General features: G+C 45.5%; 1 protein-coding gene and 1 long non-coding RNA gene across 2 annotated transcripts; one reads left to right on the top strand and one right to left on the bottom strand.

The window, feature by feature from the left end:
* Positions 1–19,387: 19,387 nt before the first annotated feature.
* On the top strand, positions 19,388–25,763 carry LOC133243365 (uncharacterized). The gene is made up of 2 exons (XM_061410170.1): positions 19,388–20,382; positions 21,523–25,763. Exons 1-2 carry the CDS (start codon positions 20,131–20,133, stop codon positions 21,919–21,921), a joined length of 651 nt encoding a protein of 216 aa, XP_061266154.1. The 5' UTR covers positions 19,388–20,130; the 3' UTR covers positions 21,922–25,763.
* Positions 25,764–25,944: 181 nt separating this feature from the next.
* Positions 25,945–43,693, bottom strand: LOC133243366 (uncharacterized). Its single transcript, XR_009735058.1, has 2 exons — positions 29,850–43,693; positions 25,945–27,420 (listed from the first exon to the last, which is right to left on the bottom strand). It is a non-coding gene; the product is annotated as an uncharacterized LOC133243366 (long non-coding RNA).
* Between the last annotated feature and the right edge of the window lie 28,396 nt (positions 43,694–72,089).

The raw sequence follows: 72,089 nt of genomic DNA, 5'->3' as shown, positions 1-72,089 counted from the left end.
CGCGTGCGCCTGCGTTGCCGTGCGCGGCTTTTGAGAGCATACAATTTTTCTCTGAGTTTTATTGCTTTTCCCGAAGGGGTCGAATAGCTGCCCTGGTTAGTGGCGGGGTTTGGCGCTGTCGCTAGAGGAGCATGCTGACGGCGTTTCAGTCTTGTTTAGCTCTCGTTCAGTCTGTATCGTGTGGACACGCACGGCCATTTGCTCAAATGAATGCAATTCTTGTCCAGGGAGAGGTCTCTGAGTTTGGTGTCTCTCCCTGGAGAGTAAACTGTATCTGGCAGCTTGGGATTGTGTATTGCTACGTGTGACAACACAGGTGCTGTTTGGGTACATTTGATCTCCTTGACCCTTTGGGCGGAATTGTGAGTGATGGAATATTTGATCTGAGTGGATTTTGTGGGCCATAGTACAAAGCCTCTAGGATGTGTGTGCCTGTATTCCGGGGTGTGCATTTTTGGAGCTTTCTGGCATTTCAGTCCCTGGGTGTGAAATCTCTGTGTAGGCGTGTGCACCCCAGATTGTGAGATCTCTGAGTTTTTGATTCAGGGTCCCAAGTTGTGATGTCTCTGAGCTGCTTTAAGGATGGGTTTGTCTAAAGGTGTAAACTATGAGCTGCTTGGGGATCTGGGCACAGGGTGCAGGTTCTCCATCTGGGGACTTTATCTAAAGGTTATATGATGTTCTTGAGATATTAAAAGTTCTGTCTTTCTGTTTAGGGTTTTTGTATTAGATTGCTAAGTGTCGAGTGGTTTGGGAGTCAGTCTCCATGATGTGAGGTATCTGTGCAGTTTTCATTTGTTTCCATCTTGAAGACTTTGGTCTGTTTGGAGGGTCTTTGTCACAGTGTGTATGGTTATGGTCTCAGTTGTGTTTGAAGGTCTGAGACGAGTTATGTGCTCTCTGTGCAGAGATTCAGTGAGCTCTTTTTGGTGTCTCTGGGTATCTATCTGAGCTGCTTGGAGTCTTTGTGTCAGAAATAAAACCTCTTATGTTCTTGGCTGTGAGGTCTCTATCCAGGAACTGAGGGTTTGGAAGCTGGTAGACAAGATTCCGAGGCCTTGAACCTCACATGCTGACTGTGTGTTGTTGAGCGTATCATTTGTCTCCTGGAATCTCAGTATGTATCACTAATACAGTGCGGCCAGTGCACGTCTTGCAGGGTACCTGTGCATGTTCGCAGTGTGTGTTGCCTGGCTCCAGACTGTCCTTCCGCAAATGTTTCTGAGCACCTGCCATATACCTGAGCACTATTGGAGGAGTTTGTGACAGGACAGAACTGACCAAGTCTCTCCTTTCATAGACTTGGTGGTCAGTAAATAAATCAAGGGTCCAGGCGCTATGAAGAAAGATAATGCTAGATCAGGGGAAAGGGTATATGTAGGTATGATGTTGTTATTTTATTCAAGGTAATGAGGGAAAGTCTCCCAGAAAGATGGCAAGTAAGCAGAGATCTGGAGAAGTGAGCGAGCAGGCTGTGGGGTTATCTAAGGGAAGAGCATTCCAGGCAGAAGGGACAACAAATGCAACTGTCCTGGCATGGAAATCTACTTGGCGTGCTCCTGAATATCAAGGAGTCCTGTGATGCACGGGGTTTGGCATGTAGCACTCATTGAAAGGGGTCTGGTTGCTGCTGTCTCTGTTTCGCCCACAATTTGTGATCATCCGCATTTCACAGATGAAGGACTGAAGGCTCCAACATGTGGCCTGCACCGTCTCTCCTACCTATCCCTGAAATTATGAGTGAAGCCTTCTGGTCCATCATGAGAGAGAGAGAGTTTGAGTGTCTCAGCTGCAGGGATGTCACGCTGAATGTCAGCCAAGCAGCAGAGATCAGTTATAATGTGGGAATCATGCCTTGTAACATTGGTACTCTTGATGGGGGGCAGGACTTAAGAAGAAAAAGGAACTGGGGCAAAGGACAGAGGCAGGAAGGGAAGATGGAAGACAATGAGGGGAAAAAAAAAAAAAAAACATGGCTGCCTTCATCACATTGCTTGGGTTTGGCCCAGTTCACGTTGATTGGCTGACTGTACTAGGACATATTCACCTTTTCCTGTCCCTACCCTTTCTTTCCCTTCCCTTTTTTGTGCCTGAGCAAGTCAGTCCTAAAGCCATTAGGTGTTGCCAGGCAAGGCATGTGTGTGTGTAAAGGGGCATCCCTGCCTGGAGAGTCAGAGCCCAAGGTGGAAAGAAGGATATCCCTGGGGGTTGGGTGGGAAGGAGGCTAACTGCTTCATGGATTCAAGCTTGAGTGAGGTGTGGAAGTCAAGGGCCAGGGATGGTTCTGCATAGATTGTGAGGAGGACCTTTTTGTGGAGGAAGGATCACTTACATGCACTGGCATTCATCAACTTGGCAAATACATAAGAATGCTGAGAGCCACGTCTGTCAATTTTGGAAAAGGGAATTTCCAATATGGAAAGGAAGTAAACTAGAACAAATTGTGAGGAATTCTACTGGAATTAAAGGTCTCCGTGCAAACTTCTTGTATTTGATAGGTGTGCATATGTGGCTAGACTGATCTATAACTATAGATGTGTGTCTACGTGTTTGTGTGTGTGATTGTGTACACACATGTATTGCCAAGTTACTGGAAACAGCAACATTCCAATGGCACTAATTACACCAGTCCCCAGATCCTAGCTTCTGAACACCTTTCTCCACTAAATGATGGGTTCCCAGGCTGACGAAGGAAAGGATAAATGAGCCTGGTTCACCTTGTCATGTCAGTAATAAGGGAAAGTTCAAGAATGATGGGGAGATGTCAGAGGGACACAGAATATACCTTGAGGGCTCTCCCACCAGAAACACTCAGGACTCTTATTTTTTCCACCTTTTTTGAGATATTATTGACATATAACCTGTAAGTTTAAGATGCCAGTGTGATGATTTGAAACACACATATTTGGCAAAACGATTACCATGGCAGGGTTGGCACTCTATCGCCTCACATAATCCTTTTTAAAAATTGTTGAGGAAATAACATCTCAGATCTACCCTCTTAGCTTTCACTGTATTACACAGTTTTGTTAATTATACTCACCATGCTATACATTGGATCCGCGAAACTTATTCATCTCATACCTGTAAGTTTGTACCCTGTATTCAACATTTTCTCCAGGCCCTTGAAACCTTAGAAATTTCTGTAAGTTTGACTTTTTTAGATTCTGCACATAAATGACAACATACAATATATGTCTTTCTCTCTTTCACCTTTTTGACTTAGCATAAAGCCTTTGAAGTCCATTCATGTTGTTGCAAAAGGCAGAATTTTCTTCTTTGTGACTGAATAATAAATATTCCATTGTATATTTCGCCACATTTCCTCCTTTAAAATTAATTTATTTTAATTGGAGGGTAATTACTTTACAATATTGTGATGTTTTTGTCATACATCAACATGAATCGGCCATAGGGATTCACGTGTCCCCCCATCCTGAACCCCCTCCCATCTTCCTCCCTACCTTATCCCTCAGGGTTGTCCCAGAATACCGGCTTTGGGTGCCCTGTGTCATGCATGGAATTTAACACCAGTCATCTATTTTACATATGGTACTGTACATGTTTCAATGCTATTCTCTCAAATCATCCCACCCACTCCTCCCACTGAGTCCCAGAGTCTGTTCTTTACATCTGTGTATCCTTTGCTGCCCTGCACGTAGGGTCATTGGTACCGTCTTTCTAAATTCCATATATATGCGTTAATATACAGTATTTCTCTTTTTCTGACTTACTTCACTCTGTATAACAGGCTCCAGGTTCATCCACCTCATTAGAACTGACTGAAGGGCGTTCCTTTTTATACTTGAGTAATATTCCATTGTATATGTACCACAACTTCCTTATCCGTTCGTCTGCCAATGGACATCCAGCTTGCTTCCATGTCCTAGCTATTGTAAACAGTGCTGCAGTGAACGTTGGGGTACATGTGTCTGTTTCACTTCTGGTTTCCTCGGGGTGTCTGCCCAGCAGTGGGATTGCTGGGTCACATGGCAGTTCTAGTCCCAGATTTTAAAGGAATCCCACACTGTTCTCCGCAGTGGCTATAGCGGTTTGCGTTCCCATCAACTGAGTGAGAGCGTTCCCCTTCCTCCACACCCTATCCAGCATTTGTTGTTTGTAGACTTTTTGATGGTGGCCGTTCTGACCGGTGTCACCACGTTTTCTATATCCATTCATCCCTTCATAGACACCTAGTTGCTTACAACTTTTGGTTGAAGGTGCAAAGTAAATTTCAGGTTAGTGTTAATCCTCCAACATTGTTTTTCAGAATCATTTGGCTATTTTGTTCATTTGCCTTAGCACAGAAATTTTATCATCAGTTAGTCTATATGTACAAAAAAGTCCTGCTGGAATTTCTGACTGGAATTGTATGAAATTGATGGATCTGTATGCGGACTACTGACATCCTAATTATATTGAATTTCTCATCCCGTGAACACACCATGTGCCCCATTTTGTTAGGTCTTATTTAAGGAACCACGTTGCATTGCCTTTTCTGCCATTGTTTTATCAAGTCTAATTCTCATATATCAAATGCTGAAAATCTGACTCTGATGAAGATATGAAAATATTAGGAGTCAGACTTTCATCAGTAATGCCTTATTTCTTGTGTAGTTTTAGCATTGCCTGTTTATTATGTTTCTTATCTTTTCTGCTAATATTCATGATTGTTTAATCCAAGGGTGATGGTATGGGTATTTTCTGGGGTAAATCGTGAGGAGATGTTCAGCTGTGTTTTGGGAGGGAGAGTCTGAGGACAGGGGCACAGGGGAGAGAGAGCAGAGTCGGGGTGGGGGAGGTGAAAGCGTGGGGGCAGGGACAGGGGGCTACTAGTACAAGCGGAAACAGAAGTGAAGAGACACAAGAAGAGCTCCCCTCTGGACCGTGCTTAGCTCTCTGTACATATACGCGTAATGAAGACTTTGAGTACTCATAGCAACACTGTGAGGTAAACATTTTTAATGCTATCCTCCCTTTTGGCAGCTGAGGAGCAGAGACACAGAGACGTTAATGGGTGAATGAATCTGCACAAAGTCACCTAGCTGGTGACTAGATTGTGAGTCAGATTGGTGCCCAGGCCAGAGAGAAACAGCCAGGTGTGGTATCTGACCCCCAATCTGGAATACAGTGCAGTGTCTGGTGTACTCTGGATCAAAAGGCAGATCAACATGTTCATCCGCATGAAACATTACTATGGATCTGTGTATGGATTGAACACAGTGTCTCCTAGGTGCGTGAAAGGCCATGGGGTGTCATGTCAACATGCACACATCACAGAGAACAGTTCCTGGTCCATACCGAGGTCTAAACAGTGTTTCCTCTGACCGACACTAGTGGAGCACTCTCATCATTATGGAAAGTAGCATAACTATAGTGATAAACAGATAGAACCACAGATACAATATGATGAAGACATTACCTCCCCCATCTCGTAATTTTCTTAAATGCAGAGAACAAAACCTGGAAGGCAATAGACCACATACTAACTTTTTTTCTCTTAAGGGTGACATTCTAGATAATTTCCAAGTAACATTTTATTAGTATTTTAATGTGTTGTATCTTCATTGTTACATAGGCAGTTTTTCTATTATAATTGAAAAATGGACTTTCTGAAGACTCGTTCTCCTCAGGTATCTTGAGGTTTCAGCATAAAAAAGTTGTGTTGGTATCCCTGCCAGGTGAAAACCCAATCGGCACACTGAAGTCAGAAGTAATATCTTTGGTACAGTAGGTGGGGGGGCTGTGGGGAGTAGAGAGTTCCTGATGGAAGGCTGGCTAAGCCTGCAAGCATTGTGAAAAAGTCACTGACGCTATAGGCCCAAACCAAACAACAGCTCACAGGTCCCAGGGAAGACACTGGTGTTCTATGCACGGAAATGTCTGTGTTAGGACTTTCAGACCTTTGCTCTTTTGGCTCCCATGATGCAGTGGGGCAGCTTGTGGTGCTTATAATACAGTCCTGCTTTGACCCAGGCTGTGGATGAGAGTCACGGCCTCCCCTGCAGCACTGCCCCCTTTGTGGGCGATCTGGAGCCTTTTTTATGATGTCTGGGAATCGACAGATTCCGAAGAGAAAGGAGAAAGAAGATACATAGCGCAGGGGGTATATGCACCCACCCTGTGCATGTGGTGCTAGAGATGGGCTAGAGATGCAGGTGCAGCTTGTTACAGGAACCCGTTGGGGATGAGTGGAGCTGGATTCGGTGACTCAAGGAAGAAATGTGGAAGTGAATATAAAGGGAGAAAACACATTGAGGAGGGTAAACAGCTCCAACTCCCAATTCTGTACCAGGGAAGGGTGCTCCATTACTGTTGTGAGAAGGCTCCCTGGTCTGAACTCTGGTAGGGAGTGATGAGCGTTCTAAGGACCCGCCATCAACCCTAAGTAGAGGCGCTGAGAGTGTGAAGACATTGAGTCTCAGCCTTTACCACTGACAGACACAGAAAGCTTCTTAGTCCTGCTGAGAGTGGGGCTGTGGCACCTTAGGGAAGCTCAAAGGTAGGGTGGTGGTGGTGGTGGTTCAGTCACTCAGTCGTGTCCGACTATTAACGAGCCCATGGACTGCAGCATACCAGGCTCCTCTGTCCTACACTATCTCCCTGAGTTTGATCAAATTAATGTCCATTGTGTTGGTGATGCTATCTAACCATCTCACCCTCTGTCGCCCCCTTCTCCTCCTGCCTTCAATCTTTTCCAGCATTAGGGTGTTTTCCAATGAGTCAGCTATTTGCATCAGGTGGCCAAAGTATTGCAGCTTCAGCATCAGTCCTTCCAGTCAGTATTCAGAGTATTCAGTATTCATTTCCTTTAGGATTGGCCGGGTTGTTCTCCTTAGTGTCCAAGGGATTCTAAAGGGTCATCTCTCTAGCACCACAATTCGAAAGCATCAGTCAACCTTCTTAATGATCCAACTCACACATCTGTACATGACTACTGGAAAAACCATAGTTTTGACTCTGCAGACCTTTGTCAGCAAAGTGATGTCTCTGCTTTTTAATATGCTGTCTAGGTTCATCATGGGTTTCCTGGGGGCTCAGCGGTAGATAATCTGTCTGCAGTTCAGGGGAATTAGGACACCTGGGTCCAATCCCTGGGTCGGGAAGGTTCCCTGGAGGAGGGCATGGCAGCCCACTCCAGTGTTCTCGCCTGGAGAATCCCCTGGACAGAGGAGCTTTGGTCCATGGGGTCGTAAAGAGTACACTGAGAGATGTCACCTCCCAAATAGAATCTCTGGCCAATGTGCTGTCCCTCTAGCTTTACTCATCTCAAGTAAAATCTGTTCCCTGGCCGCAGAAGCCATGTGAGATAACGAAGGAAAATTGAGGCGGTGGTGCTTTAAGCACTGATTTGGTGTGAGATCGTTATTTGTTTGGGCCAAGTGACTGCAGGGAATGAAATGGGGTAGGGTGATGAAGGAAATGAGATGATGAATTTATTGCCCCGGCCACCTCCCTGCCCTCAGGTAGCCGACTTCAGTAGGGCTGGCTGGTGTCAATGCCTTGTGTGTAGGCTCACTTGTAACAACATCCTGTGTGTGGTATGAGCAACTTGGTGGGCAAATCAGACAGCATGGCCAAATATTCCTTTCTCAGAGTGGATGGAGGGAGAAGAGAGAAAAGAGTGATGAACCATGGGCTAGTTGGGAGTCACTTTCTAAAATCTCAGTATTTCTTCACAAGGTGTGTGTGTGAATTCTTTTGTTTATCTGAGAATTGGCTTTCGAGTTGAGGAAATATCATCGTGAGAGACTCCTTGTGACATGTGAAAAGAGGTTGGGAGTGAATTGGATTAAGGTCATTTTCCAAGTGTTTCACACCAAGTGTTTGTTTAAGGGGACAGCAGTGGCCTAAAGGAACTGAACTGAGTGGCTGAAATACAGGTTTCAGTTACTGAAATGTGAAGAGACTCTTTCTGGGATGTGTGTTCATCCTAGCCTGTGGTCACAGGCAACTCATAAACTCATAGGATTTGAACCGTGTCTTCCTAATGTCTTTTGCTTTCTGTCCTGGAATGTGGTGGAGGCCTCAGTTCCGGTGACTAAAGTTCCTAGGTAACAGTTCTCTGAGAAAAGTAGCTCTCTAGAAAAGAGCAGTGTCTGGGAAGCTGATCTAAAATTCTAATAAAGGCTGTGATGTAATTTTTGTTAGCTTCAGCCAAGATATGATCATTCAAAGGATATAGAGAGATGCACCTACTTCGGTATCTACCATTGGATTTTTCAAAGAAACATACAGTAAGCTTGGCCCGGTTTTCTTTCTTCTTATTTATTTATTCATTGTTGGCTGCACTGCGTCTTTGTTGCTGCACGAGGGCTTTCTCTAGTTGTGGAGAAGGAGCACTACTCTCTAGTAGCGGTGCATGCGCTTCTCATCTCAGAGACTTCTCTTGTTGCGGAGCATGGCCTCTAGGCTCAGGGGCTTCCGTAGTCGGAGCAGGTGGGTTCAGTGGTTGTGACACACAGTCTTAGTTGCCCTGCGGCACGTGGAGTCTTCCTGGACTAGGGACCGAACGCCTGCCCCGTTGCATTGGCAGGGGGCTTCTGTTTTACTTTTTTAATCATCAATTCATTTCAACTGGAGAATAATTACTATATGGTATTGTGATGGGTTTTGCCATATATCAACACGAATCGGCCACAGGTATACGTGTGTACTCCCCTCTTGAACGCCCATGCCACCTCCCTCCCCACCCTATCCCTCTGGGTTATCCCGGAGCACCGGCTTTGGGTGCCCTGCTTCATTCATTGAACTTGCACTGGTCATCTATTTTATATATGGTAATGTATGTGTTTCACTGCTATTCTCTCAAATCATCCCACCCTGGCCTTCTTTTGCCGAGTTGAAAAGTGTGTTCTGTACGTCTCTGTCTCCTTTGCATCATTGCATGTAGAATTGTTGCTACCATCTTTCTAAATTCCATATTAAGGCATTAATATAAGTATTTGTCTTTCTCTTTCTGACTTCTGTCTGTATAACAGGCTCCAGCTTCATCCACCTCATTAGCACTGATTCAAATGCATTCCTTTTTATAGCTGAGTAATGTCCCATTGTGTATATGTACCACAACTTCCTTATCCATTCATCTGCTGATAGACATCTAGGTTCCTTCCCTGTCCTAGCTATTGTAAATAGTGCTGCTGTGAACATTGGGGGGTACATGTGTCTGTTTCGCTTCTGGTTTCCTTGAGGTGTATGCCCAGCAGTGGGATTGCTGGGTCGTGTGGCAGTTCTAGTCCCAGTTTTTTAAGGAATCTCCACTCTCTTCTCCATAGTGGCTGTACCAGTTTGCATTCCCACCAACGGTGGAAGAAGGTTCCCTTTTCTCCACACCATCTCCAGCATTTATTGTTTGTAGACTTTTTGATGATGGCCATTCTAATATGTGTGAGATGATACCTCATTGTGGTTTTGATTTGCAGTTTTCTAATAATGAGAGATGTTGAGCATCTCTTCATGTGTTTGGTAGCCATCTGTATGTCTTTGGAGAAATGTCTGTTCAGGTCTCTTGTCCACTTTTTATGGGGTTGTTCGTTTTTCTGGTATTGAGCCGCATGAGCTGCTTGTATATTTTGGAGATTCATTCTTTGACAGTTGTTTCATTTGCTATTATTTCCTCCCGTTCTGAGGGCTGTCTTTTCACCTTGCTTATAGTTTCCTTCATTGTGCAATAGCATTTAAGTTAAATTTGGTCCCTTTTGTTTATTTGTGTTTTTATTTCCATTTCTCTGGGAGATGGGTCATAGAGGATCTTGCTGTGATTTATGTCAGAGAGTGTTCTGCCTACGGTTTTCTCTTAAGAGTTTTATAGATTTTGGTCTTAAATTTAGGTCTTTAATCCATTTTGAGTTTATTTTTGTGTATGGTGTTAGAAAGTCTTCCAGTTTCTTTCTTTTACCCGTAGTTGAGCATTTTCCCCAGCATCACGTGTTGAAGAGACTTTGTTTATGCCATTGTATATTTGTGCCTCCTTTGTCAAAGATAACGTGTGCATAGGTGTGTGGATTTATCTCTGGGTTCTCTATTTTCTTCCATTGATCTGTATTTCTGTCTTTGTGCCAGTACCATACTGTCTTGGAGACAGTATAGTCTGAAGTCAGGAAGGTTGATTCCTTCAGTTCCATTCTTCTTTCTCAAGATTGCTTTGGGTATTCAGAGTCTTTAGTGTTTCCATACAAACTGTGAAATTATTTGTTCTAGTTCTGTAAAAAATACCTTTGGTAGTTTGATCGGGATTGTGAGGAATCTACAGATTGCTTTGGGTAGTAGAGTCATTTTCACTATACTGATTTTTCCAATCCAAGAACGTGGTACATTTCTCCATCCATTTGTGTCATTGTTGATTTCTTTCGTCAGGTTTTGTTTTTTTTTTTTTTTTTTAGCTTTCTGTATACAGGTCTTTTGTTTCTTTATGTAAATTTATTCTTAAGTATTTTATTCTTTTCATTGCAGTGGTGTATGTGATTGTTTCCTTAATTACTCTTTCTGATTTTTCCTTATTAGTATATAGGAATGCAAGGGATTTCTGTGTATTAATTTTATATGGCAGGCATATTCTGAAGCACTGGACCAGCAGGGAACTCCTGGCCTGCTTGTCCTTGGGTGTGCAGCTCTCTGAGCTCTGACACACGGAGAGATTCCTGTGATCACCACCACGACCAGGACACAGGCCACATCCATCACCCTAAAAACGCCCAGGTGCTGCCCGTTTCTAGTTTCCCCTCCCACACCCCAATCCCTGGCACAAGAATCTGTTCTCTTTCGCTACATTTTGTCCTTTGCAATTTTAAAATTCCTTATGTATTCTGAATAGAAGACCTTTCTCAGATCTGTGCTTCACAAACATCTTTCCCCTAATAACAACTAGCTTCCCTTTTCATTATAGGAGACATGAGTGATGAAATGTACTTTTCCTCCCCACACTCAGAGCCCAGTGTTGTTTAGCCAGCAAGTGCCTGTGAGATTCTTCAGAAGTGAAAATGAATTCTTCTGTGTGTCAGTCTGTGCTCTCAGCTAGTCCCCAGAGCTGTATTTCTGCAGAAATCCATGAGTCTTCTGCAGAAAGGGGTGCTTGAGAACAGGTATATTTACTGGAGTATGAACTTGTGATCTCATCACAGAGCTTCAGAGCTCAGCCCATCTTGCAGGACTTGTCTCCCAAGGGAGCTTTTCTTCTTGAAACTCAGAGGCATGAATTTAGTCCGTGTGAGCACGTTTAGCAGGGCTAACATGGCATTTCAAGGTTGTTCATCCTTTACCAGGTATCAGACCACATTCAATATATTTCTTTCTGTCACCTTAGTTACTCCTCCTTCAAAGACCCATCATTTTGGAAGATTTCAATCCTAATTGATGAGGTGAGAAACCAGAGGACAGAGAAGTTAGGGGGATTGCTCAGAGTCACATAGGCCGCCAGAGGAAAAGTGACCCACAAACTTCAGCATCCTCCATTCAGAGCCCCCAGTCTTTATTTCTTCAGTAAAGTTGCCATGCGTGCATGCATGCTAAGTCACATCAGTCATGTCCAACTCTTTGCGACCACATGATGGTAGCCCACCAGGGTCCTCTGTCCATGGGATTCTCCAGGCAAGAGTACTGGAGTGGGTTGCCATGCCTTCCTCCAGGTCATCTTCCCGACCCAGGAGTCCAGTCCACGCCTCCTGCAGCTCCAGCATTGCAGGAGGATGCTTTACCGCTGAGCCACTGGGGAGGCCCAAAGTTGATGTATGATATTATATTTCTTTCAAGTGCACAACAGAGTGATTCCATATTTTTAAACATTATGAAATGAATTGCTAGGATAAGTTTGGTTACTATGTGTCACCACAGAGATTTCTTACAAGATTATTGACTATATTTCCTGTATGTACATTCCATTCCCATGACTTATTTTATAACTGGAAGTTTTTATCTTCTAATGCCTTCCCTGTTTTACACATCTCCCTACTCCCTCCTCCTCTGGTAACCATGTTTGTTCTCTATGTCTCTGAATCTATTTCTGTCTTGTTTCCCGTGTTCTCTTATTTTATTTCTGAGGTTACACACGTAAATAAAACTGTGTGGTATTTGTCTTTCTCTGTGTGCCTAGTTTTACTTGGCATAACACCCTCTAGGTCCATCCACGTTGTCGACAATGACAAGATTTCATTGTTTTTTTTTTTTTTTATTGCTGAGTAATATTCCACTGTGTGTGTGTGTGTGTGTGTGTGTGTGTGTGTGTGTGTGTACCATTTCTTCCTTTTTGACTCATCTATCATCTATCATCTATCAGGAACCTAAGATGGGCACTTAGGTTCCTTCCATATCTTGGCTCCCCTTGGCTGTAAATAACGCTGCAGTGAACAGAGGAGCACGTATATCTTTTGTGACTAGTGTTTCTTCTATTCTTGAGAAAAATACCGAGAAGTGGAACTGCTGGATCATATGGTAGTTCTTGTTTTCAGTTTTTGAGGAAACCCTCATTGTCTCCATAGTGGCTGCACCGATATACGTTTCCACCAACACCTGAGGAGGGTTTCCTTTTCTCTACATCCTCCCCAACATTTCTTACTTGACAGGTATGAGGAAGTACTTCAACTGTGGTCTTGATTTTCTAATCCCTGAGGAGAAGATGTTGAGCATCTTTTCATATGTCTATTAGCCATCTGTATCTCTTCTTTGCAGAAATGTCCATTCAGTGCTTTACCCCATTTTAAAATCGGGTTTTGGGTGTTTTTCCCAATACATTCTATGAGTCCTTTAGCTATTTTGGATATGTACCACTTTTGGGATGTGTATCACTTGCTCATATCTTCTCCCACTCAGCAGGTTGCTTTTTTCTTTTGTTGACAGTTTCCCTTGCTGTGTAAAAGCTTTTTAGTTTGATGAACTCCCATTTGTTTATTTTTGCTTTTGTTGCTCTTACCTGAGGAGACATGTCAAAAAAACTAATTCTAAGACCTATGTCAAAGAGCGTACTGCCTACGTCTTCTTCTAGGAGCTTTATGGTTTAAGGTCTAACAATTTGATCTTTAATCTTCTGTTGTTGTGGTTTATTTTTGAATGTTGTGTAAGAAAGGGGTCCAGTTTTCCATAACCATTTATTGAAGAGACAGCATTTTCCGTGATGGATGTTCTTGGCTCCTTTGTCATAGACTAATAGGCCATATGAGCACAGGTTTATTGCTGACAGAGCATCCCCAACTGTACCCTCCGTAAAGGCTGGGGTGAAGTAAGAAGACCCAGTGACTCCAGTGTCCGTCCACAGCTGGTGGCACACCAAGTCTGGATAAGGTACGTCACTGATGCTAGCCACAGTGCACTGGGGCAGGGATGGTCATCCCCGCCTGGCACAAGTTCCCCAGGGTGGGATGCGATGGGCTCACTCCAGCAGCCAACCCAGGTCGATCCTGGCATCCCCAGTCCCTCATTTAGCCAATCATGAAGGTTTTCACTATATATGTTACATACCCTCCATGCCGTGCCAGGCTGGCTGTTGAGACGGGGAGGTGAGGAGGACATGCGTGGCCAGTCCCTGCCCTCGAGAGTTGACTCATTGAGCAGAGAGGAGATCTGACACCCTTAGATGTGGTGGCGAGTGTGTCACTGATCCCCTGTGAGGCTGCGTTGCTAGGAGATGAGAGGACTGACAAGGATCAGGGTAGATGAAGTGGACGTGGCCGGGGAGGGGACAGGGTACTCTGGGTCCTTGCTGTGCCAGTCCCAACTGCAGAATTACCCACAGCCTGCATGAGGGCGCCTGGAGGATGGATGGGTGGCTGTAAATGAGGATATCAGCAGTGGAACCCCCTCCCCACCTCAAAGTCTGTATCCCCAACCTGCGTATTGGGTGTTGGTGATCTGGGGGTCACTTCTGAGACAGCATACTCTCCCCAGTTACAGACTAGGAGCCAGAATCCTGTGATGTACAGAGATGACCAGCACATCAAATCCTAGACCAGAGACCAAGCCATAGGAACCAACAGGCCAGAGAATACTGGATGGGAGTTGGCTTAAAGGCAGTGGCCAAATAACAAATCTGAATGTACCTGTCGCAAGCAATGATATTGAACCATTCATTTAAAGACCTTCCCACAGAGGGAAGTCCTGGGCCTCCTGGTTTCATCAGTGAATTCTATCAAAGGTTTAAAGAAGAAATAGCACCCATCCTTCACAGATTCTTCCTGAATAGACAGGAGGGAGGAGGAAACATTTCCTAATTCATCGTATAAGCACAGTATTACCCAATTACCAAAGCCAGACTTGCCATCACCAGAAAGCTACAGATCCATATCTATCATGAATAGTGATGCATACACCCTCAACACAGTATCAGCAAACCAAATCGAGAAACATTTTGCCAAGGGCTCTGCAAGATCTTTCTTTGGGATTGGAATGAAAACTGACCTTTTCCAGTCCTGTGGCCACTGTTGAGTTTTCCAAATTTTGTGTCATATTGAGTGCAGCACTTTCACAGCATCATCTTTCAGGATTTGGAATAGCTCAACTGGAATTCTATCGCCTCCACTAGCTTTGTTCGTAGTGATGCTTTCTAAGGCCCACTTGACTTCACATTCCAGGATGTCTGGCTCTAGGTCAATGATGACACCATAGTGATTATCTGGGTCATGAAGATCTTTTTTGTACAATTCTTCTGTGTATTCTTGCCATCTCTTCTTAATATCTTCTGCTTTTCTTAGGTCCATACCATTTGTGTCCTCTATCGAGCCCATCTTTGCATGACATGTTCCTTTGGTATCTCTGATTTTCTTGAAGAGATCCCTAGTTTTTCCCATTCTGTTGTTTTCCTCAATTTCTTTGCATTGATCGCTGAAGAATGCTGTCTTCTCTCTTCTTGCTATTCTTTGGAACTCTGCATTCAGATGTTTATATCTTTCCTTTTCTCCTTTGCTTTTCACTTCTCTTCTTTTCACAGCTATTTGTAAGGCCTCCCCAGACAGCCATTTTGCTTTTTTGCATTTCTTTTCCATGGGGATGGTCTTGATCCCTGTCCCCTGTACAATGTCATGAACCTCATTCCATATTTCATCAGGCACTCTATCTATCAGATCTAGGCCCTTAAATCTATTTCTCACTTCCACTGTATAATCATAAGGGATTTGATTTAGGTCATACCTGAATGTTCTAGTGGTTTTCCCTACTTTGTCCATTCTGAAGGAGATCAGCCCTGGGATTTCTTTGGAAGGAATGATGCTAAAGCTGAAACTCCAGTACTTTGGCCACCTCATGCGAAGAGTTGACTCATTGGAATAGACTCTGATGCTGGGAGGGATTGGGGGCAAGAGGAGAGGGGGACGACAGAGGATGAGATGGCTGGATGGCATCACTGACTCGATGGACATGAGTCTGGGTGAACTCCAGGAGTTGGTGGTGGACAGGGAGGCCTGGCGTGCTGCGATTCATGGGGTTGCAAAGAGTCGGACACGACTGAGCGAATGATCTGATCTGTGTGAGATCTTTCCCAGGATTGCAGTATTGGACCAACACTCAACTTCAGTTATGGGAAACAGCGTATTGATATAATGAGGGACGGAAACCACCTGCCATCTTGACAGACAAATAAAAAGCATTTGACACAGTTCAAGACCCATTCATGACAAATAAGTAAATAACTAAATCAATAAACACGGTCAACCATCTCAGGATAGAAGGGATCGTCATTGCCGTGCGGAAGAACATCCCTGAGAAACATCCAGCTCTCGTCACATCACATCTAGTAGAGTCTGAGTGAATGCTTGCCTCTTGAGATCCAGACCAAGACAGGAGGTCTGCTTCAACCACCTCTATTCCACACTGACTGAAGGGTCTAGCCTGTGCACCATGCAAAAGAAGAAATGAAATCATGGACAAATGAGAAATGAAACCCATGTCCACACAAATACTTGTCCTTCGATGTCTTTCACAGCAGCACTGTCTGTAATCTCCAAGTAGTGGAGCAGCCTAAAAGTCTGTCAGCTGGAGAGTGGTAAACAGAGTATTTATTCTGTAGCCATGCAGTGAAACAGCACAGATGGATGAAAAGTGGTGAACTTCTGCTTTCTGCTGCCACATGGGTCAGCCTCTGAAGAACTGTGCTAAGAGAAAGAGCCCAGACACAAAAGGCCACTTCCTGCAGGAGTCCGTTGATGTGAATGCCCACAAAGGGCAAATCAACAGAGACAGAAATTAGATGAGAGGATGCCTGGACCTGCAGATACTGTTGCGGATCGACTGCTGATGGGTACACGGAACCTTTTAGTGGTGCTGGCAGTGTTCCACAACTGCACTGTGGTGGTGGCTGCACCACTGTGTGAAGTTACTAAAAGTTACTGCCCTGGAAGTGATGGGTGTGATTTGTGGTGTGTAACTGTACCTCAGTAAAGCAGTTTAGGAAGGTACTGCAGATGTCCAAGTGAGACGTGGGAAAAGATATGCCATTGCTTTTGTAACAACGAGGAGTGCCCCTGCTCCTTCCACGTTCTGGGTCCGGCCTCCTCCACATGTGCTAGATGCTCCCTCCAGAGACAGTCGCTGTGCACGTTAGGACAAAATCCCCAGTGAGCACACACATCTAGTTTGTCTCTAGAGTTCCAAAGAAAGTCCCGGACAAAACTCCCAGCCGACCAGGGCCAAGAGACTGGCACGGGCCTCACTGGGTGGCTGCGCGCAGGCCCAGAGCTAGCCAATCGGAGTGCAGCCCCGCCCACCAAGCTCCGGATCTTCCTGGACTCGCTGACTTCCTGCCCGTGTTGCTATGGTTCCGCGGACCGCTCGCTGTCCAGGGGTGGTTTGGCCGGACCCCGTCGAGAGATTCCCTTCCTTTCTCTGGTCCTTACGGGCTTTCTACTTACCTTTCGTATCCACGCTGTCCAGTCCTCTGCGCGGAAACCCAGCAGAAACGATGAATTTTCTTCTGGGCTTGCGGCGTTTGGGTTTCTGTAGCCTGCAGGTGGCAGTGTTGCTCCACAGTGTCGCCGGGCCGGTTTTTCCTCCGCTATGGCGCTTTAATAAAATGACAGGGAGCCTTTTGCCTCAAGAAGCAGCTGGTTTGGTTTTGTTTTCTTTTCCTCCGCTAGTGCCGGTTGGCTGATTCAAACTGCATCTGAGCCCTTCAGAGAGCCCGTTGTGAGAACTTTCGCCGGACGCACTGATACTTAAAAATCCAACAACATAATATAAGCTGACATAGTGAATGTAGTGGAGGGAGTGGTTACCCTTGTCTTGCTTCCCATCGTTGAGGAATTCCTGTATGTTTAAAGAGAACTTTATTATGACAGTGAGTTTTGACTTCAAAATCATTACGTGAAGTGGAAGTGAAAGTGGCTCAGACGTGTCTGATTCTTTAAGACCCCTTGGAGCCTGCCAGGCTCCTCTGCCCATTGGATTCTCCAGGCAAGAATAATGGAGTGGGTTGCCATTTCCTTCTCCAGAGGATCTTCCTAACCCAGCGATTGAATCTGGCTATCCTGCACTGCAGGCTGACTCCTTACCATCTGAGCCACCTACAATAATAACATGATGGGGACAAGTGCCAAGCTAAGATCCTGCTGGGTAGTTGATGCTGGACACCACCCAAGAAGCAGATGCTATTACTGCCCTCATATGCCTTTGGGACCTTGGGCACACAGAGGAAGAGTCAGCTCTCCGGGTTCTCAGGGTTCCTCAGAGAGTGTCCCTATGTTCAGGTCTCAAGGCTGTCAGATTGTAGCTTGCACACTGGTTTGCAGGATACATTCTCCTCCCCAGTGGAAGAGTGAAAGAAAATGCTCACTGGGATCGAGGGTAAGACAGCCTGCAATGCTGCGGAAGACTGACTACAGGAGAAGGGGATGACAGAGGACAAGATGGTTGGATGGCATCACTGACTCAATGGACAGGAGTCTGAGCAAGCTCTGGGAGATGGTGAAGGACAGGGAAACCTCCTGACGTGCTGCATGCAGTCCATGGGGTCGCAAAGAGTCGGACACGACCAACGGACTGAAAACCAACAATAACGTATTTATTACAATGAGATACTAAATGAAAGGGGGCGGGGAGGGAAACTATATAGAAAACGACTCATCCACGCCATCAAGATTATGACATAACACATTTATAATGCAAAGCACCTGGAAGTAATCAGCTGTTAAGGAGTACAAGTTGCTCAGCTCACTGCGAGGTGAATCAGGAAGGGACTTTAATCCAGAGTCGATAGAGAAGAGGGCAGGGTAGTGACCCAAAATAACCATCTTGTGGGGGCCAGGTTGGACAGGACCCGAACATCACGAATCAGGTCCCGCAGTGGAGAGTTCTAAGCAGTTTCGGGGAGAAATCTCCCAGCAGAGGCAGGCTGCGAAACTGGCACTGACCTCAGTGCTCCCCAGGGCAGGCCCAGAACCAGCCCTCAGCAACTCCGGATCTTCCTGGACGTCCTGACTTCTTGCCCGCCTCGCTGTGGTTCTGTGGGCGGGTCGAGCGGAACTCGCGCGGTCCAGGGGTGGTTGGCCCAGGCCCCTTCGAGATGTTCCCTTTCTTTGTCTGGTCCTCAAGGGCATCCCCCATTAAGTCCTCTGCTGGAAACCGAGCAGGAAGGATCGATTTTCTTCCGGGCTTGCTGGCATTTTGGTTTCTGTGGTCTGCAGGGGGCAGTGTTGCTCCGCGGAGCCGCTTGCCTGTTCCTCCTTTACCCGTCCGGGTTGAAAAAATATTTCAAAGCTTTTTGCGGTAATCAGCGACGGATATTTTTCCTGTGCTTGCGCCGGTTGGCTGGTTCCAAGTGCTGAGGAAAATGCTGAGACACATATTAAGAAACTGAAAAATTAACAACAAAGAGAAAATATTAAGCAGGTCAAGGGAAAAGTAGCTAATAACATAAGAGGGAAACCCCATAAGATTATCAGCTGATTTCTCAGCAGAAACTCTGCAGGCCAGAAGGGAGTGGCATGATATATTTAAAGTGGTGAAAGGGAAAACCTACAACCAAAAATATTCTACCAAGCAAGGCTCTTGTTTCAGATTCAACAGAGTAATCAAAAGACAGGCAAAGGCTCAGAGAATTCAACAGTACCACACCAGCTTTACAACAAAGACTCATGTAACATCTCTAGGCAAGAACAAAAAGAAAGACCAATGGAACACAATAGGAAGCCCAGAAATAGACCCATGCACCTATGGGGAACTTCATCTATACCCAAGGAGGTAAGAATGTACAATGGAGAAAAGACAGCATCTTCAATAAGTGGTGCTGTGAAAATTAGTAACTTGTGTGAATACTGTAAGTATAATTAGGTCCCATTTCTTTATTTTTATTTTATTTCAATTAATGGAAAGAGGATATTGCTAAATTTTTTGTTAGAGTGTTCTGCCCATTTGTACCCCTAAGAGTGAAATTAGAATACTTCCTAACACCACGGTGGGGGCTGGGGGGGGTGGGACTCAAAATCAATTAAAGACCAAATGTAAGGCCAGATACTATAAAACTCTTAGGGGAACAAATGGGCAGAACACTCTAACAAAAAAATTAGCAATATCCTCTTTTCATGTATTTTACACAGCAAGTTCAGTTCAGTCGGTTAGAGTCTAACTCTTTTACACAGTACCACACCAAACTGAATTCTCTGAGCCTTTCCTATATTTTCCTATGTGTTCCTCTAAGAATTTTATAGTATCTGGCCTTACATTTGGTCTTTAATTGATTTTGAGTTTTTTCCCCCCCTGTGGTGTTAGGAAGTATTCTAATTTCATGAGCCTTTGCCTGTCTTTTGATTACTCTGTTGAATCTGAAAGAGCCTTGCTTGGTAGAGTATGTTTGGTTCTAGATTTTTCCCTTTCACCACTTTAAATCTATCATGCCACTCCTTTCTGGCCTGCAGAGTTTCTGCTGAGAAATCAGCTCATAATCTTATGAGGATTCCCTCCTATGTTATTTGCTACTTTTCCCTTGACCTGCTTAATATTTTCTCTCTGTTGTTCATTTTTCAGTTTGCTTAATATATGTCTCAGCATTTTCCTCAGCACTTCCAGCCAGCCAACCGGCACAAGCACAGAAAGAAAATCCGCCGCTGATTACCACAAAACGCTTTGAGACCTTTATTTCAACCCGGACGGGCGGGGGAGAAACAGGCAAGTGGCTCCGCGGAGCAACACTGCCCCCTGCAGACCACAGAAACCAAAATGCCAGCAAGCCCGGAAGAAAATCGATCCTTCCCGCTGGGTTTTCGGGCAGAGGACTTATGGGGAATGCCCTTGAGGACCAAAGAAAGAAAGGGAACATCTCGAAGGGGCCCGGGCGAACCGCCCCTGGACCGCGCGAGTTCCGCTCGACCCGCCCACAGAACCACAGCGAGGCGGGCAAGAAGTCAGGACGTCCAGGAAGATCCGGAGTTGCTGAGGGCTGGTTCTGGGCCTGCCCTGGGGAGCATTGAGGTCAGTGCCAGTTTCCCAGCCTGCGTCCGCTGGGAGATTTCTCCCCGAAACTGCTTAGAACTCTCCACTGCGGGACCTGATTCGTGATGTTCGGGTCCTGTCCAACCTGGCCCCCACAAGATGGTTATTTTGGGTCACTACCCTGACCTCTTCTCTGTCAGTCGACTCTGCCCTCTTCTCTGTCAGTCGACTCTGGATTAAAGTCCCTTCCGTACCCACCTTGCAGTTAGCTGAGCAACTTGTACTCCTTAACAGCTGATTACTTCCAGGTGCTTTGCATTATAAATGTGTTATCATGTCATAATCTTGATGGCGTGGATGAGTCGTTTTCTATATAGTTTCCCTCCCCGCCCCCTTTCATTTAGTATCTCATTGTAATAAATACGTTATTGTTGGTTTTCAGTCCGTTGGTCGTGTCCGACTCTTTGCGACCCCATGGACTGCATGCAGCACGTCAGGAGGTTTCCCTGTCCTTCACCATCTCCCAGAGCTTGCTCAGACTCCTGTCCATTGAGTCAGTGATGCCATCCAACCATCTTGTCCTCTGTCATCCCCTTCTCCTGCAGTCAGTCTTCCGCAGCATTGCAGGCTGTCTTACCCTCGATCCCAGTGAGCATTTTCTTTCACTCTTCCACTGGGGAGGGGAATGTATCCTGCAAACCAGTGTGCAAGCTACAATCTGACAGCCTTGAGACCTGAACATAGGGACACTCTCTGAGGAACCCTGAGAACCCGGAGAGCTGACTCTTCCTCTGTGTGCCCAAGGTCCCAAAGGCATATGAGGGCAGTAATAGCATCTGCTTCTTGGGTGGTGTCCAGCATCAACTACCCAGCAGGATCTTAGCTCGGCACTTGTGCATGTTATGTTATTATTGTAGGTGGCTCAGATGGTAAGGAGTCAGCCTGCAGTGCAGGATAGCCAGATTCAATCGCTGGGTTGGGAAGATCCTCTGGAGAAGGAAATGGCAACCCACTCCATTATTCTTGCCTGGAGAATCCAATGGGCAGAGGAGCCTGGCAGGCTACAGTCCAAGGGGTCTTAAAGAATCAGACACTTCTGAGCCACTTTCACTTCCACTTCACGTAATGATTTTGAAGTCAAAACTCACTGTCATAATAAAGTTCTCTTTAAACATACAGGAATTCCTCAACGATGGGAAGCAAGACAAGGGTAACCACTCCTTCCACTACATTCACTATGTCAGCTTATATTATGTTGTTGGATTTTTAAGTGTCAGTGGGTCAGGCGAAAGTTCTCACAACGGGTTCTCTGAAGGGCTCAGACGCAGTCTGAATCAGCCAACCGGCACAAGCGGAGGAAAACAAAATAAAACCAAACCAGCTGTTTCTTGTGGCCAAAAGCTTCCTGTTATTTTATTAAAGCGCGAGGGCGGAGGAAAAAACCGGCCCGGCGACACTGTGGAGCAACACTGCCACCTGCAGGCTACAGAAACCAAAACGCCGCAAGCCCGGAAGAAAATTCATCGTTTCTGCTGGGTTTTCCCGCAGAGGACTAGACAGCGTGGACGCGAAAGTTAAGGGGGATGCCCGTAAGGACCAGAGAAAGGAAGAGAATCTCTCGACGGGGTCCGGCCAAACCACCCCTGGACAGCGAGCGGTCCGCGGAACCATAGCAACACGGGCAGGAAGTTAGGGTGTCCGGGAAGATCCGGAGCTTGGTGGGCGGGGCTGCACTCCGATTGGCTGGCTCTGGGCATGCGCGCAGCCACCCAGTGAGGCCCGTGCCAGTCCCTTGGCCCTGGTCGGCTGGGAGTTTTGTCTGGGAACTTGTTTGGAACGCTCCACTGAAGAACCTGACCGGTCGTGACGTCCGGGTCCTGTCGCCCACTGCCGAAGCCCCCCACGTGCGGGGACGTTACAAGTCCCCTGTCCATTCTCCTCCCTCCCACCCCCGGCCTGTGAACGCGTTCCTCCCGTGGTACACTCGCTGTTCTCTCAGGCCTCACTCTTCTGATCCCTCCTCAGTGCGCACGAGGCACACCCGGTCACCCCGGGAGACTTTTTGTCCTTAGCGATGTTCCCTTCCTCCCTACCCGAGCATCCCTCTGCCAACCGTCCCGCCCCGGGCATCAAGAAAGACCGCGCCCCTCATGCTGTCCTGTTTCCAGCCTTCCTCCCTGGCATCACCCTCAACATGACGTCCTGTCCTCCAGCTCCTTCGCACTACTGCCAGTGCACTGATACCACAACCTCCTGGAGACCTCCAGCTCACCGGCCACGCGTCCTTTCCCAGCATGCACCAGGCCCCTCCTGGATCGGCTGAGCCAGGGCTGGAAGCTTTCCCCCGCAAACACACCTCTCCCCGACAAACACACCTGTTGGGCTCCTTGCACCCTCCTGCCTGCCCACTCCCTGCCTGTGTCTGAGCACCTGAGCATCGAGGAGAAAACTTTACAGAAGTGTTTTATCTTGAATCCATGGCGGGAGTAGACCGCTGTTCAGTTTCATGGTCACCTAGCTACACTCCTACAGTACACACTAGTAACCTTCTTCCATGCTAACGACCACCAGCCCCACCCACTAATAATTCGTGGAGAATACGGAAGCAACCCCGTGGGATTTCTCAAGTTTCCCAGTCCCGATCTGCATGCTTCTGCCCTGGCACTCTGCTGCCTCTCTCCACGCCTGCTCCTGACTGCACCCAGCCCCTCACCTCTGCCCAGGATCCCATGCCTTGAACCTTCTCAGGGACTTTGCACCTGCAGTTATCATTCCTCTCTCCTGAACCAGCACTTGCTCCCTCTACATCGGAGCATTCCACAGCACAGAGGGAAACCCACCGTCTTCCACCACCCTATTCTGCAGCTACTGGCACATTACCGGTTGCCCTTCAAAGCAAAACTGCTTCAAATTCTGCTGAGATATTCTCTCCTCAGCCCCCTTCCGTGGAGCTTTTGTCCCAGTCACTCCCCTGTAACTGGCCTCGTCATGGCCATCATTAATATCCATACTTCCTGATCCCACAGACACTCTTCACTGCTCATCTTAGCCAACATCTCAGGCACCTTTGGCATATTTGACTCTTGTGTTCTTTATCCCTCTTTAATATAGTTCAGGGGCGTGGGGCTTATGTGACAACAGTGTCTCCTAGATGTACTCGACAAGGTACACATTCTACACCTGGATATTGTATGGGAAGTCTTGGGTCAAATGAAAGACAAGCCAAAGAAAAGAGCGTCCCAGTCACTGCGGGGGAACGGCCCACAGAGGCAGTGGCAGGCAGAGTTGAGAGAGCTCAGACAAGGGAGGTGTGACATGAAATGAAGAGGAACACCAGGGAAAGGAGGGTTGCACCCCATTCACACTTGGGACTCACAGGGGGCACACTGTACAATGACCCAACGGAGTCTTTGGGCAGAAGGGTGGCTGCAGTTTAGGAATTTCATTTTCTGGAGCTGATCTTGGTTCCTGCTGCGGTGCAGGTGAAATCCAAGGGAGGGCTCTGCATCACCTGAGGGAGAAATGTAGAAAGGGACTGAATCTAGACGAAGCCTAAGCAGGCAATGGGCTAGGGGACCTTGCGGCTGAGACTGAGGAGTGGACGTCCCTGCCGGGGGATGGGCTGGACGATCAGACCCAGATTCAGAGGGGTCTGCACATGCCAGCAGGGTGGCTGAGGCTCAGTCATCCGGGGAGGACCGGGCCCACAGCAAGAGGAGGGAGACAAAAATGCAAGTTTCACCATCCCACCCACGGGCGGTGCAGGTCAGCATCACCAGGGGGAGCCAGGAGAGGAGATCACACCCTGCAAGCACACAGCCTGCTACTTCCAATACCATGCGTCTTTGGTTCCTTTCAAGCCATGCTTCTTGAAAGTACAGACACCAGGATCATCCTTATCTGGTTACCTCTCGATTCCTCCACCATGTGCCCATCCACACAACATCCCCTTGCTAACGTCTCCCAAGAGCTCCGTGGGCCAAACCATAGTACCCAGTGCTGTATTGGCCACAGACACATTCCGTTTTCAACACCACTTTTCCTTGGTCAGAGTCTGTGATGTGACAGCAGCCCACCCTGGCTTTCCCCCTACCTCTCAGTCCATTACTTCTAAGTATCCTTGTCTGTCCACTTACTTTGATCCCCTCCTAAATCTTGGGCTTTGTTTTCCTCTGGTTTCCAACCTCTGCCCTGTGCTCTTCCACTCCACACATGATACTTGGGTGACCATGTCACCCCCCAGAGCTTTTACCCATCTGACTTGTTTTCATCAGTATCCCCCTGTATGCTGTTGGCTTTTCCTATCACTAAATCTACCTAGGAGATCTCAGCTGGGCCCCATTTTCCCCACAGGCCGAGACGTATGGGGCATCTGCACTCAGATGTCCCATAAGCCCTGCAGGCCTGCTAGTAGCCCTAGGCCAACGTTTCCTGTCTCATGGATGGGCACTGCCATCCACCCAGTTCCTTAAACCACAATCCCAGGCATGCTGCTGGCTGTGATCTTCACTGTGCCATGACTCCCCTGGAGCTGCTCTTGAAAAGGCTCACCCGAGATCTTCCTATTGCCACAGGTGGGGATGGGTTCCTCTGAGAGGCCCTGTTCCTGCAGACACGCTCTGAAGGTGTCCTGAGCTCGGGCCTTCACCCTCTTTTGGATCTCTGAGAGAACCCGGGTGCTGTAATGCACCTGAGAGGTTGAAAGCCCTGTCTTTAACAAGACGATGAGTCAGGACACAGCAGTGCAAGTCCATCGCTGGGGAATGTGCCAAAGAATATCCGGAAGAGATCCCTAAAGAACGTTTAGGGAGGTGGGTCTTCATGGGTGTGCACCAAACAAGGGATTGCTTAACTGTATTTTTCCCAATAAGCATTCCGTTCCAATTTGGTCTTCATCTGAGCACGGGAGTTAATTTGATAACACAGGAAACAGGTTAAAACGGCAACTGAGCACAGGCAGCAGATATGCTGACAGCCAATCCTGCTACATCAACATCAGCAGCTACAATTCTCAGCCATCTTTAATCTTTGATGCACTATTCTGATCTGTCGAATGAAGTTATCTCCACAGTGTTTTAGAAATGTATTCAACTAACTAGGCACAAGGGATCCTGACAAGAACTAAAATGTACTAAGTTTCACTAACAACAGCAGGGTTTCAACTGTAAAACTTTGGATTCAGGAACATGCAGCAGAGCAAGCACAAGGTCAGTTTTCAAAGTAGTATTAATTTGGGCAAGTTGTCCCTTTCCTCAGCCTAAGATATCTGTCTAGCCTAGCGGGTCATGATGGAAACATGCTTTCGCTGTAGAGAGGAGTTGCCAATTTTCGATCTTCCATTTCCTCCTGGAAGAATGGGTTCTGTTTCCACAGCTGCAAGCTCGGCTTTCATAAGAGAACTTTTTGAGATAATGCTCACGCCAGGGCAACACATCTACTACTTCAGACTCTCTGGGGATGTCCTGCCAGCATCAGCTCTTCTAAAGCCTCTCCAGGGGAGATTTGATGCACAGTTTAGGTTGAGAAACACAATCTCATGATGCTTCACTCATCCTGCTTTTAAATAGAATACTGAACTGAAGAGCCATGTTTGCTACTAAAGACGTTAAAATATTTTTTTAATTGTCTTCCCTTCTGAACGGTATTTTTACATATTTATTCACAGCCATATGTAGAACAATTTCAATGACTCAGTGGTGTGTTATGCCCCCAAGTCCCGTTCCTTACCAGACACTCAGGCAGATGGAGGGGAGGGAAACGCACCTCAGTCCTGGAGGCAGAAGGAGGATGGATGGAGTTCCATTGTCTTGCTTACTGCTCTGCCGAGCACCCCTCCTGGGTTGCTGAAGTCAGGCAGGGGCCCTCGCACCAGGTTAACAGGTATTCCTGTGACCAGAGGTTGGAGCTAAGGGCCAAGATCCGTTACTGAATCTGGGAAACGGAAGTTGGGTCCACGTGATTTGAGAAGACTGGGAAAACAACTAAGTAGAATTTTAGATGCAGGGTGGGTTCTGGGAGCCTGTCCAGAGCCATTGACTTGTGGGCACACAATGGGCGTCTGTGCGTAAACACAGAGACACACTAGACGTGTGTGCTCACTGGGGATTCCATCCTGACGTGCACAGCGACTGTCTCTGGAGGGAGCATCTAGCACATGTGGAGGAGGCCGGACCCAGAACGTGGAAGGAGCAGGGGCTCCTCATTGACAAAAAAAGCAATGGCATATCTTTTCCCACATGTCTCACTTGGACATCTGCAGTACCTTCCTAAACTGCTGTACTGAGGTATAGTTACACACCACAAATCACACCCATCACTTCCAGGGCACTGACTTTTAGTAACTTCACACAGTGGTGCAATCACCTCCACAGTGCAGTTGTGGAACACTGCCAGCACCACTAAAAGGTTCCGTGTACCCATCAGCAGTCGATCCCCAACGGGACCTGCAGGCCCAGGCATCCTCTCATCTAATTTCTGTCTCTCTAGATTTGCCCTTTGTGTGCATTCACATCAACGGACTCCTGCAGGAAGTGGCCTTTTGTGTCTGGGTTCTTTCACTTAGCGAAGTGCTTTGGAGGCTGACCCATGTGGCAGCAGAAAGCAGAAGTTCATCACTTTTCATCCATCTGTGCTGTTTCACTGCATGGCTACAGAATAAATACTCTGTTTACCACTCTGCAGCTGACAGACTTTTAGGCTGCTCCACTATTTGGAGATTACAGACAGTGCTGCTCTGAAAGACATCGAAGGACAAGTATTTGTGTGGACATGGGTTTCATTTCTCATTTCTCCATGATTTCATTTCTTCTTTGCATGGTGCACAGGCTAGACCCTTCAGTCAGTGTGGAATAGAGGTGGTTGAAGCAGACCTCCTGTCCTGGTCTGGATCTCAGGAGGCAAGCATTCACTCAGACTCTACTAGATGTGAAGTGACGAGAGCTGGATGTTTCTCAGGGATGTTCTTCAGCACAGCAACGACGATCCCTTCTATCCAGAGATGGTTGACTGCCGGGGTCCAGCCCTGGTGGATCCAGGGAATTCGAAGCGGGGACGGCGTCAGCGAGGATCAGGAAACAACTGCTTAATAAAACGTTAATTAAGGATATAAAGCATGGTGAAATAAGGATAGCTCAGCGAAGAAATTCAGTGAAGAAAAGAGGCTGAATAAAATTCCAAAGCAGGGAATTTACGTCACCTACGAAGGCCGCAGGTGTCCTCCAGTTCTCCCGAAGGAGAGGAGACACTAAGGCCTCCCTGGTCAGGTCTTAGAAGCCCAGGCAAAATTAGTAGGCTTGACGAGCTTCCCCACCTCAGAGGAAAAATTCAGCCAGGAGAAAGAAAGAATGACATGGGGAGACCAAGTTTCGGTGAACAAGGCCCACACTTTATTTTCTAAAGTAGTTTTTATACCTTAAATTATGCATAGAGGATAATGGGGGAAGGGGTAGACTCATGCAGTAAGCCAGGCTTTCTTCCTGCAGACCTATCATATGCAAAAGTTTAGGTGATTTGCATCATCTTCTGGCCCGGAGGCCTGTTAACATTTTAAGACCCTTTCTTCAGAAAACTTATTTTTCTCTAAAGGTCATTAGTCAGGCGCCACCCTCCAAAAGCATTAAAGTTGCATTCCTATAGGGCAAAGGTGTGGTGGGCTATAACAAGAAAAAGAATTAACTCAAGGGTCCAAGGTTACAAACATTAAAGCTACTAATTACACCAATTATATTAATCAATACACTGCCAGGGACACAGCAGGTAAGGGACATGGAGACTTAGCAGCAAACATTGGCCCAACAAGTGAAAAACCCTTCACCAATACAATTTCTAATCAATCTTTTAACTGCTCAAAGGAATCTGTATTTAGACAGTTTAGAACATCTCATGCCTCTCACAGTTGGGAGGCTCTGAGCAATCACATGTGGCCAGAAAAACCTATTCAGGGGCAGGCTAAAGGACTTCCAAAGGAGTTTGTAGGTTGAAACACTACCATACCCAGGAACTTTATTAACTGGAGCTGTAAGTTAACTCTTTTTTTTTTTTTTTCCAGAGAGATGTAGTGGGGGACAGCCCCCCGTAAAATCAGAGGTGTAGGTGAGAGCACAAAGCAGAAAGTAGGCAGACTCTGGTTTTGGGGGTAGATGCTCGAGAATTTCCAGAGGGACTCCTGCGGCTCGATCCTGCCTTTGTGTATGCCGAGCCTCCTTCCTCATGACCTTTGCCAGGGGCGGAGCTCCTGCTCCCGGCAGTTGACCGTGTTTATTGATATAGTTATTTACTTATTTGTCATGAACGGGTCTTGAACTGTGTCAAATGCTTTTTCTTTGTCTGTCAAGATGGCAGGTGGTTTCCGTCCTTCATTACATCAATACGCTGTTTCCCGTAACTGAAGTTGAGCGTTGGTCCAATACTGCCGTCCTGGGAAAGATCTCGCACAGCCCTTTGCAAAATGTTTCTCGATTTGGTTTGCAGGTACTGTGTTGAGGGTGTATGCATCGCTATTCATGATAGATATGGGTCTGTAGCTTTCTGGTGATGGCAAGTCTGGCTTTGGTACTGGGGTAATACTGTGCTTATAGGATGAATTAGGAAATGTTCCCTCCTCCCTCCTGTCTATTCAGGAAGAATCTGTGAAGGATGGGTGCTATTTCTTCTTCAAACATTTGATAGAATTCACTGATGAAACCAGGAGGCCCAGGATTTCCCTGTGGGAAGGTCTTTAAATGAATGGTTCAATATCGTTGCTTGCTACAGGTACATTCAGATTTGTTATTTGGCCACTGCCTTTAAGCCAACTCCCATCCAGTATTCTCTGGCCTGTTGGTTCCTATGACTCGGTCTCTGGTCTAGAATTTGACGTGCTGGTCATCTCTACACATCACAGGATTCTGGCTCCTATTCTGTAACTGGGGAGAGTATGCTGTCTCAGAAGTGACCCCCAGATCACCAATACCCAATAGGCAGGTTGGGGATACAGACTTTGAGGTGGGGAGGGGGTTCCACTGCTGATATCCTCATTTACAGCCACCCATCCATCCTCCGGGCGCCCTCATGCAGGCTGTAGGTAATTCTGCAGTTGGGACTGGCACAGCAAGGACCCAGAATACCCTGTCCCCTCCCCAGCCACGTCCACTTCATCTACCCTGATCCTTGTCAGTCCTCTCATCTCCTAGCAACGCAGCCTCACAGGGGATCAGTGACACACTCGCCACCACATCTAAGGGTGTCAGATCTCCTCTCTGCTCAATGAGTCAACTCTCGAGGGCAGGGACTGGCCATGCAATTCCTCCTCACCTCCCCGTCTCAACAGCCAGCGTGACACAGCATGGAGGGGATGTAACATATACAGTGAAAACCTTCATGATTGGCTAAATGAGGGACTGGGGATGCCAGGATTGACCTGGGTTGGCTGCTGGAGTGAGCCCATCGCATCCCACCCTGGGGAACTTGTGCCAGGCGGGGATGACCATCCCTGCCCCAGTGCACTGTGGCTAGCATCAGTGACGTACCTTATCCAGACTTGGTGTGCCACCAGCTGTGGACGGACACTGGAGTCACCGGGTCTTCTTACTTCACCCCAGCCTTTACGGAGGGTACAGTTGGGGATGCTCTGTCAGAAATAGACCTGTGCTCATATGGCCTATTAGTCTATGACAAAGGAGCCAAGAACATCCATCACGGAAAATGCTGTCTCTTCAATAAATGGTTATGGAAAACTGGACCCCTTTCTTACACAACATTCAAAAATAAACAACAACAAGAGAAGATTAAAGGCGAAATTGTTAGACCTTAAACCATAAAGCTCCTAGAAGAAGACATAGGCAGTATGCTCTTTGACATAGGTCTTAGCATTAGTTTTTTTGACACGTCTCCTCAGGCAACAGCAACAAAAGCAAAAATAAACAAATGGGAGTTCATCAAACTAAAAAGCTTTTACACATCAAGGGAAACCGTCAACAAAAGAAAAAGGCAACCTGCTGAGTGGGAGAAGATATGAGCAAGTGATACACATCCCAAAAGTGGTACATATCCAAAACAGCTAAAGGACTCATAGAATGTATTGGGAAAAACACCCAACATCTGATTTTAAAATGGGGCAAAGCACTGAATAGACATTTCTGCAAAGAAGAGATACAGATGTCTAATAGACATATGAAAAGATGCTGAACTTCTCCTCATCAGGGATTAGAAAATCAAGACCACAGTTGAAGTACTTCCTCATACCTGTCAAGTAAGAAATGTTGGGGAGGATGTAGAGAAAAGGAAACCCTCCTCAGGTGTTGGTGGAAATGTATATCGGTGCAGCCACTATGGAGACAATGAGGGTTTCCTCAAAAACTGAAAACAAGAACTACCATATGATCCAGCAGTTCCACTTCTCGGTATTTTTCTCAAGAATAGAAGAAACACTAGTCACAAAAGATATACGTGCTCCTCTGTTCACTGCAGCGTTATTTACAGCCAAGGGGAGCCAAGATATGGAAGTGCCCATCAATAGATGAGTCAAAAAGGAAGAAATGGTACACACACACACACACACACACACACACAGTGGAATATTACTCAGCAATAAAAAAAAATGAAATCTTGTCATTGTCGACAACATGGATGGACCTAGAGGGTGTTATGCCAAGAAAAACTAGGCACACAGAGAAGGACAAATACCACACAGTTTTATTTACATGTGGAACCTCAGAAATAAAATAAGAGAACACGGGAAACAAGACAGAAATAGACTCAGAGACACAGAGAACAAACTGGTGGTTACCAGAGGAGGAGGGAGTAGGGAGATGTGTAAAACAGGGAAGGGATTAGGAGCTACAAACTTCCAGTTATAAAATAAGTCATGAGAATGGAATGTACATACAGGGAATATAGTCAATAATCTTGTAAGAAGTCTCTGTGGTGACACATGGTAACCAAACTTATCGTAGCAATTCATTTCATAATGTTTAAAACTATGGAATCACTCTGTTGTGCACTTGAAACAAATATAATATCATATGTGAAATTTGGGCCTCCCCAGTGGCTCAGCGGTAAAGCATCCTCCTGCAATGCTGGAGCTGCAGGAGGCGTGGGTTGGAGGAGGGCATGGCAACCCACTCCAGTACTCTTGCCTGGAGAATCCCATGGACAGAGGAGCCTGGCGGGCTACAGTCACGTGGTCACAAAGAGTTGGACATGGCTGATGTGACTTAGCATGCACACACACATGACAACTTTACTGAAGAAATAAAGAGCGGGGGCTCTGAATGGAGGATGCTGAAGTTTGTGGGTCACTTTTCCTCTGGTGGCCTATGTGACTCTGAGCAATTCCCCTAACTTCTCTGTCCTCTGGTTTCTCACCTCATCAATTAGGATTGAAATCTTCCAAACTGATGGGTCTTTGAAGGAGGAGTAACTAAGGTGACAGAAAGAAATATTTGAATGTGGTCTGATACCTGGTAAAGGATGAACAACCTTGAAATGCCATGTTAGCCCTGCTAAACGTGCCCACACAGACTAAACTCATGCCTCTGAGTTTCAAGAAGAAAAGCTCCCTTGGGAGACAAGTCCTGCAAGATGGGCTGAGCTCTGAAGCTCTCTAATAAAATCACAAGTTCATACTCCAGTAAATAACCTGTTCTCAAGCGCCTCTGTCTGCAGAAGACTCGTGGATTTCTGCAGAAATACAGCTCTGGGGACTAGCTGAGAGCACAGACTGACACACAGCAGAATTCATTTTCACTTCTGAAGAATCTCACAGGCACTTGCTGGCTACACAACACTGGGCTCTGAGTGTGGGGAGGAAAAGTACATTTCATCACTCATGTCTCCTATAATGAAAAGGGAAGCTATTTGTTATTAGGGGAAAGATGTTTGTGAAGCACAGATCTGAGAAAGGTCTTCTATTCAGAATACATAAGGAATTTTAAAATTGCAAAGGACAAAATGTAGCAAAAGAGGACAGATCCTTGTGCCAGGGATTGGGGTGTGGGAGGGGAAACCAGAAAGGGGCAGCACCTGGGCGTTTTTAGGGTGATGGACGTGGCCTGTGTCCTGGTCGTGGTGGTGATCACTGGAATCTCTCCGTGTGTCAGAGCTCAGAGAGCTGCACACCCAAGGACAAGCTGGCCAGGAATTCCCTAGTGGTCCAGTGGTTCAGAATGTGCCTGCCATATAAAATTAATACACAGAAATCCCTTGCATTCCTATATACTAATAAGGAAAAATCAGAAAGAGTAATTAAGGAAACAATCCCATTCACCACTGCAATGAAAAGAATAAAATACTTAGGAATAAATTTACATAAAGAAACAAAAGACCTGTATACAGAAAGCTATAAAAAAAAAAAACTGACAAAAGAAATCAACAATGACACAAATAGATGGAGAAATGTACCACATTCTTGGATTGGAAGAATCAGTATAGTGAAAATGACTCTACTACCCAAAGCAATCTGTAGATTCCTCACAATCCCAATTAAACTACCAAAGGTATTTTTCACAGAACTAGAACAAATAATTTCACAGTTTGTATGGAAACACTAAAGAGTCCGAATACCCAAAGCAATCTTGAGAAAGAAGAATGGAACTGAAGGAATCAACCTTCCTGACTTCAGACTATACTACAAAGTTACAGTCAAGACAGTAATGGTACTGGCACAAAGACAGAAATACAGATCAATGGAACAAAATAGAGAACCCAGAGATAAATCCACACACCTATGCACACGTTATCTTTGACAAAGGAGGCACAAATATACAATGGCGTAAACAAAATCTCTTCAACACGTGATGCTGGGGAAAATGCTCAACTATGTGTAAGAGAATGAAACTGGAACACTTTCTAACATCAAACACAAAAATAAACTCAAAATGGATTAAAGATCTAAATGTAAGACCAAAAACTATAAAACTCTTAAGAGGAAACCATAGGCAGAACACTCTCTGACATAAATCACAGCAAGATCCTCTATGACCCACCTCCCAGAGTAATGGAAATAAAAACACAAATAAACAAAAGGGACCAAATTTAACTTAAATGCTTTTGCACAATGAAGGAAACTATAAGCAAGGTGAAAAGACAGCCCTCAGAACGGGAGGAAGTAATAGCAAATGAAACAACTGTCAAAGAATGAATCTCTAAAATATACAAGCAGCTCATGCGGCTCAATACCAGAAAAATTAACAACCCCATAAAAAGTGGACAAGAGACCTGAACAGACATTTCTCCAAAGACATACAGATGGCTACCAAACACATGAAGAGATGCTCAACATCATTCATTATTAGAAAACTGCAAATCAAAACCACAATGAGGTATCATCTCACACAGGTCAGAATGGCCATCATCAAAAAGTCTACAAACAATAAATGCTGGAGATGGTGTGGAGAAAAGGGAACCTTCTTCCACCGTTGGTGGGAATGCAAACTGGTACAGCCACTATGGAGAAGAGAGTAGAGATTCCTTAAAAAACTGGGAATAGAACTGCCACAAGACCCAGCAATCCCACTGCTGGGCATACACCTCGAGGAAACCAGAAGCGAAATAGACACATGTCCCCTCAATGTTCACAGCACCACTATTTACAATAGCTAGGACAGGGAAGGAACTTAGATGTCCATCAGCAGATGAATGGATAAGGAAGTTGTGGTGCATATACACAATGGAATATTACTCAGCTATAAAAAGGAATGCATTTGAATCAGTGCTAATGAGGTGGATGAACCTGGAGCCTGTTATACAGAGAGAAGTAAGTCAGAAAGAGAAAGACAAATACTTATATTAATGCCTATATATGGAATTTAGAAAGCAGGTAGCAACGATTCTACATGCAAGGAAGCAAAGGAGACAGAGATGTACAGAACATACTTTTCAACTCAGTGAAAGAAGGTGAGGGAAGGATGATTTGAGACAATAGCAGTGAAACATATACATTACCATATGTAAAACAGATGACCAGTGCAAGTTCGATGCATGAAGCAGGGCACCCAAAGCCGGTGCTCCAGGATAACCCAGAGGGATAGGGTGGGGAGGGAGGTGGGATGGGGGTTCAGGAGGTGAGGACACACGTATACCTGCGGCCGATTCGTGTTGATATATGGCAAAACCTATCACAATATCGTATAGTAACTATTCTCCAATTAAAATGAATTGATGATTAAAAAAAAAAAAAGAATCCACCTGCCAATGCAAGAGGCAGGCGTTCAATCCCTAGACCAGGAAGACTCCACGTGCCGCAGGGCAACTAAGACTGTGTGTCACAACCACTGAACCCACCTGCTCCGACTACGGAAGCCCCCGAGCCTAGAGGCCATGCTCCGCAACAAGTGAAGTCGTGGAAATGAGAAGCGCATGCACCGCCACTAGAGAGGACTCCTCCTCCTCCACAACTAGAGAAAGCCCTCGTGCAGCAACAAAGACGCAGTGCAGCCAACAATGAATAAATAAATAAGAAGAAAGAAAACCAGGCCAATCTTACTGTATGTTTCTTTGAAAAATCCAATGGTAGATACCGAAGTAGGTGCATCTCTCTATATCCTTTGAATGATCATATGTTGGGTGAAGCTAACAAAAATTACATCACAGGCTATGTTAAAACTTTAGATCAGCTTCCCAGGCACTGCTCTTTTCTAGAGAGCTACTTTTCTCAGAGAACTGTTACCTAGGAACTTTAGTCACCGGAACTGAGGCCTCCACCACATTCCAGGGCAGAAAGCAAAAGACATTAGGAAGACACGGTTCAAATCCTATGAGTTTATGAGTTGCCTGTGACCACAGCCTAGGATGACCACACATCCCAGAAAGAGTCTCTTCACATTTCAGTAACTGAAACCTGTATTTCAGCCACTCAGTTCAGTTCCTTTAGGCCACTGCTGTCCCCTTAAACAAACACTTGGTGTGAAATACTTGGAAAATGACCTTAATCCAATTCACTCCCAACCTCTTTTCACATGTCACAAGGAGTCTCTCACGATGATATTTCCTCAACTCGAAAGCCAATTCTCAGATAAACAAAAGAATTCACACACACACCTTGTGAAGAAATACTGAGATTTTAGAAAGTGACTCCCAACTAGCCCATGGTTCATCACTCTTCTCTCTTCTCCCTCCATCCACTCTGAGAAAGGAATATTTGGCCATGCTGTCTGATTTGCCCACCAAGTTGCTCATACCACACACAGGATGTTGTTACAAGTGAGCCTACACACAAGGCATTGACACCAGCCAGCCCTACTGAAGTCGGCTACCTGGGGGCAGGGAGGTGGCCGGGGCAATAAATTCATCATCTCATTTCTTTCATCACCCTACCCCATTTCATTCCCTGCAGTCACTTGGCCCAAACGAATACAGATCTCGCACCAAATCAGTGCTTAAAGCACCACCGCCTCAAGTTTCCTTTGTTATCTCACATGGCTTCTGAGGCCAGGGAACAGATTTTACTTGAGAAGAGTAAAGCTAGAGAGACAGCCCATTGGCCAGAGACTCTGTTTGGGAGGTGACGTCTCTCAGTGTACTCTTTACGACCCCATGGACCAAGGCTCCTCTGTCCAGGGGATTCTCCAGGCAAGAATACTGGAGTGGGCTGCCATGTCCTCCTCAAGGGAACCTTCCTGACCCAGGGATTGAACCCAGGTGTCCTAATTCCCCTGCATTGCAGACCGATTATCTACCGCTGAGCCCCCGGGAAACCCATGATGAACCTAGACAGCATATTAAAAAGCAGAGACATCACTTTGCTGACAAAGGTCTGCAGAGTCAAAACTATGGTTTTTCCAGTAGTCGTGTACAGATGTGAGTTGGATCATGAAGAAGGCTGAGTGATGCTTTCGAATTGTGGTGCTAGAGATGACCCTTTAGAATCCCTCAGACTGTAAGGAGAACAACCCGGCCAATCCTAAAGGAAATGAATACTGAATACTCTGAATACTGACTGGAAGGACTGATGCTGAAGCTGCAATACTTTGGCCACCTGATGCAAATAGCTGACTCATTGGAAAACACCCTAATGCTGGAAAAGATTGAAGGCAGGAGGAGAAGGGGGCGACAGAGGGTGAGATGGTTAGATAGCATCACCAACACAATGGACATTAATTTGATCAAACTCAGGGAGATAGTGTAGGACAGAGGAGCCTGGTATGCTGCAGTCCATGGGCTCGTTAATAGTCGGACACGACTGAGTGACTGAACCACCACCACCACCACCCTACCTTTGAGCTTCCCTAAGGTGCCACAGCCCCACTCTCAGCAGGGCTAAGAAGCTTTCTGTGTCTGTCAGTGTTAAAGGCTGAGACTCAATGTCTTCACACTCTCAGCACCCCTGCTTAGGGTTGATGGCGGGTCCTTAGAACACTCATCACTCCCTCCCCGAGCTCAGACCAGGGAGCCTTCTCACAACAGTAATGGAGCACCCTACCCTGGTACAGAATTGGGAGTTGGAGCTGTTTACCCTCTCAATGTGTTTTCTCCCTTTACATTCACTTCCACATTTCTTCCTTGAGTCACGGAATCCAACTCCACTCATCCCCAACGGGTTCCTGTAACAAGCTGCACCTGCATCTCTAGCCCATCTCTAGCACCACATGCACAGGGTGGGTGCATGTACCCCCTGCACTATGTATCTTCTTTCTCCTTTCTCTTCGGAATCTGTTGACTCCCAGACATCACAAAAAGGGCTCCAGATTGCCCACAAAGGGGGCAGTGCTGCAGGGGAGGCTGTGACTCTCATCCACAGCCTGGGTCAAAGCAGGACTGTGTTATAAGCGCCACAAGCTGCCCCAGTGCATCATGGGAGCCAAAAGAGCAAAGGTCTGAAAGTCCTAACGCAGACATTTCCGTGCATAGAACACCAGTGTCTTCCCTGGGACCTGTGAGCTGTTGTTTGGTTTGGGCCTATAGCGTCAGTGACCTTTTTCACAACGCTTGCAGGTTTAGCCAGCCTTCCATCAGGAACTCTCTACTCCCCACAGCCCCCCCACCTACTGTACCAAAGATATTACTTCTGACTTCAGTGCACTGATTGGGTTTTCACCTGGCAGGGATACCAACACAACTTTTTTATGCTGAAACCTCAAGATACCTGAGGAGAATGAGTCTTCAGAAAGTCCATTTTTCAATTATAATTGAAAAACGGCCTGTGTAATAATGAAGATACAACACATTAAAATACTAATAAAATGTTACTTGGAAATTATCGAGAATGTCACCCTTAAGAGAAAAAAAGTTAGTATGTGGTCTATTGCTTTCCAGGTTTTGTTCTCTGCATTTAAGAAAATTACGAGATGGGGGAGGTAATGTCTTCATCATATTGTATCTGTGGTTCTCTCTCTTTATCACTATGGTTATGCTACTTTCCATAATGATGAGGGTGCTCCACTAACATCGGTGAGAGGAAACACTGTTTAGACCTCGGTATGGACCAGGAACTGTTCTCTGTGATGTGTGCACGTTGACATGACACCCCATGGCCTTTCACACACCTAGGAGACACTGTGTTCAATCTACACACCGATCCATAGTAATGTTTCATGCGGATGGAGAGGTTGATCTGCCTTTTGATCCAGAGTACACCAGACACTGCACTGTATTCCAGATTGGGGGTCAGATACCACACCTGGCTGTTTCTCTCTGGCCTGGGCACCAATCTGACTCAGCTCTTGCCAGCTAGGTGACTTTGTGCAGATTCATTCACCCATTAACGTCTCTGTGTCTCTGCTCCTCAGCTGCTGAAAGGGAGGATAGCATTAAAAATGCTTACGTCACAGTGTTGCTATGAGTACTCAAAGTCTTCATTACGCGTATATGTACAGAGAGCTAAGCACGGTCCAGAGGGGAGCTCTTCTTGTGTCTCTTCACTTCTGTTTCCGCTTGTACTAGTAGCCCCCTGTCCCTGCCCCCACGCTTTCACCTCCCCCACCCCGACTCTGCTCTCTCTCCCCTGTGCCCCTGTCCTCAGACTCTCCCTCCCAAAACACAGCTGAACATCTCCTCACAATTTACCCCAGAAAATACCCATACCATCACCCTTGGATTAAACAATCATGAATATTAGCAGAAAAGATAAGAAACACAATAAACGGGCAATGTTAAAACTACACAAGAAATAAGGCATTACTGATGAAAGTCTGACTACTAATATTGTCATATCTTCATCAGAGTCAGATTTTCAGCATTTGATATACGAGAATTAGACTTGATAAAACAATGGCAGAAAAGGCAATGCAACGTGGTTCCTTAAATAAGACCTAACAAAATGGGGGCACACGGTGTGTTCACGGGATGAGAAATTCAATATAATTAGGATGTCAGTAGTCCGCATACAGATCCATCAGTTTCATACAATTCCAGTCAGAAATTTCAGCAGGACTTTTTTGTACATATAGACTAACTTATGATAAAATTTCTGTGGTAAGGCAAACGAACTAGAATAGCCAAATGATTCTGAAAAACAACGTGTGAGGATTAACACTAACCTGAAATTTACTTTGCACCTTCAACCAAAAGTTGTAAGCAACTAAGTGTCTATGAAGGGATGAATGGATATAGAAAACGTGGTGACACCGGTCAGAACGGCCACCATCAAAAAGTCTGCAAACAACAAATGCTGGATAGGGTGTGGAGGAAGGGGAACGCTCTCACTCAGTTGATGGGAACGCAAACCGCTATAGCCACTGCGGAGAACAGTGTGGGATTCCTTTAAAATCTGGGACTAGAACTGCCATGTGACCCAGCAATCCCACTGCTGGGCAGACACCCCGAGGAAACCAGAAGTGAAACAGACACATGTACCCCAACGTTCACTGCAGCACTGTTTACAATAGCTAGGACATGGAAGCAAGCTGGATGTCCATTGGCAGACGAACGGATAAGGAAGTTGTGGTACATATACAATGGAATATTACTCAAGTATAAAAAGGAACGCCCTTCAGTCAGTTCTAATGAGGTGGATGAACCTGGAGCCTGTTATACAGAGTGAAGTAAGTCAGAAAAAGAGAAATACTGTATATTAACGCATATATATGGAATTTAGAAAGACGGTACCAATGACCCTACGTGCAGGGCAGCAAAGGAGACAGAGACATAAAGCAAAGACTCTAGGACTCAGTGGGAGGAGTGGGTGGGATGATTTGAGAGAAAAGCATTGAAACATGTACAGTACCGTATGTAAAACAGATGACCAGTGTTAAGTTCCATGCATGACGCAGGGCACCCAAAGCCGGGACTCTGGGACAACCCCGAGGGATAGGGTAGGGAGGGAGGTGGGAGGGGGGTTCAGGATGGGGGGACACGTGAATCCCTATGGCTGATTCATGTTGATGTATGACAAAAACATCACAATATTGTAAAGTAATTACCCTCCAATTAAAATAAATTAATTTTAAAGGAGGAAATGTGGTGATATATACAATGGAATATTTATTATTCAGTCACAAAGAAGAAAATTCTGCCTTTTGCAACAACATGAATGGACTTCAAAGGCTTTATGCTAAGTGAAAAAGGTGAAAGAGAGAAAGACATATATTGTATGTTCTCACGTATATGCAGAATCTAAAAAAGTCAAACTTACAGAAGTAAGAGTTTAGAATGGTGGTTTCCGGGCCCTGGAGAAAATGTTGAATACAGGGTACAAACTTACAGGTATGAGATGAATAAGTTACGCGGATCCAATGTATAGCATGGTGAGTATAATTAACAAAACTGTACAATACAGTGAAAGCTAAGAGGGTAGATCTGAGATGTTATTTCCTCAACAATTTTTAAAAAGGATTATGTGAGGCGATAGAGTGCCAACCCTGCCATGGTAATCGTTTTGCCAAATATGTGTGTATCAAATCATCACATTGGCATCTTAAACTTACAGGATATAAGTCAATTATACCTCAAAAAGGGTGGAAAAAATAAGAGAGTCCTGAGTGTTTCTGGCGGGAGAGCCCTCAAGGTATATTCTGTAGCCCTCTGCCATCTCCCCATCATTCTTGAACTTTCCCTTATTACTGACAAGGTGAACCAGGCTCATTTATCCTTTCCTTCCTCAGCCTAGGAACCCATCATTTAGTGGAGAAAGGTGTTCAGAAGCTAGGATCTGGGGACTGGTGTAATTATTGCCATTGGAATGTTGCTGTTTCCAGTAACTTGGGAATACATGTGTGTACACAATCAGACACACAAACACGTAGACACACATCTATAGTTATATATCAGTCTAGCCACATATGCACACCTATCGAACACAAGAAGTTTGCATGGAGACCTTTAATTCCAGTAGATTTCCTCAGAATTTGTTCTAGTTTACTTCCTTTCCATATTGGAAATTCCCTTTTCCAAAAATGACAGACGTGGCTCTCAGCATTCTTATGTATTTGCCAAATTGATGAATGCCAGTGCATGTAAGTGATCCTTCCTCCACAAAAAGGTCCTCCTCACAATCTATGCAGAACCATCCCTGGCCCTTGACTTCCACACCTCACTCAAGCTTGAATGCATGAAGCAGTTAGCCTCCTTCCCACCCAACCCCCAGGGATATCCTTCTTTCCACCTTGGGCTCTGACTCTCCAGGCTGGGATGCCCCTTTACACATACACATGCCTTGCCTGGCCACAACTCATGGCTTTAGGACTGACTTGCTCAGGCACAAAAAAGGGAAGGGAAAGAAAGGGTAGGGACAGGAAAAGGTGAATATGTCCTAATACAGTCAGCCAATCAACGTGAACTGGGCCAAACCCAAGCAATGTGATGAAGCCAGCCGTGTTTTTTTTTTTTTTTCCCTCACTGTCCTCCAGCTTCCCTTCCTGCCTCTGTCCTTTGCCCCATTTCCTTTTTCTTCTTAAGTCCTGCCCCTTATCGAGAGTACCAATGTTACGAGGCATGATTCCCACATTATAACTGACCTCTGCTGCTTGGCTGACATTCAGCGTGACATCCCTGCAGCTAGGACACTCAAAGTCCCTCTCTCTCTCTCATGATGGACCAGAAGGCTTCACTCCTAATTTCAGGGATAGGTAGGAGAGAAGGTGCAGGGCACATGTTTGAGCCTTCAGTCCTTCACCTGTGAAATGCAGATGATCACAAATTGTGGGAGAAACAGAGACAGCAGCAAGCAGACCCCCTTTCAATGAGTGCTACATGCCAAACCCCGTGCATCACAGGACTGCTTGACATTCAGGAGCATGCCAAGTAGATTTCCATGCTAGGACAGTTGCATTTGTTACTCCTTCTGCCTGGAATGCTCTTCCCTTAGATAACCCCATGGCCTGCTCCCTCACTTCCTCCAGATCTCTGCTTAATTGCCATCTTTCAGGGAGACTTTCCCTCATTGCCTTGTATAAAATAATAACATCATACCTACATATATCCTTTCCCCTGATCTAGCATTATCTTTCTTCATAGTGCCTGCCACCCTTGATTTATTTACTGACCACCAAGTCTACGAAAGGAGAGACTTGGTCAGTTCTGTCCTGTCACAAACTCCTCCAATAGTGCTCAGGTATATGGCAGGTGCTCAGAAACATTTGCGGAAGGACAGTCTGGAGCCAGGCAACACACACTGCTAATATGCACAGGTACCCTCCAAGACGCGCACTGGACGCACTGTATTAATTATGATACATACTGAGATTCCAGGAGACAAATGATACGCTCAACAACACACAGTCAGCATGTGAGGTTCAAGGCCTCGGAATCTTGTCTACCAGCTTCCAAACCCTCAGTTCCCGGACAGAGACCTCACAGCCAAGAACATAAGAGGTTTTATTTCTGACACAAAGACTCCAAGCAGCTCAGATAGATACCCAGAGACACCAAAAAGAGCTCACTGAATCTCTGCACAGAGAGCACATAACTCGTCTCAGGCCCTCAAACACAACTGAGACCATAACCACACACAGTGAAAAAGACCCTCCAAACAGACCAAAGTCTTCAAGACGGAAACAAATGAAAACTGCACAGATACTTCACATCATGGAGACTGACTCCCAAACCACTCGACACTTAGCAATCTAATACAAAAACCCTAAACAGAAAGACAGAACTTTTAATATCTCAAGAACATCATATAACCTTTAGATAAAGTCCCCAGACAAATGGAGAACCTGCACCCTGTGCCCAGATCCCCAAGCAGCTCATAGTTTACACCTTTAGACAAACCCATCCTTAAAGCAGCTCAGAGACATCACAACTTGGGACCCTGAATCAAAAACTCAGAGATCTCACAATCTGGGGTGCACACGCCTACACAGAGATTTCACACCCAGGGACTGAAATGCCAGAAAGCTCCAAAAATGCACACCCCGGAATACAGGCACACACATCCTAGAGGCTTTGTACTATGGCCCACAAAATCCACTCAGATCAAATATTCCATCACTCACAATTCCGCCCAAAGGGTCAAGGAGATCAAATGTACCCAAACAGCACCTGTGTTGTCACACGTAGCAATACACAATCCCAAGCTGCCAGATACAGTTTACTCTCCAGGGAGAGACACCAAACTCAGAGACCTCTCCCTGGACAAGAATTGCATTCATTTGAGCAAATGGCCGTGCGTGTCCACACGATACAGACTGAACGAGAGCTAAACAAGACTGAAACGCCGTCAGCATGCTCCTCTAGCGACAGCGCCAAACCCCGCCACTAACCAGGGCAGCTATTCGACCCCTTCGGGAAAAGCAATAAAACTCAGAGAAAAATTGTATGCTCTCAAAAGCCGCGCACGGCAACGCAGGCGCACGCGTACACACAGGCCTGTGGCCCTCAGTTCCAGCTCTGCGATCCCAGTGCCTGTACCAGCCAGCCAGCCAAATCGAAGAGGGCCGATCAAGGAAAGCGGGAGTCGCGGGATTTCCGGCGCCTATTCGCGCCCCATAAGAGCTAATTCCGGCAAGCACGCGGTAACCAATCAATGCCCAGAGCGCTTCCTGACGCCACAGACCCAACTGGTAGCCTATCTCGCTCCGTAGCCGTCCCCCTTGGATGTAACCATGTAGAAACGAAGGGGTGAAGATGGAAAAGAGACGAAGAAAGTTGCAGCTTAATACCGGTGTCCACTCAGACTCGAATGCCACGGGAAGACGGAATGGAGCGAATGGGTATGGACCCATGGCGCCACGAGTGCCTCCGCTGGGAAGTGTGGCCGATCCCCGACGCGGTGTAAAGGGGCTCTCTGCGCTGTCACACGCCCTCTCCCGATGGTACCTTCCAGAGTGGGTGGTCTTACCGCTACCCCTCAGTGGTACATTCCAGGACGAAAGTGTTTCATCTCGCGCGCCCCTTGGTGGTGAGACTGAGGAACAGCCGATCTAGATGCCGGTGGACCATTAGAGGATGATCCTCCTCCAAGGGTGGAAAGGCAAAGTTAGGATGAAAGCCCCACCGATTGCTGCTATCTTGGACCCAGAAAAAGTCTTCGTAAACTGAAGATTACTTCTCTGTAGGGGCCACTATCGTAACAGGAAGCATTGAAAACATTTTCTCTGTGGTTGTTTGTGTTTTCCTGTTTAGTACAGAATCGGTTTCATCGGGAAAGCCAGCCACAGTCCGGAGAAAGCTTCCGACTGGGATCTGAAGGCCTGGCATGGGGAAGGCCTCTGTCGTTGACTGCGAGTAATACTGAAAAAGACAACAGGACATTCCATTCTGTTAGGAAAGGGGTCGTCTCCAAGGGGACACAAGGATACCGTGCAGATAAAATAAAGACCACAGCTTTATCACCATCTTGTCATCCCTGAATATGTTCCCTGGCAGAATCCTCAGCCTGTCTAGCTATGCCTCTCTCAACAAGTTCAAATTTGTTTATTCATTCCGTCATTCTTTCATTCTCTCCACAGTTTGTGTCAAGCACAACTATGTGTGTTAGGAAAGAGAAAATCAACTTTGGCTTCATGAAACATATTGTGTTGGGGTCATACAGCCCCAAAAGATAAGTAATTTTCAGGTGTTCATAACTGCTGTGATTAACATTAAACCGGGATAGTGAAATAGGGGGGATGATACCTAGAAAGAGTGGTCAGGGAAGTTCTTTCTAAGATTGTGACATTTGAGTAAAAGCCTAGAGGAGATGCCTATCTGGGAGAAAAGTATCCCAGACAGACATAAGGCCAGTTGAGAAAGTGGGGCGTGGAACCCAGTGTGCTGCTGCTGCTGCTGCTAAATCGCTTTAATCGTGTCTGACTCTGTGCGACCCCATAGATGGCAGCCTACCAGGCTCCTCTGTCCCTGGGATTCTCCAGGCAAGAATACTGGAGTGGGTTGCCATTTCCTTCTCCGATGCATGCATGCATGCTAAGTCACTTCAGTCATGTCTGACTCTGTGCGACCCCATGGACAGCAGCCCAGCAGACTCCTCTGTCCACAGGATTCTCTAGGCAAGAATACCGGAGTGGGTTGCCATTTCCTTCTCCAGGAACTCAGTGTAGTGTGTATGAAACGAGTGAGGAGGCCTATGTGACTGTCACAGCATAATGGAGGGAGAGCCAGGAGATCTGATGAGAGGGGTAATGAGGGTCAGGTCCCATAGGGCTTTCTGGCCATAGGGAGGACTTGGACTTGAGCCACAGGAGGTTTCTTACCAGAGGAACCCCTAGGCTTCTCTCAGAGACCCATATCACACAATGATTTTTGAGGAGCTCTTGATTTACCCCAGAAAAGCCACAGGCCATCTGCAATTGAACACGCCTTTCCTGGAATCCCCTACACTCAAGGAGAATCCCCCTACTGCTCCCAGTGAACATCCGTGTCAATTGAAGATACCCTCAGGAGAGACAAAGCCAAGGAACCTCTTGGTGTGAGGGAGGTCACACTGAGTCTTGCAAAGGCAAAGAGGGATGATATAACAAGCACAGAGATGGCAGAGAAAAAGACAAATATAGAGCATTAGACAGGGGTGAAGAGTCTACTTCTGGCAGCAACCTGTCCCCACTTAGTTAGCACCCACCTACAGGCCCCCAGCCCTGCTACTGGATGATGTACAGTACATTTTCTCTATAGGAGAATAAAAGCCCCTCCCCAGGGACTGTCTCTAGGGAATGACTCAGTTGCCCATGGCCTGGGCTTTAATCATGCTCCCTTAACACACATCCGGGGCCTCTGCCTATCATGATAAGGACATGTACCAGTCATAGCGAGGCTCATCTGTATATAGGGTCCCTCACAGTTTGTCCAGCCCAGCCTTCCCTCCTGCTGACCTCAGTGCCAATTACTGCTTTGATGGGGGAAGAGAGGCAGGGATCTCTGCATTTGTGGTGGAAGCCTTGTGCAAACTGGCAAATGTGAGGTTTCTCCCCAGCTACTTGGAGGCTCACCTCTGTGACTTTTAGCACCACCTCTCCGGGGAATATTAAGATTACATTCCATACACCAGGTAAGAAGTTGTTGTGTGTGTGTGATGGGGAGACACAGAGACATATCCTGACAGTGAGTCAGTCACAGGGTCCTTATGGCCCTGTGCAAACGCCCCCTACCCTCTACGTGGCCAGGGTCATGCTGAGTCTTCCCTGGCTCTGCCAAGGAGCCCAAGCTTACATCTGGTTCCTCCCATCATCATGAACTGAGACCTTCCATCTGCACCAGGCCTTGAGCTCCCTTCTGCAAATGCTGCCCTCCTTGTTGTGGGTTGGGCAGATTCACTGAGTGGGTGTGTGTACACAGTTTTTGTCACAGGACCCCTATCATGGGCGGTACTTATGTCAGCAGGTATTGTTCTTAACAGGATTATTACCATGGGCTCCTGTGAACTGCACATGACTTACCCTTTCTGAGGATGGCACCCCAAGCTTTTATCTCTGTAGGGAGGCATGGTAGAAATCATAGCAAATGTGAAATCACAGGTCTACTTCTAAGACCCGTGACAGTGGGGTCCATCCAGCCTCAAGTCTTAAGAGGATCTTAAGACCATTGTCATATGCAGATGCATGAACAGCTCAGAGGCCCAACCCTCTTGACAAAGACCCCCTAAATAGTTCAGAGACTTCATGCCCTGGGACAGATATCTGGAATCACTTCAGAGACTGCTCATCCTAGACTCCCACTCAAAACAGCTTTAATAGATCACACCTGAGGACACAGAACCCAGCCAGCTCAGAAATTCCAACTGTAGACTCAGAAAAATTAGGATCCCTAAGACAAACAGCGTTGCTCACAGCCAGTTCTACAGGGTTAAATTGTAACCTCTGTGGTTGCTGAATGACAGTGCATCCTGAGGGATTCAGGACGAAAAACAGGATGAGGCACTCTGTGCTTTGGGCAAGCTGGCCTTTATTTAGTTACACGCCTACCTCAGGAAAAGGTTCAGTGACCCCAGATTCTTGCATCTTCCCACACACAGAAAAGCATGAAAATGATTTACGTGTGATATCTGATCTCTGTGTTTCATAGTAATTTTTTTACCAATATCCATGCTTGACTGCATGTATTTCATAGCCAAAAATCATATCGACTTCTCTGCTACCTCCTCAGAGCAGTTTCCTCAGAGTTAACAGAGTAACTGTGTCCCAGGCTATAGTCCCCAGAAGATCCTGAATTCAACTCAAACTCACAACTCTTCTGTTGTATGCTTTTCTTTAAGTGGACACTACTCTAGCTAACAGCACCCCATTAGCTCTGAGGCTTCACACTTCTCCCCCACCACCCACAGGCTGCACCCTGGGACACAGAGCCCCAAATCTTCGCCGCTGGGCTTCTGTGTGGGCAGTGGCAGTGGGTTTCTGTTCAGTCAACCCCAAGAGAGTGAGGCTTCCTATCTTGAAGTCCCTGCAATTGCATTCACCGGCATGTCATCCTGAGGAATGCAAGTTCATTCCAGGGGTGGGGATTGCCTTACAGCTGAGGGGTTCTGAAATTGTTTTCCCATGTCTGGGTCCTGAGAATGGACCTAACACACTCTAGTCACCTCTCGTCGTGGTGACTTTGTACCCTGCCCAATGGGAGGTTTAGAGTGAATACCAGATCCACAGAACAAGCCCTGAGGACCTTGTCCTCTCTGTCATCTCTCAGCATCCACTGTGGGATCCTGAATTCTGGAGCTAGGAGAGGTCTTCCCCTCACTGTGGCTATGACAACTCCCTTACATCCCTCTAATCACCTGTCGTTTTCCAAAGGCCCTCTCCTGGTAACAGCTGCCACAAGTCCTCTCTCTCCCCAAATCCCCACCTCTCCCCTCATCTTCCACCAGGCCTCCCCTCCCACCCAGGGGCCTCTTTAGCCCTTCCCCCAGCCCTACTCCCAGGCCTCATTTACACCCTCAGCCCTTTTGTGGCCTCACCCAGGACCGGTGCTGCCTCAGAGGATCCCCTCAGGACCCTGCCTACTCCCTACATTCTGCAGGACACCTCTTTCCTGCCCACACACAGGGATCTGTCATAAAGTCCCTGAAAGAGCCAAACTGAAAATCTCTCCAGGATCCAGAGAAAATCCAGACCCAGACCAGGAGTCCAGGGCACGTCCCTCAGGGCTAGGGGGAAAGGGAGAGTGTCTGTGAGAGAAAGAGCTTGACTGAAGGACACACAGGGGTGACAGGGTTTTCTTCAAGGGGCCTAGTGAGGAAGAAGTGAGATGGCACCCTAGAAGTGCTTCAGTCCAGTTGCTCAGTCATGTCTGACACTTTGATACCCCATGAACTGCACCACACCAGGGCTTGCTATCCATCACCAAACTCCCAGAGTCCACCCAAACACATGTCCATTGAGTCTGTGATGTCATACAACCATCTCATCCTTTGTCGTCCCTTGTCCTCCTGCCTTCAGTCTTTCCCAGCATCAGGGTCTTTTCCAATGAGTCAGCTCTTCGCAACAGGTGGCCAAAGTATTGGAGTTTCAGCTTCAGCATCAGTCCTTCCAATGAACACCCAGGACTGATCTCCTTTAGGATGGACTGGTCGGATCTCCTTGCTGTCCAAGGGACTCTCAAGAGTCTGCTCCAACACCACAGTTCAAAAGCATCAATTCTTCAGTGCTCAGCTTTATAGTCCAACTCTCACATCCATACATGACCACTGGAAAAACTATCCCTTGACTAGGCAGACCTCTGTTGGCAAAGTAATGTCTCTGCTTTTTAATATGCTGTCTAGGTTGGTCATAACTTTTCTTCCAAGGAGTAAGCATCTTTTAATTTCATGGCTGCAATCACCATCTGCAGTGATTTTGGAGCCAAGAAAAATAGTGTCAACCACTGTTTCCACTGTTTCCCCATCTATTTGCCATGAAGTGATTCGCCCAGATTCCATGATCTTTGTTTTCTGAATGTTGAGCTTTAAGCCAACATTTTCACTCTCCTCTTTCACTTTCATTAAGAGGCTCTTTAGTTCTTCACTTTCTGCCACAAGGGTGGTGTCATTTGCATATCTGAGGTTACTGATATTTCTCCCAACAATCCTGATTCCAGCTTGTGCTTCATCCAGCCCAGCATTTCTCATGATGTACTCTGCTAATAAGTTAAATAAGTAGGGTAACAATATACAGCCTTGACATACTCCTTTTCCTATTTGGAACCAATCTGTTGTTCCATGTCCAGTTCTAACTGTTGCTTCCTGACCTGCATACAGATTTCTCAAGAGGCATGTCAGGTGGTCTGGTATTCCCATCTCTTTCAGAATTTTCCGTGGTTTATTGTGATCCACACAGTCAAAGGCTTTGGCATAGTCAATAAAGCAGAAATAGATGTTTTTCTGGAACTATCTTGCTTTTTCCATGATCCAGCAGATGTTGACAATTTGATCTCTGGTTCCTCTGCCTTTTGTAAACCCTGCTTAACAATCTGGATGTTTGTGGTTCACGTATTTCTGAAGCCTGGCTTGGAGAATTTTGAGCATTACTTTACTAGCGTGTGAGATGAGTGCAATTGTGCAGTAGTTTGAGCAGTCTTTGGCATTGCCTTTCTTTGGGATTGGAATGAAAACTGACCTTTTCCAGTCCTGTGGCCACTGCTGAGTTTTCCAAATTTGCTGGCATATTGAGTGCAGCACTTTCACAGCATCATCTTTCAGGATTTGAAATAGCTCAATTGGAATTCCATCACCTCCACTAGCTTTGTTCGTAGTGATGCTTTCTAAGGCCCACTTGACTTCACATTCCAGGATATCTGGCTCTAGGTGAGTGATCACACCATCGTGATTATTTTGGTCATGAAGATCTTTTTTGTAGAGTTCTTCTGTGTATTCTTGCCACCTCTTCTTAATATCTTCTGCTTCTGTTAGGTCCATACCATTTCTGTCCTTTATCGAGCCCATCTTTGCATGAAATGTTCCCCTGATATCTCTAATTTTCTTGAAGAGATCTCTAGTCTTTCCGATTCTGTTGTTTTCCTCTATTTCTTTGCATTGATCGCTGAGGAAGGCTTTCTTCTCTCTTCTTGCTATTCTTTGGAACTCTGCTTTCAGATGTTTATATCTTTCCTTTTCTCCTTTGCTTTCTGCTTCTCTTCTTTTCACAGCTATTTGTAAGCCTTCTGCAGACAGCCATTTTGCTTTTTTGCATTTCTTTTCCATGGGGATGGTCTTGATCCCTGTCTCCTGTACAATGTCACGAACCTCACTCCGTAGTTCATCAGGCACTCTATCTATCAGATCTAGTCACTTAAACCTATTCCTCACTTCCACTGTATAATCATAAGGGATTTGATTTAGGTCATACCCAAATGGTCTAGTGGTTTTCCCTACTTTCTTCAATTTCAATCTGAATTTGGCAATAAGGAGTTCATGGTCTGAGCCACAGTCAGCTCCTGGTCTTGTTTTTGTTGACTGTATAGAGCTTCTCCATCTTTGGCTGCAAAGAATACAATCAATCTGATTTTGGTGTTGACCATCTGGTGATGTCCATGTGTAGAGTCTTCTCTTGTGTTTTTGGAAGAGGGTGTTTGCTAATACCAGTGCATTTTCTTGCAAAACTGTATTAGCCTTTGCCCTGCTTCATTCTGTATTCCAAGGCCAAATTTGCCTGTTACTCCAGGTGTTTCTTGACTTCCTACTTTTGCATTCCAGTCCCCTATAATGAAAAGGACATCTTTTTTGGGTGTTAGTTCTAAAAGGTCTTGTAGGTCTTCATAGAACCGTTCAACTTCAGCTTCTTCAGTATTACTGATTGGGGAGGGAACATTACTATTACTTTAATAACAGAGTTCACATATTTTTTGAAAGATAGTTCAGACCCTAGATGCCTGAGTGCCTGACTTACAGACTTTCAAATAAAGAAACAGACAGCATCAATGCCATATCGAATTGAAAATATGAAACCGTTTTCTTCTCTTGAGTATAAGTACTTTAAGCAACAGCTAATAATTTTCAGGTTCTCTTATAATTTGTGCTTGTAACAAATATGTAATGCATTTGTAATAAATATCAGTTTATATGAAATATGCTCAGGCATTCAACTGGTTCTAGTACCAGCTTTAACATAATGTGTGTGATTCTGCAAAATCCCTTAACTTCTAAACTCAACTTTACTCATATAAGTTGTGAATTCAGAACAGGTATACTAAAATGCTAATTTTCCAATGCTAATTTTTGCATTCTCTGGTTCTCTTCGATGGAATGCATACAAGAATTCTCTGTTTTTTTGTGATTTATTTATCATAAAATAGCATCTTGAGTCAAATTATAACAGGGGAATTGAGATTTCATTTTCTGATGGGGAACACATGTACACCTGTGGCTGATTCATGTCGATGTATGGCAAAAACCACCACAGTATTGTAAAGTAATTAGCCTCCAATTTAAATAAATATATAAACTTTAAAAAAATGAGCCAACATTCTGCTTGATGTTTGTTAAATTCTCTCAAATTCTGAATTCTCTAGCTCTTAAAAAGTTGCATTTTAAATCCTTTCCCCAATGAAGCATGAAATGACTGAACAATGAAATGGCAAAAGATAGTCTAGTTTCCTGTGTCTGTGGCTGATGAAGTTGAGAGAGTGCATGTAGTCAGTGATGTTCAAGGCAGGTGTGAGTAAGATACACATGCTATGCACACTACCTGCCCCCACGTTTGGTCTGTGTTTTGGGGGGATTTTTGCTTATTTTAATTGGAGGATAATTACTTTGCAATACTATGATGGTTTTTGATGGTGGTTTTTGCCATACATCCCACTCGTAAAGAACTGTCACTCTTAAAGAACTAATAAAAATCTGAGCCTCATGATATAATCGTCTCTAACCATATCAAATATGTTATTTTTCCTCTTTGATACATCAGTTTAAAAAGTTTTGAAGGTCAAAGCCTGTAACTCTAGTTCTTCCTGCGTAATCAACTTAGTATCTTTCACATTCGTGTTTTCCAAATTGCTGACAATGAATTGCATGGTTCTGATTTTAAAGGAAGAACTTCATGGTTAGGGAAGAATTTACTGTGTATTAGCCTTCTAAATATTTTCACTTTACGTTTTTGTTCCATTCCATTAGAACATTTAGACGAAAATACCACTTCCAGTCTACTTTCAAGTAACTACAGAACATGATTAAAAGGTTCTCATAGAAAACTCTTAGCCCTAAATATGTGTGGTACCTAAAAAGAACAATACATAAATTACAAAGCACATAAATATAAAATCCTACATACAATATAAAAGGTAAGAAAAAGAGCAACAGAATAAACCTACGGGAAAGAGAAAAAGATACTTAATAAAAGACAGGTATGAATTGTTAGGAAGAGGAAAATAAATTCAACTAATAAATAAAGACAATGCGCTAGTTTACATAATTTTTTAACACACATATATACATTTTTTAAATATTCTTTTCCACTGTGATATTTCACAGGACATTGGACCCAGTTCCCTGTGCGGCATAGTAGGACCTTGTTGTTTATCCATTCTGAATGTAATAGTTTGTATCTGCCAACCCCAAATTCCCAGTCCATTCCTCTCAGTTTACATAATTGTGAAGAAAATGGACAAAGCCCAAGTACACATAATAGGAAATATGAACAAGACACTGTTGCTGCTGCTGCTGCTAAGTCGCTTCAGTCGTGTCCGACTCTGTGCGACCCCATGGACGGCAGCCCACCAGGCTCCCCCGTCCCTGGGATTCTCAAGGCACGAACACTGGAGTGGGTTGCCATTTCCTTCTCCAGAACAAGACACTAACAGTTAGTATATTACAGAATTAAAACAGTATAATCTGGAACTCAGATATTTTCAGAATATCAATGAAATGGCTAATAGGATAGAAAAACAAATACTGTTTAACATACCCCACGGTAACTAAATAACTAAACATCACAGATGCCGTGGATGAACTTTTGAAATTAGTCAGAGTTGTCTCTCAAAAGCCATTATCATTTAGAAGCAAAGAAAATATCTGCTTTTCCAGACTTTCTTTCTGTCTTCCTACTTGCTTTTCTGTCTCACTTATATGCCGTCTTGCTCTCCCTTTTCTTCTTTTCTCTCCTTTTTTTCTTTTTTTTGGTGTGGCTGTGAGAAACAGTCCTATTTCTTCTTCACATTTTGATGTCGCCAGTGATAGTAATGACTTAAAATTAGTGTCACCATATAATTTATTATACCAACTGGAATGCTTTCCAGGGTGAAAAACACATAGAATTATATGAGGGCCACAAGTAAAAAGGGGGACAAATGTTGAACCAACGTAAAACAACCGTATCAGGGATAAACTAAAACAAATGAAAATTTCTATACTTTTCCACAGTAGAGAAGAAACAAATGTAATACCGGCCTTTTTATTTACTTCACTTAAGCAGTAACAGAGAGAACAACTGTTTAGCTATCCTATATTCAGAATATTATTTCAAATCAATACATTTAAATGATACTTTTTTTGGGATTTTTTGTTTCATTTTTTTGTGCATTTTCTTTTTCTTAGGGTGCTTTTTGTTGTTAGATATTTTACTGAATGTGTACACAGTTTTGCCTTCTACTGAAAACTACCTTCTGATAGGTTCCATTGATTTCATTTGTTATGAACTCAGTGTCCTTGTTTTCTTGTATAACTAGGAAGAGTAGTGTGTTTTTAAAAATACTGGTAATGTGCCTGAAAAGTCTATAAAATATAGAGGATTAACTGAAGGTAAGCCAAAGGGTCGCCCTTAGTGTTCCTGCTTTAGTCCATTTTATAAAACTACAACTGCAGTGAACTTTGTATACCTCTCCTGTCATCGAAATAAAGTTCTGCTAAGTAACTTCAATGTTTTAATGTTTATATTACAGGTGAAGGGCAACCATTTGCTTGAAAGAAGATAAACTGAAGCCATCTCTGCTGTTCTTATGCTGTATATTTGACTGTTAAAGTTCTGTCAATAAAGTTTCATTTTCTACTTGCACATGTTTTGTTAAATTTATCCCTGGGTATTTATTGAAAATTCATGGTTTGCGATTTTTATCGTCTAGTTGAGGATGTATGTAGAGATAGAATGTTTGTATATAGACTTTCTGTCCAACAGTTCCTTTAAATATACATATTAATTCCAAAACTTTAGATCTAGATTGTTTTTGCTTTTCAAAATATACTATTATATTTGAATATCAACAGTTTCTACTGGCTTAAATCTTAAACCTTTCCTCATTTTGCAGCATTGAACAAACCTAGCCAGAACAGTCTTGACTAAAACAGGTGATAATCAGCATTTTTTCCCGATAGGAAATGAAAAATCTACTCCATTTCAACCTGTTTAAGTTTTTTTTTTTTGTAGATATACTTTATCAGAGTAAGTTCCATTCTATTCCTAGTTTGCTGTCTTAAATATAGATTAATTTTCATCAAACACTTATACTGCATCAATTGTGATGGTGATAGAATTGTTTTCCCTCCATTTTTCTATTAATGTGGTGAATTGCATTGGTAACCTTATACATGTAAACCACCCTTGCACTTCTAGGGTTAAAAATTTGGTCATAACATATTCTTTATGTGTAATCAAATGTTAATACATATATGTACATATATATACCCACACATAAAAAATCATAAAAGCCTTTGGTCTTCTCTTGAATATGTGGGTTTACAAAATGTGCCACCCAAGTCTCATATGGTCCCTGATGAAATCATTGACAGGGAAACATTTTTTAAAACTTAATATATTTGTATTGTCCTATAGAGAAATGAAATGCCAAAGTCATTGTTAAAGGTTCTAGAGAGACAGAGAAAAAAACTGCTGTCAAATTCCATGGCAAATGCCACAGGGTATCTTTCACACACTTCTGACTTGCCTTCCAAGTTTTTTTGGGTACAGGGAGAGAGCAGCCACAAACATCTTTTCTTCTCCGTGACATCCTCCATTGGCTTGATAATCACCAGATCTCAGAAGCCCTCCAGCTGTGCGTGTGTGTGTGTTAGTTACGCAGTCATGTCCGACTCTTTGCGACCCCACAAACTGTAGCCTGCCAGGCTTCTCTGTCCATGGAATTCTTCAGGCAAGAATACTGGAGTGGATTGTCATTCCCTTCTCTAGAGGATCTTCCCAACCCAGGGATCGAACCCTGGTCTCCTGCATCACAGGCAGATTCTTTACCGTTCGAGCTACAGGGAAGTCCTCCAGCTGTCTGATTCCTCCCTTATATCCTTATTATTACATAGTAACAAAACGCTTACATCTCTGAGCCCCCAACTGCATCCTCATGCACCAAAAAAATATATTTCTGCAACAAAGGATCTATTCAGAATGAACTCTGCTTAGGGAATAACAGGGGATTATAAACAGCAGCTGTTGTGCCCTTACAGAGGTATGAAAACCCAGGTCCAAAAGGACTGAAAATGGGAGGTTCAAATCTACCACGAGACTTAAGTTAGAGTGTCCCATCTTACCAAAAACTGTGTGAAAAAGCCCCTAGGTCATGGAGCTGCCTGACAAGAATAGATCCTAGCTAGAAGAAAAGGGAAAGGAATGAGGGGAACTTCATGAGCCAAAATGACTTGAGTCTTATCTGCTCTGTCTCCTTATTGGCTATGACATGACATAACTGGGCTTCCCTGGTGGCTCAGTCGGTAAAGAATCCGCCTGCAGTGCTGGAGACCTGAGTTCGATCCCTGTGTTGGGAAGATCTCCTGGAGGAGGCCAGGGCAACCCACTCCAGTATTTTTGCCTGAAGAATCCCCATGGATAGAGGTGCCTGACGGACTACAGTCCATGGGGTTGCAAAGAGTCAGACATGACTGAATGACTAAGCACAGCACGTGACATAACTTAGAGTGTCAATACTGGCTCTGCCACATACTGTGTGAAGGTGAGAAAGGTATTTACATCCTTTGGATCTGTTTCCCCATTTCTGAAATGGAAATTCCAGGTTTACACTAAATATTTGTTATGAAGAATAAACAAGATAACATGTGAAGTAGGCATTACATTGCAAATGGATTTGGCTTATTCTACTCCAATTTTTCATTTAAACTTACAAAATTTTTAATTTCATTTACCTTTACAATTAGAATTTTCTCAAGTGATACAGATTTTGAATTTCTTTGGCAAAACTAATACAATTATGTAAAGTTTAAAAATAAAATAAATAAAAAAAAAATAAAATGAATTTGACTTCAGAAACATATTTTGTCTAAATAAATATATTGATTCAATAGCAGATTCAATAGCTGGTATCAGACATGGCATCCATTCTAAGGTTGGTTTGTTAATGAGGATTGACAAGGCTACCCTAAGTCATAATATGTAGTGAAAACTGTGCTCCTTGCTGTGTGTGATGACAAAGAAAATAAGCCAGTATTCTGGTCACACAACATCACAAACTCAACACCAGACTGTGTCACGTAGTCAGGCAGCCAGTCCCTAAGTCACAGCGCAGGAGCTACAGGGCCTCAGGGCACCACTGCAGTTGTTAGTTTGGCTTGTCACCTTCTACGGGCTTGGCCAGTAAGGAGACAATGAACCCGAATGGATTCAGATTCTACCTTACAGACAGTGCAGAAGCAATATGACCCTGGTGTCAGTTACCTTGCCCTAGTCCTGCGGTTTGATACTGAATTGGAAGGCCTCAGTAACAGGCACTACAGGTGGTGGGTCTGTGCCAGGAAGGAGCCCGCAGTTGTGCCCTATGGCACTGAGCAGCTCTGTAGTCCACAGCTCTATCTCAGCTGGGGCTAGGGAGACCATCCTATGTTCAACTGAAACGAGAGGTGGATGAGTAGCAACTTTGTGTCACCTCCAGCTGGATGAGGAGGCAGGTGAGAAATGGCCTCACAGCAGCTCTTCATCAGGCTGCTTATCTCCCCTTGCTGCAAGAGCAATCAGGGGGTTCTCTGACAAGATTCAAGTCAGCCTGCAGTTTAGCCTTGTCTACGTAGCCTAAGTGGGGACATGCAAAGGCACCAGGGCATGAAGACAGAGCCACACCCCTACAGTGTCTGGAACAAGACACAAGACTATGTATGGTGCAACAAATATGATACCTATATACTGACTCCTATATGGAGGAGATGCTTTTCCTGTCAGTCATCAAAAATATTCCTTCATTAGGTACACACATATTGATTACTAGCATGTCTCAGGACGTGTCTGCAGTGCTTGAAATAACAAGACCAGTGATGTGTGGTGGATGATGGGAATATCACACTGGTGGACCAGACAGACACATAAACAGAAAAGAAGTGCAAAGGAGAAACACAGGGAATGGACCTAAGGGAAAAGGAAAGCAAAACGGTGAGCAGGGTGGCCAAGAAGCAGGAGGAAAGCTAGAAGATAAGGTTCATTCTAAGAGTGAAGGAGGTTATATATAACACAGCTGTGCTTTGACCCAGGCTGTGGATGAGAGTCACAACCTCCCCTGCATCACTGCCCCTTTTGAGGGTGGTGTCTGGGAGTCTAGAGATTCTGAAGGGAGAGAAAGAAAATAGAGAGTGCAGGGGGTACGTGCACCCGCCCTGATAGAGATGCAGGTGCAGCTTGTTACAGTTACCAGGTGGGGATGAGCGGAGTTGGATTCGGTGACTCAAGAAGAAATGTGCAAATGAATATAAAGGGAGAAAACACATTGAGAGGGGGTAAACAGCTCCAACTCCCATTTATGTACCAGGGTAGGTGCTCCATTACTGTCATGAGAAGGCTCCCTGGTCTGAGCTCTGGGAGGGAGTGATGAGCATTCTAAGGACCCATCATCACCTAAGCAGGGGGCACTGAGTGTGTGAAGACAGAAGTCTCAGCCTTTACCACTGAGAGACACAGAAAGCTTCTTCGCCCTGCTGAGAGTGGGGCTCTGGCAGCTTAGGGAAGCTCAAAGGTAAGGGGGAGGTGGTGGTGGTTGTTCAGTTGCTCAGTCGTGTCTGACTATTTATGCCCCATGACCTGTACCCAAACTCATCTTTCCATGTCGTCTCCCTCCATACCAGAGTTCACAGTTTACACTCAAGCTGGGTTCTAGTGCAGGCCTTACCAGCCCAGGCTCTCTGCTTCAGCCTTAAATTCCTTATCTGTAAAATGGCAATAACTCTATCTGTTGGTGAGGTTTATTGGGAGACCTAGTGGGGATAACAGATGTAAAACACCTAGCGCCCATGACCTGGCAGGTGGAAGGCACTAAATAAACGGCTGTGTCCTCTATCAGCTCCTGTAATGCACAGCATCTGGTGTGGGATAATACTGTGACTCAGTCGATGTCTTTGGACTGAAGGGTCTAGCCTGTGCAAGGGGCAAAACAAAAATGAAATTGTGGAATAATAAGAAAGAAAGAAATGAAACCTATGTCCACACAAATACTTGTCCTTACATGTCTTTCACAGCAGCACTGTCTGTATTCTCCAAATAGTGGAGCAGCCTAAAAGTCTGTCAGAGGAGAGTGGTAAAGAGTAATCTGTAGCCATTCAGTGGAATATCATAGATGGATGAAAAGTGATGAACTTCTGCTTTCTGCTGTCACATGGGTGAGCCTCCAAAGCATTATGCTCAGTGAAAGAACCCAGACACAAAAGGCCACTTCCTGAAGGAGTCCGTTGATATGAAATGCCCACAAACGGCAAATCTACAGAGACAGAAATTAGATGAGAAGATGCCTGGGCCTGCAGGTCCTGTTGGGGATCGACTTCTGATGGGTACACGGAACCTTTTAGTGGTGCTGGCAGTGTTCCACAACTGCACTGTGGTGGTGGCTGCACCACTGTGTGAAGTTACTAAAAGACACTGCACTGGATGCATTGAATTGCTGTGATTTGTGGTGTGTAACTATACCTCAGTGAAGCAGTTTAGGAAGGTAATGCAGATGTCCAAGTGAGACATGTGGGAAAAGATATGCCATTGCTTTTGTAACAACGAGGACTGCCCCTGCTCCTTCCACTTCCTGGGTCCGGCCTCCTCCACATGTGCTAGATGCTCCCTCCAGAGACAGTCGCTGTGCACGTCAGGACAGCATCCCCAGTGAGCACACGTCTAGTGTGTCTCTGTGTTTACGCATAGGCGCCCGTTGTGTGACCACAAGTCAGTGGCTCTGGACAGGCTCCTAGAAGCCACCCTGCATCTGAAATTCTACTTAGTTGTTTTCCCATTCTTCTCAAATCACGTGGACCCAGCTTCAGTTTCCCAGATTCAATAATGGATCTCAGCCCTTAGCTCCAACCTCTGGTCACAGAAATACCTGTACCCTGGTGTGAGGACCACTGCCTGAGTTCAGCAACCCAGGAGGGATGCTCAGCAGAGCAGTAACCAGGACAACGGAACTCCATCCATCCTCCTCTGCTGACAGGACTGAGGTGTGTTCCCTCCCTTCCATCTGCCTGACTGTATGGTAAGGAAAGGAACTTAGGGGCATAACACAGCACGGAGTCATTGAAATTGTTCTAAATATGGCTGTGAATAAATATGTCAAAATTCCTCTGAGAAGGGAAGACACATAATTACAAATTTTTTGAAATTTCATTAGTAGCAAACATGGCTCTTCACTTCAGGAATCCGTTTAAAACCAGGACGATTGAAGCATCATGCGATTGTGCCTCTCAATCTTAACTGTGCATCAAATCTCCCCTGGAGAGGATTTAGGAGAGCTGAGGCTGGCAGGACAGCCCTAGAGATTCTGAAGTAGTAGGTCTGGAATGCGGCCCTGGCCTCAGCATTATCTGAAAAAGTTCTCTTATGAAAGCCGAGCTTGCAGCTGTGGAAACAAAATCCATTCTTACAGGAAGAAATCCAACATCAAAAACTTGCGACTCCTCACTACAAGCAAAGCAGGCATTCATTATGACCCATCATACTTACGTTACAGCTATCTTAGGCTGAGGAAAGGGACGACTTGCCCAAATTAATACTAGTTTGAAAACTGACCTTGTGCTTGCTTGCTCTGCTGCGTGTTCCTGAATCCGAAGTTTTACAGTTAAAACCCTGCTGTTGTCAGTGAAACTCAGTACGTTTTAGTTCTTGTCAGGACCCCTTGTGCCTAGTTGAATACATTTCTAAAACACTGTGGAGATAACTTCATTCGACAGATCAGAATAGTGCTTTAAAGATCAAAGATGGCTGAGAATTGTAGGTGTTGATGTTGATGTAGAAGAATCGGCTGTCAATGTATCTGCTGCCTGTGCTCAGCTGCCGTTTTAAACTGTTTCCTGTGTTATCAAATTAACTCCCATGCTCAGATGAAGACCAAATAAGAACAGGATGTTTACTGGGAAAAAAACAGTTAAGGAATCCCTTGTTTGTTGCACACCCATGAAGACTCACCTCTTGAAACGTTCTACTTTAGGGATCTCTTCTGGATATTCTTTGGCATGTTCCCCACTGACGGGCTTACCCTGCTGTATCCTGACTCACTGTCCTGTTAAAGACAAGGCTTTCAACCTCTCAGGTGTATTACAGTGGCCAGGTTCCCTCAGACATCCAAAAGAGGGTGATGACCTGTGCTCAGGACACCTTCAGAGTGTGTCTGTAGGAACAGGGCCTCTGAGAGGAACGGATCCCCACCTGCGGCAACAGGAAGATCTCGGGTCAGCCTTTTCCAGAGTAGCTCCAGGGGAGTCATGGCTCGGTGAAGATCATATCCAGCAGCATGCCCTGGATTGTGGTTTAAGGAACTGGGTGGATGGTGGTGCCCATCCATGAGACACCCCAGGGAATGTTGGCCTGGGGCTACTAGCAGGTCTGCAGTGCTTATGGGACATCTGAGTGCAGATGGCCCATATGTCTCAGCCTGTGGGGGAAGTGGGGGCCAGTTGAGTCATCTTAGGTAGACCTGGTGATAGGAAAAGCCATCAGCATAGAGGGATACTAATGAAAACAAGTCATATGGGTAAAAGCTCTGGGGGGTGACATGGTCACCCAAGGATCATGTATAGAATGGAAGAGCACAGGGCACAGGTTGGAAACCAGAGGAAAGCAAAATCAAGATTTAGGAGGGGATCAAAGTAAATGGACAGGCAAGGAATCTAAGAAGTAATGAACTGAGAGGGAGGAGGAAAGCCCGGATGGGCTGCTGTCACAGACTCTGACCAAGGAAAGTGTTTTTGAAGACGGAATGTGTCTGTGGCTAATACAGCACTGGGTACTACACTTTGGCCCATGGAGCTCTTGGGATACGTTAGCAAGGGGATGTTCTGTGGATATGCACTCAGAGGAGGAATCAAGAGGTAACCAGATAAGGATGCTCCTGGAGTCTATGCCTTCAAGAAGTATGGCTGGAAGGGAATCAAAGACTCAGGGTATTGGAAGTAGAGTCCTGTGTGCTTGCAGGGTATGCTATTTTCTATTCCCCAAACCAAAGGGACCAGGATGCCAGTTCGAAAAGAATCGTCAGGACTGTTGACTAGAAGACAGAGTGGAAAATTGGAATGATCTTCACAGGTGAGTATTCATGTTGAGGAGAAGGGAGTGTGGTATTTTCAAAGCAGCAGTGGAGTTCCAGGAAGACCTCCTTCCTCTCCCTCTGGGCCCCACTCTGCCTCTGCAATCCATGGTCACAGGAAGAGCCAGGATGATGGTGGGGTACTTGGGTTGCTGAGATCACAGTCTCAATGTATGCTCCTCAGACTCCATGGACACTTTAGTGTATTTGTTCTCCCTGGATGACCTGATCTTCCTCATGAGTGTTCACCCTTCATACTGGTTAGTAACAGGAAGACCCCCACTGAGGTTGCTTCTGACTTGGAAAATGTGGTTGCATGCAACCAACTGAATATCAACAGATACAAATGCTCAGTCTATTCTGGTGAAAATGCTCTCTACTTCTTTCAGCGATGGAGCAGGGGTATACGTCACTTACAAGGCTCGCAGTCATGTGGGAGAGGGAGTCTATAACATGGCATACGTTTGTTCCTCACAGAGGCCTCAGTGTTCCCTGAGGGAAAAATGACTGTCCTCTCCTGGCTCCAGCTGTTGATGCTGACCTGTACCGCCCATGGGTGGGGGTGGTGAAACTTGCATTTTTGTCTCCCACCTCTTGCTGTGGACCCAGTGCTCCCTGGCTGACTGAGCCTCAGCCACCCTGCTGGCATCTGCAGACCCCTCTGAATCTGGGACTGATCATCCAGCTGATCCCCAGGCAGGGATGTCCACTCCTCAGCTTCAGCCTCAAGGTCTCCTAGCCCATTGCCTGCTTTGTCTTCATCTGGATTTAGTTCCTTTCCACATTTCGCCCTAAAGTGATGCAGATCCCTCCCTTGGACCTCACCTGCAGCAAAGCAGGAACCAAGATCAGCTCCTGAAAACAAAATTCCTAAACTGCAACCACCCTTCTGCCAAAGACTCCATTGGGTCATCGTACAGTGTGCCCCTGGAGTCCCAAGTGTGAATAGGGTGGAATCTGCCTGTCCCTGGTGTTCATTTCTTGTCACACCTCCCTTGTCTGAGCTCTCTCACCTCTGCCTGCCACTGCCTCTGTGGGCCATTCTCCACTGTGACTGGGATGCTCTTTTCTTTGGCTTGTCTTTCACTTGACCCAAGACTTCCCATACAATATCCAGGTCAAAGGGGGCATAGTGTAGAACGTGTACCTTGTGGAGTACAGTTAGGATATTTGGTGTCACATAAGTCCCACACCCCTGAAATATGAAAACAGAGGGATAAAGAACACAAGAGTCAAATATGCCAAAGATTCCTGGGATGTTGGTTTAGATGAGCACTGAAGAGTGTCTGTGGGATCAGGAAGTATGGATATTAATGATGGCCATGACCAGACCAGTTACAGTGGAGTGACTGGGACAAAAGCTCCACGGAAGTGGGCTGAGGAGAGAATATCTCAGCAGAATTTGAAGCAGTTTTGCTTTGAAGGGCAGCTGGTAATGTGCCAATAGCTGCAGAATAGGGTGATAGAAGACGGTGGGTTTCCCCCTGTGCTGTGGAATGCTGCGATGAAGAGGGGTTCTGGTTCAGGACAGAGGAGTGATAACTGCAGGTGCAAAGTCCCTGGGAAGGTGCAAGGCATGGGATCCCGAGCAGAGGTGAGGGGCTGGTGTAGTCAGGAGCACACATGCAGAGGGGCAGCTGACTGCCAGGGCAGAAACATGGAGTTTGGGATTGGGAAACTTGAGAAATCCACGAGATTGCTTCTTCCTTCTCCACGAATTATTGGCCTGTGGGGTTGGTGGTCATTAGGATGGAGGAAGGTTTCTTCTCCAGGAATTATTGCCGGGTGGGGCTGGTGGTCATTAGGATGGAGGAACGTTACTACTGTGTAGTGTAGTAGTGTAGGTAGGTGAGAGTGGAAATGAACAGCAGTTCTACTCTGGCCACGGATTTAAGATAAAACACTTCTGTAAAGTTGTTTAGTTTGCTCCTCAACGCTCCGGTGCTCAGACACAGGCAGGGCGTGGGTAGGCAGGAGGGTGCAAGGAGCACAATAGGCGTGTTTGCGGGGATAGCTTCCAGCCCTGGCTCAGCCGATCCAGGAGGGGCCTGGAGGGTAGTGTTGAAGGACGTGTGGTAGGTGAGGTGGAGGTTTCCAGGAGGTTCTGGTATCAGTGCACTGGCACTAGAGCGAGGGAGCTGGAGGACAGGACATCATGTTGAGGGTGATGAGAGGGAGGAAGGCTAGAAAAAGGACACCATGAGGGGCGCGGTCTTTCCTGATGCCCGGGGCGGGACCATGGGCAGGGGGATGCTCGGGTGGGGAGGAGGGGAACATCGAAGAGGACGGAGAGTCTCCAGGATGACCGGGTGAGCCTCGTGGGCACTGAGGACGGATCAGAATAGTGAGGGCTGAGAGAACGGTGAGTGTACCACGGGAGGAACGCGTTCACAGGCCTGGGGTGGGCGGGAGGAGAAATACAGGGGACTTGTACCGGTCCCGCACTATGGGGGCTTCGGCAGAGGGCGACAGGACCCGGACATACCCGGTCAAGTTCCTCAGTGAATGAAGACTTTGAAACAGGGTCCAGGATAAAACTCCCAACCGAACCAGGCCAGGAGACTGGCGCGGGTCTCACTGGGTTCCTGCGCGCAGGCCCAGAACCAGCCAATCGGAGCGCAGCCCCGCCCTCCAAGTTCCGGATTTCCCGGATTCCATTACTTCCTGCCCGTGTTGCCTTGGTTCCGCGGGCCGCCGCAGAGGAACGCGGGATCCACGGGTGGTTTGCCCGGGCCCCTTCGAGAGGATCCCTTCCTTTCTCTGGTACTTATGGGCATTCTCCTTAACTTCCGCATCCACGCTGTCGAATCCTCTGCGCGAAAACCCAACAGAAACGATAGATTTTCTTCCGGGCTTGTGGCGTTTTAGTTTCTGTGGTCTGCAGGTGGCAGTGTTGCTCCAAGTATCGCCATTCCGTTTCTCCCCCGCCCTTTGCCGTTGGAAAAAAAGCGACGAAGCCTTTTGCCACAAGAAGTGGAAGATAGTTTTCTCTGCTTGTGCCCCTTGGCTGGTTCAAACTGCATCTGAGCCCTTCAGAGAGCCCTTTGTGAAAACTTTGAACAAACCCATTGACACTTAAAATTACAATAAAATAATATAAGCTGATATATTGAATAATGGAGGGAATGAGCTCCCTTGTCTTGCTTCTGATCCTGGAGGAAATGCTGTATTTAAAGAGAACTTTATTATGACAGTGAGTTTTGACTTGAAAATGTTTATGTGAAAGGAAATGAAAGTTGCTCAGTCCTGTCAGATTCTTTAAGATCCCTTGGACTGTGTAGGCTGCCAGGCTCCTCTGCGCATGGGATTCTCCATTCAAGAATATTGGAGTGGGTTGCCATTTCCTTCTGCAGCGGATCTTCCTCACCCAGGGACCGAACCTGGGCCTCCTGCATTGCAGGCTGACTCCTTACCCTCCGAGCCACCTACAATAATGACATGACAGGGACAAGGGCCAAGCTAAGATCCTGCTGGCTAGATGCTGGACACCACCCAGGAAGCAGGTGGTGTTACTGCCCTCATTTTTGCCTTTGAGAACTGTGGCACACAGAGGAAGAGTCAGCTGTCCAGGTTCCCTGGGTTCCTCCAAGAGTGTCCCTCCGTTCAGGTCTCAAGTCTGTCAGATTGTAGTTTGCACACTGGTTTGCAGGATGCTTTCCTATCCCCAGTAGAAGAATGAAATAAAATAATGGGAATGAGGGTAAAGTGAAAGTGTTGGTCGCTCAGCCCTATCTGACTCTTTGAGATCCCCTGAACTGTAGCCCACCAGGCTCCTCTGTCCATGGGGATTCTCCAAGAGAGAATATTGGAGTTGGTTGCCATTCCCTTCTCCAGCGGATCTTCCCGACCCAGGGATTGACCCTGGGTCTTACAGGGATTGCACTGTGGTCTCCCGCATTGCTGGCAGATTCTTTACCATTTGAGCCTCCAGGGAAGTCCAAATGAATGCAAAATAGCCTGCGAAACTTTTAAAAATGTATAATAACATAGTTATAAGAATAAGATGCTAAATGAAAAGGGAGGGTGCCGCATAGAAAACGATTCATCCACTGTATCAGTATCATGCTCCTCCTGCTGCTAAGTTGCTTCAGTCCTGTCCGACTCTATGCGACCCCATAGAGGGCAGCCCACCAGGCTCCCCTGTCCCTGGGATTCTCCAGGCAAGAACACTGGACTGGGTTGCCATTTCCTTCTCCTATGCGTGAAAAGTGAAAGTAACGTCGCTCAGTCGTGTCCGACTCTTAGCGACCCCATGGACTGCAGCCTACCAGGCTCCTCAGTCCATGGGATTTTCCAGGCAAGAGTACTGGAGTGGGGTGCCATTGCCTTCTCCCTCAATATCATGACACAACACAATTATAAAGCAAAGCACCGGGGACAACCAGGTACTTTTCATTTGGTCTACATGTGACCAGATTTATATTGAGAACAGACTGCTGGTCATTTCTTGGTTGATAATGCAAATACTAGTGTGAGGAAAAACACAGCAAAAGATACAGCACCTGTCCTTAGACAGTTCTATTATATTTCCCATTCAGGTAGGGGATCAGAGATGAGAAATATAGCTCTGGGGACTACCTGAGAGCACAGATAGACAGACAGCAGAATTCATTTTCACTTCTGAAGAATCTCATGGGCACTTGCTTGGTATACAACATTGGGCTCTGAGTGTGGGGAGGAAAAGTAGATTTCATCACTCATGTCTCCTGTAATGAAAAGGGAAGCTATTTGTTATTAGTGGAAAGATGTTTGTGAATCATAGCTATGGCAAAGGTTTTATATTCAGAATACATAAGAAATTTTAAAATTGCAAAGGACAAAACGGAGTGAAGGAGGACAGATGCTTGTGCCAGGGATTCAGATGTGGAAGGAGAAACCAGAAGGAGGCAGCACCTGGGCATTTTCAGGGTGATGGACTTGGCCTGTTCCTGGTCATGCTGGTGATCACTGGAATTTGCCATGTGTCAGAGCTCAGAGAGCTTCACACCCAAAGACAAGCAAGCCAGGACTTCCCTGGTGGTCCAGTGGTTAAGAATCACCCTGCCATATAAAATTAATACACAGAAATCCCTTGCATTCCTATACACTAACAATGAAAAATCAGAGAAATTAAGGCAACAATCCCATTTACCATTGCAAAAAAAATAATAAAATACTTAGGACTAAATTTACCTAAAGAAACAAAAGTCCTGTATACAGAAATCTATTTAAAAAAACTGATGAAAGAAGTCAAAGATAACACAAATAGATGAAGAAATGTACAATATTCTTGGATTAAAGAATCAATACAGTGAAAATGACTCTACTACCAAAAGCAGTCTATAGATTCGTCACAATCCCGAACAACCAATGGTATTTTTCACAGAAGTAGAAGAAATAATTTCACAGTTTGTATGGAAATACCAAAGACCCCGAATTCCCAAAGCAATTTTCAGAGAGAAGAATGAAACTGCAGGAATCAACCTTCCTGACTCAGACTATATTACAAAGCCAGAGTCATCAAGATGGTATGGTACTGGCACAAAGACAGAAATCTAGATCAATGAAACAAAACAGAAAGTTCAATGATAAATCCCTGCACCTATGAACACCTTATCTTTGACAAAGGAGGCACAAATATACAATAGACAAAACACAGTCTCTTCAACCCGTGGTGCTGGGAAAACTGCTCAACTACGTATAACAGAATGAAACTGGAACACTTTCCAACACCATATGCAAAAATAAACTCAAAATGGATTAAAGACCTAAGTGTAAGACCAGAAACCACAAAACTCTTAAGAGGAAAACAGGAAAACACTCTGTGACATAAATCACAGCAAAATCCTCTAGGATCCACCTCCCAGAGTAATGGAAATAAAAACAAAAATAAACAAATGGGACCTAATTAAACTTAAAAGCTTTTGAACAACGAAGGAAACTATACACAAGGTGAAAAGACAGCGCTCAGAGCAGGAGAAAATAAGAGCAAATGAAACAACTGACAAAGAAGGAATCTCCAAAATTTACAAGCAGCTCATGTGGCTCAATACCAAAAAAATGAACAACCCAATAAAAAGTAGGCAAGTGACCTAAGCAGACATTTCTCCAAAGACAAACAGATGGCTAATAAACACATGAAAAGATGCTCAGTATCACAGATTATTAGAAAAATGCAAATCAAAACCACAATGAGGTATCATCTCACACAGGTCAGAATGGCCATCATCAAAATGTCTACAAACCATAATGCTGGAGAAGGTAGGGAGAAAAGGGAACCTTCTTCCACAGTTGGTGGGAATGCAAACTGGTATAGCCACTATGGAAAACCGTGTGCAGATTCCTTTAAAAAATGGGAATAGAACTGCTCTACGACCCACTGCTGGGCATACACCTCGAGGAAACCAGATTTGAAAGACACACATATACCCCTATGTTCACCGCAGCACTATTTACAATAGTCAGGACATTGAAGCAACCTAGATGTCTATGAGCAGATGAATGGATAAAGACGTAGTGGTACATATACACAATGGAATATTACTCTGCTATTAAAAAGGAATACATTTGAATCAGTGCAAATGAGGTGGATGAACCTGGATCCTGTTATACAGAGAGAAGTAAGTCAGAAACAGAAAGACAAGTATATATGGAATGCACATATATGGAATTTAGAAAGGCAGTAGCAACGATTCTACATGCAGGGTAGCAAAGAAGACAGAGACCTATACAACAGACTTTTCAACTCGGTGGGGAAAGAGGAGGGTGGGGTGATTTGAGTGAATAGCATTGAAACATATACATTACCATATGTAAAACAGATGACCAGCACAAGTTCAATGCATGAAGCAGGGCACCCAAAGCTGGTGCTCTGGGACAACCCTGAGGGATAGGGTGGGGAGGGAGGTGGGACCCCCAGTTCAGGAATGGGGGGACACATATATAACTGTGGCCAATTCATGTTCATATATGGTTAAAAAAAAAAAACAACCGTCAGAATATTGTAAAGAATTATCCTCCAATTAAAATAAATTAATGATTAAAAAAAAAGAAGAAGAATCCACCTGCCAATGAAATGGACAGGTGTTCAGTCCCTGGTCCAGGCAGTTTCCACGTGCCACAGAGCAGCTAAGACTGTGTGTCACAACTCCTGAACCTGCCTTCTCCAACTACTGGAGCCACGAGCCTAGAGCTCATGCTCTGCAACAAGAGCAGTCTCTGCAATGAGAAGCCCGCGCACCACCGCTAGAGAGTAGTGCTCCTTCTCCACAGCTAGAGAAAGCCCTCATGCAGCAACAAAGACTCAGTGCAGCCACAATAAAGAAATAAATAAGAAAACCAGGCCAATCTTACTGTATGTTCATTTGAAAAATCCAGTGGTAGATACTAAAGTAGGTGCATCTCTATATTCTTTGAATAATCATATCTTGGGTGAAGCTAACAAAATTTACATATATGTATTGTTAAAACTAGGCTATGTTAAAACTTTAGCTGCTGCTGCTGCTGCATCGCTTCAGTCGTGTCCGAGTCTGTGTGTCCCCATAGACGGCAGCCCACCAGGCTCCCCCGTCCCTGGGATTCTCCAGCCAGGAACACTGGAGTGGGTTGCCATTTCCTTCTCCAATGCATGAAAGTGAAAAGTGAAAATGAAGTCGCTCAGTCTAGGCTATGTTAAAACTTTAGATCGGCTTCCCAGGCACTGCTCTTTTCTAGAGAGCTACTTTTCTCAGAGAACTTACTTCGAAACTTTAGTAACCAGAACTGCGGCCTCCAGAACTGCGGCCTCCAGCGCATTGAAGGGCAGGAAACAAATGACATTAGGAAGACGGTTCAAATCCTGTGACAGCAGGCTAGGATTAACACACATCCCAGAAAGAGTCTCTTCACATTTCAGTAACTGATCCTGTATTTCAACCACTTAGTTCAGTTCTTTAGGGCCACTGCTGTCCCCTTAAACAAACACTTGGTGTGAAACATTTGGAAAATGACCTTAACCCAATTCACTCCCAACCACTTTTCACATGTCACAAGGAGTCTCTCACAATGATATTTCTTCAGAGAGAAAGCCAATTCTCAGATAAAGAAAAGAATTCACACACACACCTTGTGAAGAAGTACTGAGATTTTAGAAACTGACTCACAACTAACCTGTGGTTCATCATTCTTGACTCTTCTTCTTTTCCCTCCATCCACTCTGAGAACTGAATATTTGGCCATGCTATCTGATTTGCCCACCAAGTTTCTCGTACCACACACGTGGTGTTAATAGTGAGCCTACACACAAAGGCATTAATACCAGTCAGACCTATTGAAGTCGGCTACCTGGGGGCAAGGAGGTGGCTGGGGCAATACATTCAACATCTCCTTTCCTTCACCACCCCACCCCATTTCATCCCCTGCTGTCACTTGGCCCAAATGAATAAAGATTTTGCACCAAATCTCTCCTTAAATCACCACTGCCTCAAGTTTTCTACGTTATTTCACGTGGCTTCTGAAGCCAGGAAACAGATTTTACTTGAAATGAGTAAAGCTAGAGAGACAGTCCATTGGCCAGAGATTCTGTTTGGGAGGTGATGTCTCTCAGTGTACTGCCTGCCCAATGTGATGAATGAATAAAGTAAAAGTCATCTTGGCTTGGCTCTGGTGCCCGGTTTTTCAGATGGTAGCCACTAGATGGCGGGCTAGAAAGGTACTTGGATACTTGACTCACTTTGTAATCAGTAGACTTTTAGTTCAGTTCAGTTGCTCAGTCGTGTCCAACTCTTTGTGACCCCATGGACTGCAGCACGCCAGGCCGCCCTGTGCATCACCACTTCCCGGAGCTTACTCAAACTCATGTCCATTGAGTCGGTGATGCCAGCCAACCATCTCAACCTCTGTTGTCCCCTTCTCCTCCCACCTTCAATCTTTCCCAGCAAGGGGTCTTTTCCAGTGAGTCAGTTCTTCACATCAGACGTTCAAAGTATTGCAGTTTCAGTTTCAGCATCAGTCCTTCCAATGAATATTCAGGGCTGAATTCCTTTAGGATGGACTGGTTCGATCTCCATACTGTCCAAGGGACTCTCAAGAGTCTTCTCCAACACCACAGTCCTAAAGTATCAATACTTCGGCGCTCAGCTTTCATTATCATGTCCGTACATGACTACTGGAAAAAACATAGCTTTGACTTCACATGCCTTTGTTGGCAAAGTAGTGTCTCTGCTTTTTAATATGCTATCTAGGTTGGTCGTAACTTTTCTCCCAGTAGACTTTAAGGGAATTGTATTACCTGGCATAACGGAGGTGGGGGTGGGGCAGTTTCTTCATCCAATCAGTTGAAAAGGCTTAAGAGCAGGGACTGAGCCTTCCTGAGCATGAAACAGTTTAGCCTCAAGACTACAGCCTGAGAAACCTTGCATGAGACTCAAAGTTGCTGGGCTGCTCTGCACATTTGGGCCTCTGGATTGCAACCTGGATTTCCATCCAGCTGACCTGCCCTAAGAATACCAGAACTGTCAGCACCCGTGAGCCCATGATTCAATTCCCTAACGTAAGTCTCTCTATTGGCTGTGTTTCTCCAGAGAAGCCTGACTAATACACCCCCAGTATGTCACATCTTTCTCAATCCAATCCAAAGACATTAACTGAGTCACAGTATTATCCCACACCAGATGCTGTGCATTACAGGAGCTGATAGATAGAGGACACAGCCATTTATTTAGTGCCTTCCACCTGCCAGGACATGGGCGCTAGGTGTTTTACATCTGTTATCCCCACTAGGTCTCCCAATAAACCTCACCAACAGGTCGAGTTATTGCCACTTTACAGATAAGGAATTTGAGGCTGAAGCAGAATGCCTGGGCTGGTAGGGCCTGCACTGGAACCCAGCTTGAGTGTAGACTGTGAACTGTGGGATGGAGGGAGATGACATGGGGAGACGAGTTTGGGCACACGTCCCAGAGAGTTTCCGTGCCATGGGGGCGCCGGGAAACATCACACCCTTGTTATCAGTCCTGGGCATCCCCTTGCAATAGGAGCAGCCCCAATCCATCTGAAGCCAAAATTACCAGGAACAGAATGATGCACGTAACAGAGATGAAGTCTATGAGTGGTGCCCAGGTAGGAGAGGTGTAACAGAAAAGCCAGCCTCCTGGTGAGTGTTCGTCTAGCTGCGAGGGAAAAGCTCGAGGACTGTGGCTGAGAAGGAAGGAGCCTCTAGGGCTGGACACAGATGTCTAATGTGACCTTGAAGTGCTTCATGAAGCTTGAGGGTAAGGCCTGACCTGAAACCTGCCCCGCTGCAGCTCAGTATTTGTTACAACAGGGAACGTGCCAACACATTTCTACGAACCTCATTCAATACTCACAAAAACAACCTGCTCAGTTCATCTCGTTATTAAGAATAATTCACCCATTTTCAGGTGGGCTGCTATGGCACAGTGAGCCAATTTAATTTCTCAAGATGTGATGATAACAAGTGGGAGAACTGGGTGCAAGGAAGGCTGTCTAGAATCAGAGCTAGTGTCCGTACCCACACACTGTATTGTTTCCTCATAAAATGGGAAAAAGGAAGAAAAAAAGGAGAAAATGAAGGAAAAAGAATAAAAGGAGACCCATGATGCTTACTGTATTGCGGCATCCATGTTGGACTGTGAGTAAAGAGAAAACTCCTCAAAGAACCTAATCAGAAAGGTAACTGACAATCACACAACATGAAATCAGAGGAATGGATGGGCTCAAGCACAGTGTCCATGTACACGGAGAGCAGTGAGAGAAGAATGGAGGGCACGGGGGAGGGTAAGAGTAGAAGGAGCTATGGGAGCAAGAGGAAGCTGAGGAGAGCAGAGTGACAGGGCTCCTGTGAGCTTGCCCAGGACACTGATCAGCAGGTTCAAACCTTCCATCCTGCTGATGGCAGTCTGCGTGGAAGTTACAACTCTCATCCCTGAAATAAAGTAGCCCGGCTCTCCGAGCTGTATTCATCCAACAAGTATCCCCCCAGCACCCACCTGGTCATCGATGCCCTCAGCACAGTGCCGAAAGCAGCCATAGCCTAGGACAGAACTCAGTCTCAGGAGGTAACGGATTGTCCAAGATATAGAATAAAT

The sequence above is a fragment of the Bos javanicus genome, chromosome X (assembly GCF_032452875.1).
Source record: "Bos javanicus breed banteng chromosome X, ARS-OSU_banteng_1.0, whole genome shotgun sequence".
NCBI lineage: Eukaryota > Metazoa > Chordata > Mammalia > Artiodactyla > Bovidae > Bos > Bos javanicus.
The sequence above is the reverse complement of the archived record's forward strand: the minus strand, read 5'-3'. Positions and strand labels throughout refer to the sequence as shown.

What these genes read in the sequence shown, in the direction of transcription:
- LOC133243365 (XM_061410170.1), top strand. Translation starts at nt 20,131, where the DNA reads ATGCCAGCAAGCCCGGAAGAAAATCGATCCTTCCCGCTGGGTTTTCGG. An exon ending in CTGCCCTGGGGAGCATTGAG is followed by an intron (nt 20,383 to 21,522) that starts GTCAGTGCCAGT and finishes TTAAACATACAG; the next exon opens with GAATTCCTCAACGATGGGAA.